The sequence below is a fragment of the Anguilla anguilla genome, chromosome 10 (assembly GCF_013347855.1).
Source record: "Anguilla anguilla isolate fAngAng1 chromosome 10, fAngAng1.pri, whole genome shotgun sequence".
Lineage (NCBI taxonomy): Eukaryota > Metazoa > Chordata > Actinopteri > Anguilliformes > Anguillidae > Anguilla > Anguilla anguilla.
In genome coordinates, this window is record NC_049210.1 from 10728671 (window position 1) to 10800759 (window position 72089).

Sequence of the window (72089 nt, forward strand, 5' to 3'; positions counted from 1 at the left end):
ACTTTCGATGTTAGGATTTTGATGTAACTAATGATTCTCTGGATACACAAACAAGAAGTAGTTCCCATTCTAGTTTACATTCTTGTACAGTCTTGGTGCATAAAAGTCAGTGGATTGTTCTCTTCCTGTCTGTCTGAAAATTAAAGGTGTATCAGTGAAACGTAAAATAACGCTTCACATCCGACAGTTTAACTAAATTCTTGGTTCGGCTAAATTAGGTCATGCTCATATCTGTGATGATCCTTATTAATATGCATATTCCTAACTGCGTCAACTCTTGAGAAATTCTCTTTTATGTTTGTTTTGCAAAAACATAATATTGTCGGTTACCGAATACATTCTGTAACTTGTTCTTATATTTTGTAGGAGTGTGTTAAAAGTTTGCCCACTAGGAATAAAAACTTTGTTTCTGTCATGTTGTTGTCATATTTAAAAAAAAAAATAATTTGGTTGTCTGCAAAATGTAAGCCTTAATAATATGCTGCAAAAACATACATTCTGTTCAGCTGATACAGTGTGCTCTGGCTTTCACTAAAATGAAAGTGTTCGATTTTGCATTGCATTGAATATTAATAAACGACAGTTTTCCACATAAAAAATCACATGAATACCTAATCACCTGCACTGAGGTGTACAGTATATATGACATTTAAATGATCAGGAGAGAGCTTTGAATGAGCCTATTCAGTGACAGTAGATTGCACCCGCAGTTACGCCTACTCAGTACATAAACCTTGTGCAGTTTAAATCTTGGGGCAATTGATACCAGTAAGGTATTATTTGTTTAGAGTACTGTGCCCTCGTACAGTTGTGTGCACTGATACTCTGTGCAAATCAATTTTTTCTGTAGAAGTGGGGAAAAAATGTGACATCACTAGTAAGTGAATACTTTTTTTTTTTTTTTGCTTTTTTCATTTTTGTATACAAATCTCCATGGACATGAATTAACATCGTTTTCGTTATCAAAATAAATAATCGTTAGCAGTTCAAACAAAATGAAATGTACATCCAGTAGTTTGGTACCTAAACAAATGTGGTGTTGGTTAACCACAGTAAGTATTTGAGGAAGTCTCGAGGAGGTCGTTTGAAACATGCAGAAGTAATGCTTCAAGTTGAAGCAGCCCGCTTTGGAAGAGGCCTTCGTTATTGCCGGCGTGTGAGTCGCATCATCGGTCTTTCTTAATCCAGCGTTGCCTTAGCCCCAGGGGGCTCAGATCTGCGTGGCGATGATCTCCTCGTAGTGAATGTCCGCGCTTTGGACGTCCGCGTCCAGCTCCGTCCGGCTCTCCATCTCCGCGGTCAGCTCCCGCAGGATCTTCTCCAGGTCCTTGTTCTTCCTGTGCATCTGCAGGTAGTTGTACTGGAGCTGCTTCTGGTACTTGATGACCTTGTCCTTCTCCCTGTTCCACGTCTGACGCTCCTGCTGGAAGCTGCTGGCCATCTTCTCCTTCCTCTGCCTCTCCTCCCTGAGCTCCCGCCTCAGCCTGTCCACCTCCCTCAGCAGGGCCTCCCCGTCCTCCTCGGCCCCGCCCTCCGGCTGACCTTTAACCCTGCCCTGGCCCCCTCTGGCAGCCTCCCTGCTGCTCCGCTGTTGCTCCTTGGCCAGGGCCAGGTCCTGCTTCATGGCCCTGACGTCCGTCTCCAGCCGGCTCACTTTCTCCCTGAGCAGGTCGGCCTCGTTCTTCTTCCTCTGGAGCTCGTTTTCGCACACCTGCGACAGAAGAGCACATATGTTAGAAACAAGTGTGGAGATTTACTGTAATCCAGGGCTGCAGCTCCCAGCAGAACATCTACATTTCCTGTTCCTCCATCTACATTCCCTGTTCCTCCATCTACATGCATTTCTCCATTTTTTTTTTTTTTTACATCTAATTATTTATTTAGATCGAAAATGCTGGTGATCCATAATTCAGTACTCTCTATGAATGATATATGTATGTATAGCCACTCAAGGTTTCTTTAAATGCTTGTAGTGCAGTAGGGATTTGGGTGCTTAGTACCTCCACCTCCACGATCCGTGAGCGGACGGCCTCCTCTTGCTCCTTGTTTTTTTGCTCCAGCGCCTCCATCGCGCTCTTTGTCTCCTTGAGCGCCCCTTTCAGGCTCACAATCTCGTTCAGCTTGTGAGTCACGTCGGCCTGAGAGTCTTTCAGCTGCTGCTTCAACAGGGAGATCTCTCCAGATTTCTGGCAGACCTGCAGATCAACACAGTGACAGCTGGGTTGCCATTTCCGATGATTTAAGCTGCAATAACGCACAAAGTACATCACCGCCATTGCTGACGCATCACAAAAACCCAATTCTACAAGTGCCCAGCCGCACAGAGGAAAAAAGCATGGAGTTAAACGAGATTAATGGGGAAGTCCTGATAATATTTCATGAACAGATTTTTTTGTTTGTTTTTTGTGCCCTGGACACTTACTTCCCATTGAGTTTCCTCCAGCGTTGGGACCAGTTGGGTCTGCTTGGTCTCGTAGGACCTGAGCTTGACCTCCATCAGGTCCTTCTCCTGAGACAGTTGGGTCATGTCCTCCTCCAGCTGCTTCTTCTCCTCCTGGAGCTGGAGGACCTGCTGCTGGAGGAGCTGCTGCGCCCGGACGCCCCTCTGGGAAACCTGGCGCAGTTTGGTGGAGCACCTCTGCTTGAGGCCCTCCATCTCCTCGGCGCAGTACTTCTGCTTCTCCTGGAAGAGCTGGCAGGTGTCGGTCTCCTTCTCCTCGAAGCTGACCTGCAGTTCCTGGAGCTCCGTCTCCCTCTCCAGGAGCCTCTGCTCCAGCTGCTGGATGAGGGACTCGTCCATGGAGATGGGGGTGCGCACGCAGCCCCAGGCGATCTCCGAGAGGGGGTCGTGCTGCTCGGGCGAGGGGCCGGGGGCCTTGGTGGCGCCCCCCCCAGGCCCGGACAGTCCGACACCGAGGTGCTGGGGGAGGCCCACGCCGTGCGCGGAGCCCCCGCAGCGGATCAGCAGGCCCGTGGAGCCGCTGAGGTTGTCCGTCTGGCTGCTGCCGCTGGTGCTGTGGGTGGGCAGGCTGGACATGGAGTTGCGGCCCGAATCTGACAGAGTCCCAGAGCTAGCGTCCGGCTTCCGCTCCAGCTGGTCCTTGGCCCTGTCGGAGGGGCTCAGTCTTTTGCCATTGATCTGGCTCAGGGGGTTATGGCTGTCTGAGTAAGTGCTGCTCCTGGGAATGACGGGCTTGAAAGCTGTCGGCCGCACCAGACCCTTCTCGATGCCCTGAGTGAGACAGAAAATAAGGGAGGGTCTGTGTTGTTGTGGCGACTGATTTTTCATTGGTGTTTTGTTGATGAAAACGGTTTGTTGGATGCAGCCTGATTGTAAAGTTGTCAGTGTGTTCAAAAGGTAGATTTCAAGCCATCACATAACTACCAGTTCTTTTGTAGAACTCTGAGGCATTCTGTGACAGTCAAATCATGGAATGTTTCAGGAAAATACAGATGCACTCAGTATCTGTTCTGTAAAAAGCAGCACATATTTACTGTCTTTCTGAAAACTGTTTTATGACGTCAGTTTACCTGCCTATTGCCTTTGTATTCCATGGTGTTTTAAGTATCCAAATTGCAGAGAATGACAACAGAAATTTTATCTTTTTAACGGATACATTTTAATTGACGTATACAAAAATTGGTTCAGTTAGCGTAACCTACTTTAATTGTGTAACGATTATACAGGCACCACATACCGTGACTTCGTTTTTCAACTGAAAAGTGACTTGAAAAGTGCTTAAATAATTGCTTAACAGCACTGACTAGACAGGCCCCAAGGCAGCCATTCTTAAATGTAATTACACATAGGCTGCCCCCCACTAGTTTACAAGTGGGGCAGAATGTTAACTTAAATGTGAATTAGGGGCACTATCTTTTCCCTCAGAATCTCTTTGAGACTATTAAGCTTATGTGTGTTATTGCGGTGTGCAACCTGAGCTCTCAATGCCATTAAAACTCAAGGTCACGTTTCTGTAGGCTAATGTTTGCCCGGTCACAACTCCAAAGGGAAAATAAATGACTTGTTTTCTGGACTCATTGGTCTTCAGAAGCCCACAGGGATTTATCCAGGGAAAAACCTAAAAGCTTCCTCTCTAATGCTGAAGTTGATATGAACTGACCCAGGAAAATTGTCAATATGTTGTGTTCTTTATTGACTTTTTTTCACTGAGTAGACTGAAGTTAAAGTCTGGACTGAAATAAAAGCTTTGAGCTGTGAGATTGAATTATTGCAGCCCCAGGTTTGAATGTTTGGGTTGAAGTTGCATTTTTTGCTTTGTAGCTGATTAAGAAAATGCCTAAATTAAACAATACAAAGCATGCCTGTTGCTTGGCGCATTGAAACTTTGGAAATATTTATTTCTATATGCATAAAAAATGTGCTGACTAATCACATTAGTTTGCAATACATTTCAAAGATAAAATTGCAATATATTTGTGAGGGATGATGAGGAAGAAACAGTGCCTTCATGAGTTCCCAAATTTAACTAGGCGAGATGTGGGAAATAACATTGCTTGCGTATATGTAAATGCAGTGACCGCAGTACTGTGATTGCAGTTGCTCAAATACTTTGACGCATGGTCAGTTATGAAAATCATGAATTTCTTCTGCTTTTTATAACTGGTTAGATATGTTGCAGGCTGCAGTGTGGCTGCAGGCCCCTGCACAAGCTTCTGATCTTCTGCTGTTATGAAAGGAGTGGATTCCACAATCATACCCCCTCCAACCCCCCCCCCCCCCACCCCCACCCCACTCGTACCCTCAGCATTGTTTCACAGCGATGGACGGCACCACCGTCTCGTATTAATAACAGGCATCGCTGGAGTGTGAGAGGTGAGCTTGTTGATTCAGCATTCCTGTTCACTGACTTCATGCCTGAAGACTGGGATCTCTTCCACAGTCGGAGGCTTATGCTCATCCTGAGTATAAAGGCCTATTGAGAGGGTGTAGGTTTGCATAAGCTTGACCCTGGCAGCGGATGAAATCTTTTAGGAGATCAAGGCATTCTTAACTCGTCAATCTTGGGGCTTAATGAAGTCGACTGGACAACGCTAATCTTTCAGAGTTTCGCTGCCTGGCCTGAGGGATTATGAGCCATCTACTGTACTTGTCTCATGTCTTTTTTTCATTGCAAAAGATCAGCTCTAACTGGCTCTCATCTCCTCAAATTTACAAACACTTTCACGCAGACACTGCAGTGTGTTTCCTTAAAAAGAAAAGGGTCATAAGTGCATAAGTAGGCTTTTACTCTATTCCTGGTGAAAGTCTAACTTTGAAAAGTTTTTTTTTTTTTTTATTTAAAAAAAAAATTTAGATAATTTTTGCATGATCAAAAGACATGGAAGAAAGTCAGGTAGTTTTAGTGTGTATTGCCTACGTAATTTATTGCAAATATGATTTTCCTTTCTATTAAGAAATTTGTTTGAAATAATGCTAGCTGACAGTTTCTGCTGCTTATTGGCCAAACTCACTAAAACACTATCCCTCATGTACGACAGGACACATTCAAAATCAGGTGAGGACCCGGGGGCTATCGCTCGCTCGGGTGGAATGCTCACCTTCTCCAGCTTTCCAGACATGGGCACGAGTTTTGGCGGCGTGCGCCTGCCCGTTTCCATGACAGCCAGTCCCTCTGGTTGGTCCTCCTCCGTGGTGCTCCTGCGGTGGCCCGCCCTTGGCTTTTGGCTTACCTTGATGTAAAAGAAGTCGTCGCTCTTGCCCGACTGGAAGGCGGCTTTGGCTTCGTTGTGGGCGGGGTCCTGAGAGAAGCCATATCTCAGCAGGCCGTCCAGGCTGCGGCCCGACTTCTTGGACGACGGGGCCTTCTTTGGCCTGTGTTCGGAGGCGCGGCAGTGTTTGCTGTGGAGGCTGTGACCCGATATCAGGCTGCTCACACTTCCCATGGTTCTCCGGGCCTCTGTGGCGGCGTGGCGACGGTGGCGGAGGATCTCGGATCAACAGACGCGGAGGGGGTTGACGTGGGATCTGTATTTAACGGATTCATAGTCCCTGGAAGAAGTGCTCACTACTCTCTTCAGCAGACCTGAGAAAAGTAGTAGAGAAAAAATCTGTTGAGAAATTTGTTTAGGATTTGTAGAATGCATGACATTCAGGAGTGTTTTGCAGGACATCTAAGGCAGATGAATTTTGAAAAAACGGCATTTTGCTTTATTGCTAGTTAACTTCCGTTTCTCTGCTTGCTTAATCTAAATTTGTTAGGGAAGAAAACAAACAATGAAAGATAAGGAACCACAGGTCCAGAGGAACCACAGCAATGAAAGAGATAAGGTATTACAGCCGTTGGCAGTTGTTCTGCGTTTCCTCTTTTCAGAGCATATAGGCTAGGCCTCGGTTCTGTCGCTTGTTCAGGATCTGTAAACTGGAAGCCGTTTTTATGTGAACGATTGCGCGAGCTCGTGTTTCCAGCAGACAGAATGTCCCGGCGTGTTCCACTGCAGTAAGCCATTTCCCCCAAGAATCGGATGTCTACTCTGCCATGCAGCGGAAGCACACAAGGTCATGTAGGTCTAGAAAAAAAAGATCAGAATTCAAAATGCCTCACCTTTGGCAGATTGTGTCTTTGTCAGTTTGATGTGGATTTTGCATGATTTAAGAGAGGCCTGTTGGGGCCAAGGGGCGAATGAAGTCGGATCAACATCCAGAACCAAGATCAGTGATTCTGAATGCTCTGGCGCGCTACATTGTCTTCCATTTAATGTCATATTGAGAGAAAGTGTGCAGGTTAAGGTGATATAGCCTGGAGCCTCAAAAAGCACTGCGGGTATAGTTTAAAAAATATTGAAAAGCACGCCAACATCTCATGCATAATGCCAATACACTGGCATGAGAGATTTCATATCCCTTCGGTTAGAGATAATGAATGTAATATAGCACTCATGTCATTTCCTTCGCTTGCCTTCATAAATGTAATCAATACTTTAGCTCTTAGCTGCATTATTAGTTTTGTGCTTTGTAAAGTGCCATAATGACCCAGTGCAATACCTTCCTCTCTGTGCTGCTGATACTGGTCAGGGCTTTTGAATTAGAGGAACTAAGAAACGGCGTTGTCCTCTGCTGAACTTTAATTTCCAATTTAAAGCCCTTATCACTGGTTTTATTCGCTGTTAACGAGCTCAACCGTTTTTAAAAAATGCGATTTGCGAATGCAGTCTGCGTGTGAACATGCCTGTGTGCCACCGCCGGTGTGCAGTTCGCAGCGTCTCCCGTGCGTTTACGCTCGTGAGCCTGCCGCAGCGTTGTGATTAGCAGGGTGCAGGTGGTAACGTGAGACAGGGCATCCATCTGGGCTGTTTGTATCTATGGATTTGCGGCTCTGAATTTTGATGAGTCCGAATCCAGTCGGCCTTTTTCCAAGATAAGCGGCTAATTCCGCGGGCCCGCGAGCCCTGTCCTCTTGGCTCGGAGCGCCGCAGCTGTAATTAAAAGCCTGAAATCCTGTTTCCTCTCGGCCCTCTCCTGACAGCGGCCCGGCCTAGCCTCGAAATACGGCAGCTTCCCCGCGGAAGAGCTAATCGGCGCAATCAGCTCCGTGGCAGGCCCTCCAGCTCCCCAGCCGGCTGCCCGCCCCCCCCCCCCCCCTCCAAAGCCCCAGCTCGAGGACCCAGGTGTTCCCCACTGCGAGCTGCACCTCCCTGGAGGACCGAACCCATAGGAACGACTGGCAGTCATCTCTCCCCTGACTGAATACCAGGGGTCCCACAAGTTAATCCACAGGCCTCTAGGCATGGAATCACCTGCCCCCTTTCCCCCGTTTAATATAGTTTACCAAATGAGCACAGATGCTGTACTGACTACCCTTCTGCGATCACTCCGTGTACAGAGCAGTGGCTGCTGGGAAGACATTTGGAGGTCTCGTGCAGTGCATCCTAGGGCAAAGCTTTAAATCTTTACGTTGGATTTTTTTTGCAGGATGAGTGGCATTTGTAATTTAGCTAATTCCATCTCAGGAAGAAAGGGGTGGGGTGTCGGCTAGCCAGGCGGCGGGCGCACATTGGCTCGTTATCGTCGGCGGTTACCAACGCGACTGCGCGCACCCAGCGTTCTCCCCGTTACGCACGAGACCTCAAAACGAGACAGGCGCGTGGCCATCCCGTTACTCCAGACATCTGCGCACAGCCACGTGGGACCAGCGATTTGTCAACATGGCCCGTGCCCTTTCAGCAAAAAAATATTCATAAAAAAATCACCCAAAGCTAACAAGTCCCATTAGCAAGTCCTCCGATACAGGCTTTTCCTCTCTCTCTCCTCCATTTCGGGGTGCTTCTTACAGAAAGCCGCAGGAACGCTGCTAAAGGACCAGTGACTCACTTGCCTTTGACTTGCCTGATTTTTATTTGTCATTTGTCACAGCATGAACGCCCCGGTCCCTCAGCCGTGCAGATTGGACAACAAAACAACTGATTTCTGTGCGTGCGCGGGTTTGATTTGGACCCGGCGAAAATGACGTTCATTTTGCCCGCCTGCCCGCCTGCCCGCTCGGGCTGCACTTCTAGAAAATTCCCTTTAAATCATCCTCCAGTCCTGAGAGCAACAGCGAGAATAATAATGGAGATTTGACTTACTGCTAGAGCAAAACATCCCCTTGGCAAGCTATTGCAGAGCCATCCTTCCAATCCCGGGATGCGGAGGAGACATGCGTGTGTCCCTGAATGAACCAGCCGGTGAATGCGTGGAGCTGCCAGCAGCCACGCAGATCCCGCGCGGAGGGGCGGGCTCGCCTCATTCAGAGGCTCGCCGGCTTTGCATAACCGACATGTAAATGCTGCCGGGGGGAGGCGGGACCTTTGCCCCCCCAGGGGACGGGGACGGGGGGGGGGGCGCGCGACACGCTCTTCTTTACACAAACGTGTGCCGCTAAAGTGATTAACTCCCTTTCCCAACAATGGCTTTTTACACCAACGTTTTTTTTTCTCCTTTCTTTTTTTCTTCTTTTCTCGGCTCTTGACTAGCTAGCTCACTTTGTAACCCCTCCTCCTCCTCCTCCTCCTCCTCCTCCTCTGCAGACCTCTCTGTAGCACTAGTGGAAAAGCACCCCTGTATAAAGAAGGAAGCCCTTGCTCTTTGTTTGCTGAAGTGTGCCGCCTTTGTGCTCTTTCCTGACCGAGCCCTTATTCACTCTTGCAGTGCATCATTTTTCCAACATAGTTAAGTAGCAGCATTATCCTAGTGCTTAGTGGCATTATTTTCTTTTTTTCTTTTTTTCAGAAACAAATTTTGACATTTTAAGACACGAATATTCTACAAAAGAGGCAAAGTGCCTTTCAAAAGTGGTTTGCGACTGGTGTGGGTTAAGCCTTCTTTTTTCCTCTCAGGGTTGCACTTTAAATTCTCCGCGCACGCTCACGTCCGCGCCCTCCTTGCTGAGCGCGTTGAATTTTTTACGGCGCGTTCCGTCTTTTGCCGAGCGTGTTCAGACGCATCGTGTTTTACACAGTCTGCCGCGCGTATCGGTTTTCTGCGAAAACCAGTTTGAACAGACTGCGAAGAAATCGCATATCGGAGAAGTGTAACGCAGCGCCTTCACAAGCCAAAGCCTGATTCATGGCCGCTTGGCTGAGGAGTGAACGTCAGACAGGGCGCGGTGTTATGCTTGTGCGTTATAGCCCCCTCACAAAAGCACTGCGGGAAAGTCTGAGGAATATTAAGATGTATTGCATTTCATATACCTGTCACATCCCACTGCTTTAATTCACAATTCACATTTTGATTTGGCTTCTGGAACAACAGTCGGCCATTTCATCGCCGGGGTTAAGTTTGATGTAGTGTTATATCGGCCGCATAAATCATTGGCAGTCTCTATGTGTGCATTAGTTTGATGAAAGGTGGTAGTAGTGAGGTAATGTTACATTTATGGATAATTGTTAGGCACTAGATCTATACCGACGCGTAAGGAAATGGTTCGGGGTCATTTTAAAGTGATGTGTGAATGCTTAAATCCACTGTGGTTGTAAAACTGGAACCTCAGCACTTTTACCCAGCATATAGCTTTTACGTTGATGTGCAGCTTGCTACTCTGTGGCAGTTCCTGTTCCCTTGTTCCTGTTGTTCCTTTGTGACACACACTTTGTGCGTCTTGGCACTGTGGTCCCCTCGCATTAGAGTCTCCCTTGTGAATAAATACATAATATTAGTGTAACTTCATTCAAAGAAACCAATTCAGCTTCTCTTGTTTTGAAGATGCACTTTACATGGTGGTGTGATAATGTATCTTGAGGCTGTTTTTGAGCCATCTCTCAGGTCTGGGGAGGAGCAGATTCAGGGCAGTCCGGTCGTCTCTTTCAACAACAAAAACAAACATAAAAAGTCCGCAAAGCGGTCTGAAGTACAGCTCCCAGCAGAGATCACTCCACCACCAAGAAACGCCGTGCCTGGAGGCGTTCAAAGGCAAAGCAACCCTCCCCCCCCAAAAAAAATCTCATTCGTTTCTCCCTCAGTGGGGTCTCTCAGTCTGTGAAAGGCCGTGTGGCACGAATGCACAGTGTTCCCTGACTCTGTGGGCACCAGGAGACCACAACTGTTTTTATCATTTTCCCTACCGCATAAAAAAAAATATATTTTCAGTTCATAAAACGCAAAAATGTGACCGAAGAATAGGTGTTTTATGCAGCGTTTTGTGTCAGGTGTTTGTATCTGCTTTCCCCATTGAAATCCATGCAAATGTTTTGTTGTGCAACATCACAGAGGATTAATTACTCTGGGACCGGGTTGCCATGTTTGCTCATAACCGTCCTTCCACTGTCGCCGATGTCGAAAATGCGAAACGACTGCGATCGACCCTAGCGTGCGGCTGCCGCAAGTCGCTCGGTCTGTTCTAATTCTGCGCGTCGCCTTTGATGCCGTTTCAAAGCGCGTCGAAATAATGAAGAGCGAAGTGTTCGCGTGCCTCCGAGAGTATATCCCATCCAGTTCTTATTTTCTTGGAACGGCAGACGGTCGCAGAGATGCGTCGAGCGCTGAAACGCTGTCTCATCCGAGCTGCTCAGTCAGCACCTAAGGGAGGATGACTAAGCCACAGAGCTCCGGCACAGGAAGAACACCTCAGCACCTCTGGATGAGGCCCTTTCTGTTTAAAACCGCAGGGGAAATGTACCGCTAGCTGTGTCATTAAAAGACAACAAAAGACGGCCCGTTTCTAATACTTTTCGGATTGAAGAAAGAAGGAAAGCAGAAGGAGAGGATGGCGGACGTGGCCAGTTGATGAAAACGTTCCCCCGAGCCGGCGTTTCTGTACATTTCCATTTCAACGTATGATTGAAGAACCCTTGTCTCCGAGCTAATCAAATAAAAAAATAAAAAAAACACATTTCACTTGCCATCCCTAATGAGATGTTGCTTTGAAGAATACTTTGATCACACATAATAACAACAGACGGCGTGATATTGATTCTGTGCGGCCCATTGTATGCGCTCAGCTGAGAAATCAATGCGTAAACAGTCAATTCCCTCTGAACAATGCCCCGATGCAGTTGTTAGGAGCGCGATAAATTAAAGGATGCGCATCTGAAGCTCGATCTGCGGCACCCCTGGGACACGGACCGCAGACGTTGCAGAGAAAATAATCTCTTTAATAATGAATGCCATTTTAAGTGGCTGAAAGTTCCCGGCTGTACGTAGAGGAGGACTCTGTGCCAGGGGGATACTGATGGTGATGTCACAATGGGGGGGTCAACTATGCACTCGCTGTTGGTCAGCGATTAGCCAACCACCCATCTTAATGTCTGTTTACATGTCCACGTTTGCAAGAGAGCGGTCTGATTGGTCAGTTCGCTCCGAAGGCTGCAGCAGGTACGGCTGCTCATGAGTTGGAAATCCACTGGGTTGATTTCACCCCTGGCAGTTGGCCAGATCACAGGGGACACAGGAAGCTTGGGGGTACTCTGACCGGGGAGTGCTGTAATCACCGGAGGAAGAGGAAGGCTAAAATTTCGAAAGGCGGCAAAACCATTATCTGATCCAGAAATGTCACCCCCCCTCCACCCCCACACACAGGCCAGTGCCATTGTTATGAGGAGAAATTACACAGAATGTAGGCTGCTAGTCTGCTTATTTTAAATTTTTGATAGTGCCAGTTAAAGTATGCTTCCTACTTAACAGCATTAAAACAATACTTTTTCTCTGTTATTCCGTGTATTTTAGTCACATTTTCAAAATAAAGTCGATTATAACGAAACACAAAAAACTCTTTAACCTCTGGGTCATTCTGCAGTTTGACTAAACAACCACATGCTGTGTTTCAAAGGACATGATCTTTCTCATATAGTTCCTTGCATGGATAATTTGGTGACATTTCTGCCTGATGCAAATGTTAAATTTGCATTTATTTCTATTAAGATTGCAGACAGGATAGGATTATTTATACTGATTTAAACAGAACACCAATACCTTTTCAAAAAGACAAAAGAGGACAAATTTAAAAAATAAAAAGGTTGATTTGCATGAAAAGAAATACAAAGGCAAACCACCTGACCTCTCTCTGCAGTCTGATTGGTCAGTACTGGAACAGAGGATGGATACTACTAGATGAGCAGCCCTAATCTCAGGGCAGTAATCCATTATATACTCCTCACATATACCTCAGCGTTATCTCAGTTACTCAGCTTTGATTAGTAATCTCACATTTGATCTGTTCTTCCAAAGTCAGAAATGGTGTGTGCTTGTTGCTCACAAAAGTAGCCTCTTGGCATAATCACTGGTTTATATATCAGGAAGTCGGCAGTGCAGTGAAACAGTCAGTATACAGTAACAGAAAACAAGCCTGACTTGGGTCACTGCTCTGTGTAGCTAATGCGCTAGGCCATATATATCCCTTCAGTATTCCTGCATTCTGACTATGACTACCAGCACACACTGGCTCCATTAGGCACGGGGGAGTTCAGCTTCCCGCTGTGCCTCTCTTTAGTGGGCTTTCCTGCCTGAAAGCCTGTGCATTTGCGGCCTGCTGTTCTCGCCCGTCTTCCCGCTCCCTCCCACTTCCTCCGTTCCCCTCCGTCCGGGGGAGCCCCCCCCCCCCCCTATCCAAGAGGTAGAGCGGCCTTACGCCTTCAGCTTAATGGGTCTTAAGTGCCTGAGAGGAAGCGAGCGGTCTCCCGGGTAACGGTCCCGGTGCTCGCGGGCGCCCCACGGTAAAGTAGGGATTACGCTGTGCAGTACAACCAAAGGGCGTTTCGCAGAAGACCGAGGCTTCGCGCGATAGCTTTTCACCCCCCTCCCCCCCCCTCCCCCCCCCCCCCCCCCCCACGCCCAACTCGCGCTGTTCAGGGTTGCCGCGTGTGTGCTGCTGTTCTTCTCAGGTCCCGGGTGGGGTTCCCTCATCTCCGTGGTTACGTTCCACATATTTCCAGAAACAATCTAGCAATACCGGCCCCGGTGCTAAGCCAGAACACGCTCGGCGGTGGCGTGTGAAAGATAGCATTCTCATGCGAGCGGAGCTGTGTAGGAGCTGGCTGGTGAGGAGCAGGGCTGAGCGGGGGCTGGGGGAGGGTGGATTATCAGGGAACAGTGAGCTCTTCCACCTGACGGGCTCCTACGCTGCGCGGCCGTCCGTGGGAGAGCCGACGCCGTCCCGCGCGTCCCGCGCGTTCGTCCCTCTCTCAGGCCCCTTCAGCCTCCGCCCCCTGATGGGCCCGATTTGAGGGCGTGCCAAACCGGCCGAGGTCATTCGTTGTGCTCCGCCCCCGTGTCTCATCTCATGCGCAATCCACGCCTGCCCTCCCACACAGCTGTACATTCTCCACGCCACTGTACACTCACACTCTGATTACCTGCAGACAACTGTCTAGTCTGTAGGTAATCAGAGCACTAGGTGCAATTTAGTTGGCGAAAATGGCGAGCATTGTTGGGCTGAACGGCCTGTTCTCGTCATTATGTTATTTTATGTTATGTTATGTTATTTCTTGTATACTTGCACCAAGGTATAAAAGTGAGACATGCCCTCCCACACAGCTGTACCTGCTCCATACCGCTGTAAACGCGCGTTTGTGCAAAAGCATAAAAGTGAGATATTTTTGAGTTGTTGGCCCTATAATCCCAGAGAGGGACTCTAATGGATTAAGTGTTCTTTTCTGTGTGTCTTGCCTCTTGTCTCAGTCTTGCACTCCTGACCAAGGGCTTGCGAGTTTGAATCCCTGCTGGAAACGCTCCTGACTTACACTTTAGCAAAGTGTTTTAATATTACACGTTTGCTCCACTCAACAAGCAACAAAACAAGAAACAGGAACAGCAGTAGTTGCCCTTGACAAGGTGTCTGCTAAGTGTTACCAATATTAATTATTCTCTCGGTCTACACCAGCGTCCCCGTGAAAAGGGGCGTAAGCACAATTTATGGTTGCTGTCAGTAATAAGCATTTTGCGATAAGCATTATTGCCGACACGATTGTGTCCAGCTCCATTGTTTAAGCGTAACGCGTAATCAATTTTAATGATGCATGTCAGCACGGCTGAAGGGCCTTAATAACAGAAGAGCTGATTGGATCGCAGCGCCGGCGCGTTGCTTTCTCGCTCGGTCGGCGGTGAGATTTCAACGCGAAACGCCGGAGCCTTTAAACGGTGTCCGGGCCTAATCAGATTTTTTATCTGTTCGCATTAACGGACTCCGCCTGCCTGTCTCGTTACTGCTGTCAGGTGGCCGTCCCCGGGGGGGCGTCCCGCTGATCTCTCGTAAGCCTGGCGTCCTCGCTCTGGGAGATTACGGGGGGGGGGGGGGGGGGGGGGGAACGCGCGCGGACAGCCAGCGAAAGGTTACGCGACCGAATCAACGCTGGTTTTTTATCTCCGGCGGACTGCGGGCCCCGTGGCTATCGGCGCCGGCTCCAGGGGTCGGCCGCGCGGCGTTGCGGGTGGGGGGGCTGGCGGTCAGTGAAGGGGGGGGGGGGGGGGGGGGGGATCTGCTTCCTGCTGACCCTGGCAGGCTGCAGAGAGCGGCAGGGGGAGTATGCTGTCTGTACGAGTCACACCACAATGGCCTGTTCCCTGTTCACTGCTGCACAGCGAGCTAGGCTGTGGGGGATAGTGCAGAGATCACACACACACACCCACTCATCCCCTTAGAATAGGACTACTTGGGGGGAGGGGGGGGGGGGGGGGGGCAGGGAGCATGAGAGAATCAAAAGGACAGCTCTCTTCCTCGCCTCGAATTCACACCTAAAGCAGCTTTCCACTTAAGTGCATCCAGTGGAAAGGATTTTAGCCTCCATTTGTGAAATAATGTCACATAATAGCGCAACTTTACTGCCAGACCGAGCACAAAATGGAGCGTGCGCAGGGGCTAAGAGCTCCTCCTATCTACAAAACCCTCCGCTCAAGTGTTACTGAGGGCCTCGTGTACGACCCCGCTAACCTAATTACTCCAGCAGTCAACCGTGCCCAGTCCTGCCTGGCCATCTGCCCACGCCTGCCCCCGTAAAGGAGGCCCGACCTGGGGCACGGCGTTCTCCCTGCCGGCTCTGCACCACCCACCCACCCACCCGACGGCCCGCCTTAATGAGCCAGCTCGACCTCTCCCCTTTGTGCCATTAAACCATAAATGTGTTCTTAGAGGCTTGTTAAGCCATTTGGAAACAATTATTCATCAATCAATAAAGACAGCGCCCTGTGTGTGTTTGTGTGTGTGTGTGGGGGAGGGGGGGGGGGGGGTGTGAAGTCCTTGCACAGACCATCTCATGTCCGTCACTGTCTTCAGGACAATGGAACACAGTTGGGTGATATCTGGTCCTTGTGCATGGACAGCATTTGGTGTGTGTGCATTTGATTTTGCTGTCATATGTAGCCGATGTGTTTTTGCATTCTTATTGAATGAGTCCCTTATGCAAAGCATGTATGGTGCCTTATGCAAAGCGTGTAGGGAAAACCAAATGCTTTTGTGTCACACCATTTCATGGAAGCAATTTTTGACACGATTTTTGTTGTTTTGGCTCTGTACTTCAGCACACTGGATTTGAAATAAAATACTGAATAAGTGCAGGTTAAAGGCCAGACTGACAGCTGTAATTTGAGGGTATTTACATCAATATTGGGTGATCCAGGTAGGTATTTTAAATAATCAGAGTTAGCTCAACTGTTTCTTGGCCAGCTGTGCTTCTTTGCACCATTAGTTGTGTCAAATTCTTAAGCACTGCACTGTACATACACACACAGACACACACACCACAGATATTATAGTAGTTCTCACTCTTTCGCCCTAATAAATGTCTCAGAAAAAATGCAGAATATGCTCTATTCTACCATAAAGTTAGTTCCATACAGTGTGCTTATTTCATTTTTACATCCATTTCTGGACATAATAGCTGCTGTTGAGCATTTGAATCCCGCCTTTGTGAAATGTGCTCTTAACAGTGTCCTTCATTTCCCATAATTATGACATTTGGGCCATTACTGGGGTAAATGATTTTACCTCAGCCCTACCGCAAAATGTAGCTAATTACGGTGTAATCAGCGTTAGAGGGACGGTGGAACACAGGGAAAGCCAAAGGCTTTGGTTCCAAAACCTTTCAGTTCAAGTAGGCCTCATCTTTATAGTAATGCCTCATAAAGATATGTAGGGGTGTCAATTCAATGTGCGGGGTGGGGGGGGGATGGTGTTGAATGGGAGGGATTAGACAGGGGCTATGTGCATCATCTTGACATGTTGTCAAGGACCCCAAGAGGTGGGAGCTCATTGTTCTGGAGCTCTGAACGACCTCGGCCCTGTACTCAGCGGGGGGGGGGCTCCGGGGGGGGCTCCGGGGGCCATTGTGAGCGCGACGCCCGAGGCTCCCCACCTTTTACAGCGGCCCCCCACAACAAAGGGCCCCGACACGCGTCGGCCCAGCTGGCGCTACCCCCCTTCCCCCCCCCCCCCCCAGCGAGGTGCGGCCCGTAAACTCGGGATTTACACCTTGTCAAGCCATCCACAGCCGGCTCCGCCGCACCTCCTCGGCCATATGGCCCGCCTAGACGTACAGTATTCACACGCCAATTTTTCACACCTCTTTTTTTTCTTCTTTTTTTATTTTTTTAATTTGTCCTTGAACCGCGTCGTCCCCGTAGCTGCTGCGCGTAGTCGTAAATTATTGAAAGGGCTGAAATGGAAGTGGGAGGGGCCTTCCTGAGTGCTCCTCGGCGCGCAGGTTAAATTAGGAAGGAAATGAAGCGCTAAAATAAGAACTTTTCATAATTCCGCCCGGTGAACTGCAGCAGTGGTGTCGCTGTGGCCTGTGCTGCTGTGAAAACACGGGGAGGCATTTTAAAGTGTACGATCAGCACATAGTAATTAATCATATGCAGCACAGTGATAAACCCTCTTGTCCACAGATATCACATTAAAAAGCTGAGAACTGAACCCAGCCCGCACCATAGTTTTAAACCTCTCAGTCACCCACTGCCAGTAATTTTATTATCTTACTACACTTTAAAATCAAAAACCATTTGCTTATCTTAGTTTTTTTTTGCCTTTTTTATTAGCACATTCATGCAAGAGGCACTCGAAATGAATTGCTTTGTTTCATACTTTGGGACATTTCTTATTACTTCTTAGACGTTTCTGATTTCTTCAGATGTGCTGGTGTTTTGATGTATGAAAGAGCTCTCTTTGCAGTCTATAATTCAGTCTGAACAGTTGGAGATGAAATTAAAATGTTAATGTGGCTGGATGTAAAAAAAAAAAACTCTCATTACTGGGGAAATAATGTGCCAGGATAGACTTGTGCGAGACTGGCTCGCCGCTTCGGAACGTGTTTAACAATGCGCACGGCATATCTCTTACTCCACTGGAGAGTTCTTTTTGCAAATGTAATATGATTTCCCCCCCCTATTAACGGAGAAGAAAAAAAGGTCTGGTGTTTCTGAGCGCTTCCTGCTTCCTGCGTATCTCCGGGTGGACGTGTACGCTGCGTTATTGGGAGAGCGGGGTTGATAAAGCCCGCAGCGGCGAGCGCTCGTTCTCCGTGATGAATAGCACGAGAAAGAGATAAAGAAAATGAAATATCCGGGGCTGGAAGGCCCCGGGGGGGGGAGGGGCCTGAAATTAGGCACAACGTCGCGGAGAGGAGCGTCTGCCGTCTGCTCTTTAAAGGTCTTTCCGTCGGCTGCCGAAGTGACGGAAAGACCGAAAGAGGCCAGGGGCGCCAGGTCTTCAGCGCAGCGTCCTGTGTGGCCCATTGTCACTCGCTCGCCCAAATGTCTCCTCAGAACGCGGCGATGCGCCGCATCTTCAGGGCGAGACCCTCATGCGACGTCCTTATTAGGGCGAGAAATGGCTGGGTGCAAATCCAGCGAAAGCACCCTGAAATGCCTTAATCACCGTATAGGTTTTGTCATATGCACACCGATGCCTCATCCATTGAGTATGACTGGCTCTTCTGTAGTGTGTCACTCAGCACTCTGCCAAATCATAGGGCCCACACATAAGAAAATCACGGAGATAGATGCAGGTATTCGTTTTTTAAAATTATTATTCTCTGTTCATAACGCGTGCTTTAATATTTGCAAATGAAATATATTCTTTTATATAGATTTTATCATTTAATATGTTGAAATTGAGTATTGATTGTTATTACTTGTTAAATGATAGTTCTGGGTTCAGAGAAGGACATGCCTGGCCCGTGAGGATAAAGGAGCCTCTGTAGAAAATTCTGCAGTAAAATGTCCTTAATTACTTATCTGAGTGACACACAATTTAATACGATCGCAGCAGTTTTACCCAAAGAGCTTTGTTGCAACTGCTAATTAATGAGCTATGTGCACATCTTGAACAAGACTTCCCATGGGAAATTCACTCATTCATTTAATTGCAACGTATCCTCGTTCTCTTCTGTGTTTTTTTTAAGGCAATGATAATTTCAAGGACAGAGCTGATTGGTTTTAAATTGATTTACTTGTGGTTAGGTAACGTCTTGTGGGGTTACGGTAAAATGATTTGATTTTAGTCATTTTGTGCAGTTTGACGGACTGAAATAAAAGCTGCTCGAGTTTGTTTGCTTAGTGAGAAACTCCTGGGGCAAGTACTTTAAAGCCGTGGTGGAGTACGAAGTGCCACTGAACTTTCTTGAGGGTGTGCAACTAACATTTTGCACATTTTACAATTGCCATAAAATGAAAGATAATGAGTGACTTTGAATGCCAATCACATATGGTGCATTAACAACCGACCCAACTTATCTATGTTTAACTTAGAAAACCCGATTTGTGGAATCCACTGGAATGCCAATTCCAACTATCTGGGAGCATGGACCTGTTACCCATTTAGAAATATGATTCTGTGAACCTATTGAGATGAATCCGCTCAAACAAATTGACCCGGTATTGAGATACAGGAATTGTGCATTTCAAAGCTTATATGATTTCAAAGGGCAGAATTTTCTGAAATGTTCTTTGGAAATTCAGACTAGACTAGATTTCACAGCATTAATAACACTGGATTGATTTGGCTGGCTTTTGGGTTAGGTTTTAACCCAGATAACATATTAAACTGGGTGATAGCCATGAAATAACATTCTTTGTACTCAGAAATAATCAATTTAGTTGTAAACATATTTTTAAATTACACAGAGCAACCTTTATTCTCTTTATGTACTTGTGCAGATAGGCTTTTTTTATTTTTAAGTGCTTTTATTATTTTTTTTGAAAACGTGAAATGAAAAGCCGGGTCTTATCCCTAATTCATGAGGATTTTCGAGAGCGGCCCTGCAAGACTTCACGGGGAGGCTTTTTAGAAAGTTTTAAGGCACGAAATTGGCCGTGACAAATCAAATCATGGGTTCAGTGTGCTAAGCGAGGGGGAGCATTAGCCGCGGAGATGGCCGTGGTTCGAGAGTGACGTCAAACGGGGCTTTAAAAGGGAAGGCTGCATCTCTCGCTTAACACGATCTGCCACTCTGAAACATCCCACAATGCTCATATCTCCCTCTCTGAAAGAGGACAGGCGCCTGCAAGCTGTCTTTTTTTTTTTTTTTTTGGAGGCCCCTCTGTTCTTTTTGTTTTTGCGGCAGAAGCCTATCCCAGGTTGTTCACACCGTGGAGCAACAGCTTCCCCGCTAATCATCAAGGCCAAGGGCAAGGGCTGTCTGCTTGCCCTTCACCGCCGGTGGACTCCTGAGGCTTATCAGGCCCATCTCACTGTCACTGTGCACCGATTGCCTCCCTCTGGAAGGAGCCCATTAAAGGAGAATGTTTCTAAAGCTCAGCCAATTTCTGTTGCTGTCAGTGAAACTTTTCAGGTCATTTTTGTGCCATGTTTATCCAATACGTGGGTCTCCATGAGAACTAAAAGGGCTGCAAACCCCCAGCATCCCACTATCTCTGAGCAAGCTCGAATGCATGTCCAATAGCAAGGCGGAGATTGATCGTGGAAACTCTGTTTAGTAGTGTGCTAAGCACTCCAAGGCCACTGGTAATGAATCACTCTCCCTTTGGCAAGAAAAGTTTTGCTTATGATATTTGGCGAGCACAATATGGCAACCGCATGATGAGCAGATTGCACAGATAGCAAGCTTTTTTCACGTTTCTCTGCTTTTCAACTGTATATCAAGTGATTATCAGATGGTTAGACAGTTAAAGTCTGAAATTAACCAAGCTGTCGCTGACCTGTAGAAGGCTGTGGAATATCATCTCACCAACAGAATTTTGCCCATAGGTCACATGGTCCGTTTTGAAATAGCTGTCAAACTCTTAAATGCCACATACAAATAATCAGTGTGATTTCTATATTAAAACATGGCCACATGGCCATGTTCAGTATTTAGAATTTTCAATCAATTTAGAATATAGATGCTGCAGATCATACATTAATAATGAGTCAAACCAAATTGGTAATTCATTAAAACCTAGGTTGCCACAAATTGTTCAAAACCCCTGAAAAAGGTTGCAGACTTAGTTGCTCCTAAAATCCTCTGGGATGCAGTATTTTGTTTAGTAGAAGTAATAATTCATGATATATGCACTAAAAATATGATGGAATGTTGAGTGACAGTAAAATACAAGTGTTTTCATTCATAGCTCTATTTGCACACAGAGTTGTCAGCCTTTCTGCCTGCTTGCCTATGGCATGCAAAAACCCACAAAACCCCTGTATGGCACATTTTCTTTAGTGCTGGTATACATAATAGTCTGCTGTTCTGGGAAATCTTCTTCTCAGCTTCATTTGCATTTGTTTCCGGTATAAAAATGTCAACATGCAGCACGGCAAAGTTACCGGGATATTTTCCCTTATGCTTCTCTCTTGCTCGTCACGGTGTATCTGTCACCCAACTTGCACCTTATAAACAGCCAACGCGCAAATTGATCTTGTTGGCGGGTAAATATTCAACAAATGTTTGAAACCTAGAAATAGTGTTTGTTTGGACATGGCTGCTTCTTGCTGGCAGTTATTTGCTCCCCGGTTCCAATTTTCTCCATTTAAAAAAAAAAATCTGTTTTTTTGAAATCTATTTCTAGAGCTGATTAGACGCTAATCAAAGCGATGTGGAACCATATGGACGAGACAAAGAAACCGAATGGCTGTGGATTACTCCAGCAGTAAGGCCTGGAGGGAAGATTGGAATATGACTTAATTGGCTACATGTTGCCTGGAGCCGCAGAGACCGGTTCCTCTCCGCGAGGCGAGTGAGGCGAGCGAGCGAGGGGGGGGAAGGGGGCGGGGGGGGAGATTGGTTGTTAGGAGACTCGGAACGCATTGCCACGTGTGGACCACTGTTCCTAATCAAGACAGATTGTCACAAAAATATTTCTTGATATGTGGCCAAATTGTTATTCCGCCACCTGACACCCTGCTTCGCAACAGCGCTCCCCTCGTTGCGCTAAATTTGCTTCTGCTTATTTCCCGGTTTCAGGAGACACTAGTTTAAATCGCAGCCTGTTTTGGAAATATGAACAAGACCAGCGTGACTTCTACTCTTTCCTGATGCAACACGTGCGTGTTTTATTACTCAGGGACCTGATCAAGTCTTGCATTGGAAGTAAAACATTTCATCACGCTCATTTGCTGAATCTCCTGTTTACCACAAACACATACTGCCATTTTCATTTGGTTGGAAAAGAATTAGCTGGTTTGATGTTTCAAAAGGAGTTTTAATTCAATGTGCATTGATTTTTAAAGTGACAGTGACTGAGAAAATACTGCCGTATTTCAGCTAATGTGTTTGTTGGTAAATCTGAAGGCCGTAACGCTCGGTATACTATCTGTATTTAAGTACACGTTTACTGTGCAGGCACAAAGTACAGGCCTGTGCCATCCCAGGCCTCTGGGTATTATGAGTATTAAGACACTGTTCTGTGTTCAGCCTCCTTTAAAAAGGGCAGACCCATTGTTCAAAGATATAAAAACAACCCTTCATAGGGTAGCACAAGGCCTTATGAGTGTTTCCTTAAAATTGCACTCTGCCCTAGTGGAGTATCTTAATCTGTGAGCCACCAGAGCCTCCTGAAGTGGGCTTCTGCAAAGACGCACGTTCAGCAACATTTGTAAGGAGGAAAATTGTTTGGTTGCCGGCAGCCATGAGGAATTGAGCCCCCATTGTTAGTGGCTCATAGATGGGTACTGGCTTGAGCAGCAGGTTTCCATGGTAACGTGGTGGCTTTGTTCATCTAGATTGCAGGTTTTGTATTCTTTGCCTTAATTCTAGCTCAGCGGGTGCAATATCGAGAGCTAATAACAAAAGTAAAAAAAAAAAAAAAAATGGAAATACATGGCAGACAATGAAATGCTGTATAAATACTCAATTCCTGTTGGGCATATTGCATATCTTCATTAAGCGTCATCAAGGAATATCCTTACTCCCTTTTCGCTTAAAATATAAAGATGCAGTATCATTATGTGGTGAGTGAGTGACTGCATTGTTCTGATTAAGGTGAAAGGCAATTCATTATTCAGACAGCATAAGTGTTTTTATTACGTGTGCATATTTTGTGTCAGTGATCGAAATAGGATTTGCAGGTACAAGGCTCTTACTGTGACGTGCAGTCCACACCCAGAGCCGTGCCAGAGATGGTTGTGACAAGGAATAAAAGGATCTTTTTAAATCTTTCAAAGCCCTGCTTTGCTCCCGGTGACACTGACATACGCTGTATTCTGCATGAGAAATACACCCACATGGTAAGAGGGGCAGACTCGGAGGCAGAAGCATTTAGGTAATGGGTGATTTATTGAAAGAGAGGACTTTCTCTACCACTGTCAGTCAAGAGCCCCTCTTCCATCTTTTAAAGCGTGCCTCTTATTCACAGTGGTTACTTAGGCAGTCTAAGTGGTGCTTCCCTTGTAAAATTATGCTCTCCTGATAGTTGATGGGATTTATGGGGCAGAGACATAAACGTATCCGTCATTTTCTCTGTAGTACCCCCCCGCGCCCCCCCCCCCCCCCCCACCAGCCCCCCTCCCAAACCAGTCACCTCTTCCGGGGTCTGAGCACTTTGCATGTTCCGGTGCAATTTTTTCCCCCTTAAAGCACACAATTGGAGCAAATTGGATAATCCACTTAGTTCATTTGCGAGGAGGCAGAGAATGAGTAATCCCCGCAAGCTGAAGAGCGGTTCCCACACTGTCATTACCCGGAGCGCGCGGGGCGGCGCAAACAGGGAGACCCCCCTTTTTATCAATGAGCGCCCCCAAATGAGCGCCCCCAAAGTGTTTCTGAGGGAGCGGCCCAGTTTGTATGGGGGCGGGGGGAAGGGGAAGGGGAAGGGGAAGGGGTGGGGGTCGAGGGGGGGCGGGGGGGGGGGACAGTGCCGAGGTTAAATGAACGGGAGCGGCGGAGAGAGCACGCGCCGCTGATGGAACCCGCGTCGCCGAAATTCGCCGAGGTAACAAGGGCCGGCCGGGGAATTGGACAGATTCCATCAAGGCCCCACCGCGCGAAGTAATTACATTTTGATACAGTGCGGCCCGCGCGTGGCGTCCCGAGGAATTCATCTGCTGCTTTATTGCTTTTGCTCTCCACAAATCATTTTAAGTCCCAGGATGAACACGAAGCCATTGCCCTTTAATGACCTGTCGGAGGGGGGGGGTTTTTTTCTTTCTTAAATCAGAAGCGGCATTTATTTTCAGAAAGATGCCATTTCCCCGGAGGAGCAAAAAAAAAAAAAACGCAAACGTATGACATGTTGTGTTACCGGCAGCTCGGCTGTAAAATTGCTCTTTGTTCGATGCTGTCTTAGGCCCGACCTACTCGGGGGGTGTGAACAGGCTCCACAGATAGCTCAGCCCCTCCCGAGTCTTGTAAGAGGGAAACTGATCACAGGGGCTCCACGGTCCCAGAGGCCTTTGGCCAGGTGCCTAATATCAAAACGCCACAAACAGGCCTGCAGCGGTGCCCGGGTCCCACAGCAGCCTGTAGCAGCTTCTGATCTACGGCAGGAGACTGGCACGGAGCTCAGAAACAGGGCCTGCTTTCAGAGGGGCGTCTGAACGCTGAGGTTTACGCTCCCTTCCTTTCGGTTCCTTGGCAACGTGCTGAAACGGCGGGGCGCGTGGGGGTCGAAACGTCCGAGCGATTGTCAGGCCGGGCCGCCAGCGCGAAATCCACCCCGCGCTCCGGATCAATTAATGTCGTCCAGCTATGTTCCCCGAGAGTGGTGGACCCGCTGGAGACCGTCCAAAAAGCGTTTTAGCCAGCTAGTGGTTTCTGGACGTTCAGAAAAATAAATCGTATTCATTAAACATTTACACAATGCTTTAGCTTGCCTTGTCTGACCCAACAGGGAAATGGCACAATGAAAGCTGTTAAGAAGGTGTTTTTTTCAGTTGTTATTTGAAATAGTCCCTTTAGGCTATTTGAAATGTTTTTGTAATACTCTCATTCTCTAAGAGTACAGGTTGTATCTAAAAGTCCTCTTACAAACAGGGGTGTCTGATAGTGTATGCGTTCTTGTCATCGCGCACTCTGAACATGAAGTGAATAAGGAGTGGGGCGTGACCTAGGCCCAAACTCCTCCCTGAGATAGTTCTGCTGCGTTCAGCAAGACGAGGCTTCACTTATATCAAGCACACAAAGAAAGCCTTAAACACTGCTCACAGATTGGATATTTCACATCATGGAATGGTTGCCATGCCAATGAAGGACTCTGAAAAAAGAGTATGGCACTAGAGTGAGAAGGTTTTGATTAAAAAAAAAAGTTGCTTTCTTTAAGTTTGAGCTTTACATGCAAAATCACAGAAGTACTCCTCATATTAATACTAATTTGCACAACATAATATTTTCTTTACACAGGACAAGTTCTCATAAATGTCGAGTCTGAAAAGTCATGCAAATCTGAGGTGGCCACAATGAACAGCAAATCAGTGGGCACTTCACTGAACTGTTTATCCAAGGCATGTAATTACAGGGTAAAGCAAAGGGAGTGCTGTTGGCTGTGATGAAGACAGCAGCTCATAAACTGTGCGTTTGCACAGTGTTTGCATATGTCTCACAGCTCAAGGGAAACCATAAAAGCTGGATATCATTCTCAAAATAGTTTTGGTGATGGGAATGGCAGTCAACTACCACTTGCTACTAGATCTACTTAGTGAACAGCAGCTTTTCTACACAGCAGGAATGATAATAAAAATGAAATAGCAAAAAAAAAAAAAAAGACCAGAGAATTCACTATTCCTTTAATGCTGGCTGCTCTTGAAATTTACACATTCATAATATTCTTTGTATACTTCTGATAACTAGCACTGAATTACGTAAATAAGCAGGAATATGTCATGAAGCCCATTAAAAACCCTTTTCTTTTAAGCGTAAACATCCCAGTAATTCATGTAGAAAAAATAAATAGGGCTATGCATCAACTCAACAGTGCATGGCCTCACTGGCCCTTTATAACAGTTTACTTTTTTGAGAATTTAGCATATCTTTTAGTGAATCCTCCCCTACTGTGTTTGAAAATACAACCAATGAATTTTCACTTGCAAGAAACATCCTAGCTAACTGTCACCAACAGCAACATTTATTTACTTTGATCTCAGGGGGTATTTTTTTGAGGGCTTCGTATTCCACTGATGTACAAGGGTGATATATTTTGCCCACTGAAATTAAGATATATCAAATTATATCAGAAAAAGTAGAAAGAAAACACTGAACAGAAGGCAAGGGAATTGAACTTGGAACAGAACAGAGAGCACGAAAAACTTTGCGTTGCTTCCTTTTGTGTGTGTGTGTGTGTGTGTGTGTGTGTGTGGGTGCGTACGTGTGTGTGTGTGTGTGTGTGTGTGTGTGAGTAATGTAAAAATAAGGTACATCCAGTAACACTGCATGATTGGGCAATGAATGATTCAGGTCATTCCAAAAATAGTGCAATTATCTTTCACAAATAAGCATGCACGGGAGAGTAATCCACCTTTCCCCTTCAAATCCTCTGAGGCTCCATGATGGACTCGGCTGTTTCAGAGCGGTGACACGAAATGAAACGAGACCGCAGAAATGCGAAAGCAGGTACAGCTCTCCGGCCTAATTTTAGACGGGAAAGAAGAGATGCATGCTGGGGTATTTTGGGACGTGCGCCTCGAGCGCGCGGATGAATCCGGCTGACTGCGTCGATCCCTTGAATAATTGAGAAATAAAGTGAAACTCGGCCCGCTTCGGAAACCGTGCGTACGAAGTGCGGAGTGCCACTGTGAAGTGTTACTTGAGCTGCTCAAGGTGTCAGAAATCTGCGGTGCTGGTGTCCTTCCTTATGCAAGTGGAGCGGCGTTTTGAAGGGTGAGAAAACGAAAGTTTCTCAGCGAACTATACCAGAGTAGACAATGCGCGAGAGCTGCTTTCTCTTAGCAGTTTGCCTGCAGGGGCTTTCATACATATCTGGTCCTCTGGGCTGCTCTTGCCTAATAAACGCTGGGAGGTGCTCCTTAATTTTAATGTATAATGATTGCTAAATAGCACAGGTCTAGCCAGAGCTCCTCTGAATGAGTTTAGCGTAATCTCTCCCACCAGCCATTTTGTGTCATCTTCCCTCATCTGTTGGAAGCAGAAACACAGGCTTTATATTTTCCCCTCCATTTAGGGATTCCTACTAATGTACAAGGAGAACTTCTGCAGGAGCTCGCTTTAATACCAGATATGCAAGTCTGCACAATGTTTTTTTTTCCAGAGTATCTATGCCAGCAGTAATTTATGTGTTTCTCTTGCAGTAGGATCTGTCTAAAGCAAGTCAATTTTTCATAAACGTTCACAATATCTCAGCAGTTTTTTTTTTTCTTAGGGGTTACCTTTGTTATGTATAACCTGCATAGTGGGTGTGGTAAGCATAAGCATGGAATTGTGCTGGAAATGGAAATTCAGAACACTAAATGCATACTTATCCTCCCAATCTTTGTCTGGGACAGTGGCTAATTCACGTGGATCACAACCGGCTCTTTTATCTTCTCTGACTGTTTTGAGTTAATACATTCTTTCAGTGCCTTCAAAAACATCCACCACATTCTTTCTCCTGAGACAATTCGCTCTGATCAAATTTAAAAAGCCCTGCTCTGTTCGCGTCTGCTTTTTGCAGGTTCTGAGCACCTTTGAATCAATGCAACAGGGTTCATGATTAAAAAGTAGAAAATCCCTGTTCAATGGTGTGTTGTGATAGCCTATTTTGAGAGATGAACAATCGGCGACTGATTAGACGATGTTTTTGTGGACAGAGGTTCGCTCATTGAATCTGCTCTTTAGTGCTGTGCTGAGTATTAATAATGCATTAGGTGTCATTATAAAAATGGAAATGAGACAAAGGATATGGGGATTTCCAAAGATTATGAAAAGCTTTTGACAGTTATTTGGATATTGTATGACCTCTGGCAATTGATAGATTTGTAAAAGAAAAACAATGAAGGTAAACGTTGGCGTTCACAGGATGCATTGCTAGTGATGTCATGTTGCATGCTGGTATGTTGGCTGAACCTGGCCTACGCGTGGGAGACATAAACGCACCCAGTTGTCGGGATTTAAGGCTCAGAGCCGTTGAGCTATAAAATAGCCAGCACCAGGTTAGCGAGACGGCGATAAAGTTGTCAGTTCGGAGCAGGACCGCCCCCTGATCCATGCCGTTAATTAGCGAGGGATAGCGGTGCTTCCTGAGGAGGGCTTGCCCCTCAGAGCAAGCTCCCCAATCCCACTCTACTTCCTCATTCCACACTGGGGTTCAGACACGCCTCATCGTCATTTCACAGTTCAGTACAGCTCCACGGCCCTACATACTCTACTACAGTAAGTCCACTAACACTGTGCTTAACATACTCAGCCTCTTATAGGAGCCGAAGGTAAAGGAATTGACTGATATCACATTTTTCTTTACTTCTTTCCTTTCTGAGTTTTTTTTACTGGAGCATATTAATTTAATGTTCCATTCTTAGCAAATGAAAGGAGTGTTTTTTTTTTTGTTGTGGGTAGGACTATGTGGCAGATGAGCACTGCCAGGTTTCAGGGCTTCAGTGGCTGGATTGCATGTAGTCTGCATCCATGTGTCTGGAATCTGTATTAACTTTCAAAAGCATGCCAGTTCAACCACCCGGTCTGCTTACCAAGTGAGAACAGAGATTCCTGCACCTTCAGCTAGTTTGAAACTCTACCCTGTTCCTCTAAAACAAAGACCCTCGCAAGCTTGGAAGGTCGTACAATTGGAATAATATATTCTTGCACAGTAAGGAGCAGAGGACAGAGCTGTGCTGCCTTTGCTGTAATGGATACCATTCGATCTGTCTTGGGAAATATCTCTGACAGCTTCCACTGGTTGTGTCAGCTGCAGTCTGAGATCTGCAGGGTGAAAGGTTAAAGCACGGGTGGCTGTTCGTTTTGGTATTACAAAACCTTATGTATGGCATTTCTATTGCTTTTGGAAAAGAGAACCTTCCAGGAAATATGGTTTATCAAGAAATGAATTAGGAATTAAGTTGAAGTTTAAGATCAATCCCCTTTGGGGTTAAGGTTTAAAAAAAATGGGTTAAGTCATGATGTACCACATGCATGAGTGTTATTCTGTTTCTGAGCAAGTCCTACAGAGGTGAAAGTTGGATGTGTTGCCTTATTAAAACATAACCCACTTTTAACCTATTTAGAGATCCTTGGAGATGGCCTAGTGCAAAATATAGGCAACCTATTTTAAGTATACCATTTTCTTATTGGGTCATGGTTTTTTCCTGTCACTGATAACTCAAAAGGAACACAAAAGCCTTCGCTGTGGCTTTCGAAATGAAATGTACTGATCCTCTGAACTTTCGACACCTCCTCTGTGTTCAGTTTTCCCAGCATATTAAAAAAGTTTTGTAATGCGAGGCTGAACATGCCTGAACCAGCCCTCCTGTTTACTCTCTGCATTAGCTTCCCTGCTCTCCCTGGATTAACCCTGACAGTCAGTGTCATGTGAAATGCGCGCCTTACAATGCAAAGATAATCTAGTGGAAGGTATGATGCAATTCCTTTCTCGAAATTCCTTTTCGTTTGGAAAGCAAGTTCACTACCAGAATACAGCATTACAAAACAAACTCACGTCAAAATATGTGCTGCGTATAAATTTGAGGTGAATGCTGTCCAGTTTCAAACTTTTGAGAAACTCAAACTGAACCTGTTAAAATTTTTGCTGGCCTTTGGCTAACACATTGAAAAGGCAGACATTTCATAACAATGTAAATCAGGACCCCGTAAAGACATGCATGCAACTTTCAGAAGTACTGCTTTTCTCCTAGTTCACACTCTTTCAGATGAATTGATTTCAGATTGTGATGCATTGCTTTTGTCAACAGGGCTGGGTAAAAAAGCACTCTAAAAGACATTTAGAAGACCCAAGTTATTATAATTGTAACATTTTTGCATAACCTTCGATTTTTAAGCATTTTAAGCATCATTTATTATTATTCTGTGTTTGTACACTGATATACTGCACACCTCTGAAAAGAATGTGTTTGGCCATGCTGAAGTTTTACACATGCCTGATTTCAGAGAACTTTAATGACAGAGTAAAATAGCTCACCACTGACTCAGAAAACAGCACTAAATGCATACACCTCAGTGCACTCTCTGAAGTCCAGGTACACTTAAAACTTTTCCTAAACTAAAAAATCTTGGACACCAAAATAAAAATAAAAGGGTGAGCAAATAATGGTAAACATTTCTATTTTTTCCACAATGAAGGATCTAGCTCCAATTACCTGAACAGCATTTATGTATAAATATACAAAAAACATGATCCCTACCCACATTCTGTGTACGATAAACCTACTTCATACTACAACACAAAAACCAAGAAATTACAAGTCTCTTCTGTGGACAGCCCTGTAGTGCTGGATCAATACACTGAGAATGGCTCCAGCACGGTCAGAGTCAGAAGAGCAGCTGTTAGACAGAAGCCTGAGGTGACTTACCTTCACTCATGGCGCTGTGCGTGCAGGTCCTGCCCGTGTGGAGACTGATGGCTCTGGCTTGTGGAGGGAAGGCTCCAGACGCGGCAGGCACGGTGCCCCCTCCCTCCCCCCCCCCCACCTCGCCCTGCAAGTTCTTCCTTTTTTTCCCTCTCCCTTGTGCGTGCGTGCAGTACGTCCCATCACCCAGGAAGTGAACAGTCACATTCCGACATAAACACTCTCCTTCTCTTGCCTTCCCTGTCTGTCTTCTCTCCCTCCCTCCTGCTTGCTCTCCCCCTCTCTCTCCTCCCCCCCACTCTCTCTCTTTCTCTCTGTCTCTCCTTCCCTCCCCCCTTGGCATTCTGCCCAAGGGCTCTGTTATCCATCATACCTCTCCCGCTGCTGATGTGAAGGCCTGCCCACCGCTGACTCTCTGAACTCTGATTGGTCCCTGCTGTGACACTGCGATCCCACTGTTTATGTGTGTGTGCGCGCACGTGTGAGTGGTGGTATAGGGTTTTGTCTTTAAAGTGCATGTTTTCCCTTCTTCCACTGTCCTCTCCCAACTCCCAGGTGCACTGTTCCTATTTTACAGTGCAGTGGAAATATGGAAATCCGTGAAAAGTAGCACAAGACATTCCTAGTTTTTTTTGTTGTTGCAACACTTAATAGCACAGTGTGAATCTCCAAACAACTCCGTTGTAGTTCAGCCTGCCAGGAAAAGATCAAAAAGGGCAATTACCCAGCTGAAGTGCTGGAGCTTGCTCTGGCAAGCTTCATTTTGAAACAGGTACAGAAGAGGTGGCATAAGTTGTTCCTGAACTTGGACTTGTAATCACGGGCGGGGCACTGCCGTTGTACCCTTGAGCGAGGTACTTAACCCGTATTGCTTCAGTAAATATCCAGTGATATAAACAGATAATGTGAAAATCTGAACCATGCTAAGTTGCCCTGCAAGGGCATGTGCTAAGTAAAGAAATAATAATCGACCTTGGAGCTGTAACATTTGTAAATGCCAAAGCTGAAGAAGGAAAATGGTTTTGTATATTCTTCCCTCATGTTTGCTTCTGGGCTAGAGAATTTTCATATAAAAAGTGCTGTGTACACCATTTTGATAACACTTCACAACTCTGGTACACAAGTAAGAAATGTACTAATACTTAAACTAACGCACAAAACGTGATGAATGAAAACATAGACACATGCTTAACAGAAAAAACTAACAAAGTACCTACCTGAGCAACCAACCGAGGGATGTATGAATAATCATTAAAAATGTTTTGACTCCCTGTTAACATATGCTGTTAATTACTACTAATTAAGGTATTGATTAATCGTCTCTAGTAGTCCTAATCAAATGCAGTGTAGAATAAAAAGTACGGTGTAAACCAAAACTTTGTCCAGCCCTGTTGCAGGGGCTCGCTATCAAATGAAACCCATGCCCTTATGCAAAGTTGGGCCTTTTAATCGAATGGGGTTCAGTCCAGGGGTGTCAATTGGTTAACCTATGGCAGCTGCCATTTATGCCAAATTGTGCAACATAATAGAATTGTGTTACACCCAACAATTTCTCAGTCAAGGAGGCCACATCCAACGTGTAGATTCTTGTAATGCTCCTGAACTTTTGAATGGTTAAGTTATGTGTGGCTAGAGAGAACTGCATTCTCATTAGTGGTCTGATATGCATTATTATATTGTATTATCTCATCTCTGTGATACAGAAGTGTAAACATCATTGAATCACATTTCCTCTAGAATGTTGGATTTGAGTGTATAGCTTATGGCTTTTAAGAAAAATGTGATTTCCAGTCATTCTTACAGTCCTTGCTGTGATTCATAGAAATGAGCTGCTTGACCTTTCTCTTTGTTTCCCATTCATTCATGTTTTAATCTGGGCTACCTGAACACAGCTTCTGAGATCTGCTGCCATTGGCTAATATCGTTTCCGTAGCATCGGCCCTCAAATTGCTTTGATGCAATAGAAACCCTAGAGGACAGTGTGTTCTCTCCTCCTCCTATGCTCTGTGATAGACACAGACTATGCTGTCAGTGATATAGTATCTCTAATTCCATCTAGTCAAGCACTGTTGGAAAAATTGCAATTGCTGAGCTTTTGACCAAACTGAAGACAACAACAGACACTCAACTTAAAGGTGAAAATACTTTACTTCTGTTATTTGTCAGATAAAGCAGTTCATGCCAGGTTAGTACCTACATTTTGGGATCTGATTTGACCTTGAACCTGGTCATTGTGTTCGGTCTACAGTCTGCTGCTGTTGGTAGGTTATGGTCTCAACACTTGCCGTTTTAAGATTAGTTAAGACACAATGTCATCATTTGTTATATGTACCCTTCATATCACATTAAAGGTATATGGATTATATTGTGGCAGCTTATAATGTAATATTGCTATAGTGCTATTTCAACCTTTTTGTATTTTGTGGCGGTTGTGGATCAGTAAGGAGAAGCAGAGAGGATTAAATCAGTCTAGGCTTATGTTTTCTATTGATTTTGTAATCCCTTCCGGCATTTTATGCCTCTTTAAAAATAACAAAAAAGGCAGAAGTGTTGTTTCTGCTTGAAACAGTAGATACAATGGTTATACTTCAGAGCACTTCTGGGGTAAACATTAAATCTCAAGACAGAAGTAAAGCACCATGTTTGAGAAGTTAAACAAATCCAGCCAATATCAGAAAGCGATTCGCAGGATACACAACATCGCAGACCGAACGCAGATGTCTGCCTGCACGATATGAAAGGTCAAGCCCTTTAATGAGCTCATGTGTGTGAGAGTTCCCCTGTGAGTTTCATGCAGACATCTGTGACCCCCTGAGGTCATGGCTGCTTTTTAATAACGCGGTAACCGCGGTCACGGTAACCCACCATCAAGGACGTTGAGTCACACTGTAGCTCATCTCTGACATAAATCCATCCGGGCAACTGTTAACATGCTCTTTGGTATAGCCTGGGCCACTGTATGATCAGCACAGAACATCCAGACCCAATCAGGTTTGATCTCACTGCTGAGATGGAGTATAAACATTTCACACAGGCCAACTGAGACATTTTTCATATTTTCAGAGTTGCAAGTGATTATTTGGTGCACTGGGATCTGTTCCAGGCAGTTGCCAGTGACTTGACAGCATTTCATAGGAATACATTAAATTTACTCTGTTTTTTGGTATCAGTCAAAGACATGTCACCAAAAAAACCACATTATTTCCAACATGAACCTTGCAGTGCGGTGTCTCACTGTGTGATTGGCATCGATATACTCAGAATGTAAAAATTATTCAATTTTTCAATAATGATGATTTTATTGATTTATAAACTTATAAAATGTAATGGAATGGGAAAATCCAATTATAAATACATTCTGAAGAACAGGAGGGTTTTCTGTGAAACAGAGGAAGAAATATGTATAAAAAAACAGAAATACACAATTGTACTCATGTTCAAGGGAATGTTGTCTAATTATTTTTAAGCATTGTGGATAATGAGGCCGGTGGCATTTCGGTTTAAATGGTGGTATAATCAGCATAATTGCATCATATGTGAATACTAATTCAGTCTATTTGGCAGATGTAGTTACTGCTTTCCCTTATTAGGCTATTGTGATTGTCAGCTGGAAAAAAAAGAATTGTTTTTTTTTGTACTTTTTTGTTAATGTGGCAGCTGAGGGAATCTGCCATTTTTCTACAAAATCCATGCATAGCCTTAGCCATCACATTGTAGCTGTGTGAATCTTTTTAGCGTGAAGGTGGTTTGAAGTCCGCCGCTATTTTTGGTTTAGCGTCACTGTTACATGTCTTTTCCTGGCTAGGAATTCTCAAGGTCAAAGTGGAATTATCGCCTCCCCTGTCAGGTACAGGGGGCCTCTCACTGGCATGTCAGAATTTATTCTCCACGACAGTCGCAGGCGTTCTTTTGCACCTGGAATGTTCTGCACTGTTATGCTTCCTAACAACAGCGAGACAATAATGCGTGATATGAAGTGTATAAAGCTTTTCTATATTCCCTAAGTAATGTACTTGTAACAGATACACTACATTTCCAGAAGTATGTGGACACCTGAACATCACACCCTTTTGTACTTGTTGAACATCTCATTCCAAAACCATGGGCATAAATATGGAGTTGGACCTCCCTTTGTTGCTGTAACAGCCTCAACTCTTCTGGGAATGCTTTCCAGTTAATTCCACTTGCTAGTGATTTTTAATGGAGATTGCATGGCTGTATGCTTGATTTTATGCACCTGTTAGCAATGGGTGTGGCTGAAATAGCCAAAACCACCAATTAGAAGGGGTGTCCACATACTTTTGGAAATGTAGTCTATTTTGTCTATTCAGTTGACTGGATTTTTGGTGAGTTTACTCAGTCTGAGTCAAATCAGAGGCCACTGACCTCTTAATCTGCTTTAATATCTGGAATATCCAAATTCAAATTGATTTGTACCATAGAGTAACACATTTTGGAGTACGATGGGTGAGCCATCAGGGTGGAGGTGCTTTCAATTCAAAGCGATATTGGACCTGTCACAGGTAACTAGCATTGAGAAAGCCATCTGTGCCTCTGTGGGAGAAAGCATTGTGCACAGAAAGAACAGCTAAATTGAACTGTGGGATGTGGACTTAGAGGGAGAGAAGGTAATTGGTGTCAGTTGGAAACAGTTGACATCTAAATGTTTTCATGTACACAAAAATGTATATTTTTGTGTACATGTGCTCTGCATGTGGTGTCAAGTCAGCTGAAACGTTTTGTTAAAGGCATTTGGGAAACAGTATACTTTTGTTCATGAAACTAAATAAATGGATAAATAGCCATTTCATTTCATTTCATTTTCTATGTGTGTCTGATATTTGTGTACAACAGGTTTGAGCTCAACTGCTTTTTCTGTGCCTCGTGTTTTATTTTGGAGAGTAAGCAATGACCTGTGTTTTTTTCAGTATAGATTAGATGCGATCCGATCTAAATCTTCAGTAATATTTTTTCCCTTCGATGGTCGAGATACACCTCACTGTATAAAATGCACTGAGAATATTTCGATGATTTACTGCATAGGAAATGGGGAATATGGCTCTGGAAATGCTGTCAAAGTCATTGCTCCAGAAAAAGAACTCGCTGCTTTTATTGGCTAAAATTCATATGATTTTGTCAATTTTACAGATTGCCAGCAATTTGACATTCTCAATGGGCCTTCTACCTGTCATAGGGTCTATTCAGGAAGAAGGCATTATCTTCTGACAGCCCTTCATGGCAAATGCTAGCCTGGTTTATTAATAGACGGTCATGTGCATGTTAGACATGTGCGGAGGCAATGCACTGTTAGGCCTCCCTCTCTCCACTGACAGAATCTCTAATATTCTTCATCACACTTCCTGCTCTATCTGTGTCCTGTTTGATATGGGTATGTATGTCACAGCAGGTGTACACAAATATACGAGATTGACAGGCAGCATTTAGGTTGAAATCAAGTTCAAACTTCTCAGTCCCTGTGATGCTCATGTTATTTGTCTCTTAAAAATATATATTTTATTAGAGCAGCATTGCTTATCACTTTGTGACCTAATTTGAATTCAACCCTAATGGTGTTTTAAAAAAATCAAGCAGGAAGCTTATGTACCCTATCAGAATAAGATATACTCCACAATATTTGGCTGTCTATTGTGACTTGTCTTCATGCCATATGTCCAGTGATAGATCCATTACATTCATTTACTAGGCACTCTTATCCAGAGCAACTTTCAACATAGCAGAAGCATAAATGCATTCATAAATATAAAACCACAAAGATATACCATAAAACCACCAAAAACAAAACATATCTTGAATGAGCACAATTGGTGGGAGTGCTAGAGGGTGGGGGTGGAAGGGGAACCGTGATACAGTCCGAAGAGGTGGGTCTGCGTCGGAAGATGACCAATGATTCAGCTGTCCTGACCACCGTGGGAAATTTGTTCCACCACTCGGAGGCCAATACAACCCAGAACATTACGGCAGATTGCTTGTGTACCCTGCTGTACAAGGACTGCGGTTTGTTCAGTTTTTTCCCCCCCTGTAATTTTAGTCTCCGCTTGGGTAGAAAATGAGCCATTTTAGAAAGAGAACAGGCATAAAGAGTTGATAATGCACACAGTATTTTTCACCGCGAGTCCTCGTTACGGCAGCTCTCCGTTTGCAGCCGGTGTCTCTAACTGGCGATCATGGGCGCTCCTAATTACTGCCCGGGAGTAGCACTTAGGCTTCCTTATGATTTCAGCCTTCTGCAAAGTAAGAAAATCTGCAACCAAGCACCGCACATGCCTCAACAATACCAAATCTCCTGTTTTATGAAAGCCATATTTTCAGAAGTGCTCCTTCAGAAATGACTGTGCTTTTCTGCGTCCTCGGCTTCTTTTATCCCGCCTCCCGGATTCCGAAAGTGCCTCGACGATTCTCTTGTCAATAATTCAAGCTGCGTCTCATTTCTGTTCTTCCTCGCAGGTGAGATGAATAAATTATTGCGGCGAATGCAGATCACTGCTCTTCCAGCCGAGCGCTGAGTGCACTGGACCTGATGACGTCTCTCTCATTCATACAGGCCAAATGGGCCTTAGCTTTACTGTACTGTACATTGTGTGCGTGTGTGTGTGTGTGTGTGTGTGGGGGGGGGGGGGGGGTGATTGTGTGTGAGTGTGTGGGTGTGTGTGTGTGTGTGTGTGTGGGTGATTGTGTGTGTGTGTGGGGGGGGGGGGGGTGATTGTGTGTGAGTGTGTGTGTGTGGGTGATTGTGTGTGAGTGTGTGTGTGTGTGTCTTTTACTGGAAATATTTAAATGGTTTCGTATTCCCATCTATACATTGACATTTTTGTTAATTTTTCGAGTTTTTTGTACACAGATGACATAAAAAACAAACAAAAAAAAACCCCCATAGTAGAACTGTACCCAGATGTTACAAATGTGAGAATTCATCAACCCAACGGTGCTCAGAAGGGCAGCCCTGGCTGGTTAATAGTACAGACAGCGGGACGGCGCTGAGGTGCGGGCCGGGCCGATAGATTGTGCGGGAGAGGCTGGTGCGGATCCAGCTGACCGCCCGAGCAGGACCGAGCCAGATGTCCGGTCAGGAGCCGGTCAGCGCGGGGGCCGCCAGCTGGGTTATGTTTTAATGTGGACAGACCCCTTCCAATCACAGCCCCGAAGAAGCCGGCCATGCATAGCCGGTTGTCTGCCTCTCTCAGAGGAACTTTCATCTCCTGTAGCACAACAGTGAGACTAAAACTCTACAGGGCTTTAATTATTTTCTGCCTATTACTACACATGTTAAGATAGCCCCAGCATACCTGAATAGTCGGCTTATCTATGTTTTAATGTTTGATGTATAACTTTTTTTTTGATAGTTTAGCTTATAATAATTTTTTATGCTCCAAAGCCCACTGGATTAAGCCATGGGTTTCACTGGATTTTCTGTTAGATTTATAAATTAGCATTTTTAATGCTGATGCACTTAATTGAACATACAAAGGGATTACAGCTAAGATGAGTACAGCTATGCTCGCAGAGTGGAATTAGAGGAAGACCTTTCATATACAGCTTTCGCATGCAGTTTGTGGGTGCCTATTTGACAAGCGGCGGTCACTAGATAGGGATGAATGCAGATCCCTAACCGACTGAACCCTCTCACAGCCTGGACAGACAATTGCAAATGATGTGTTGCCAGTCCGGATTCGATCCGAGGCTCATCCACACAGCACCGTGCAGTGCCTTAACTGAACGACCCCAAAATAAAAGCCAGTTCTACAGCAGAGGTAATCACGGGGGACCGGCAGTCCATATTTGAGGCTGTTCTCGGGAGCAGGCGAACCTCCTCCACCCGCAGGCCACACGCAGTTTAGGTGCTGCTGACAAACAAGCAACATGAGCATGGCGTGATCACCCTCGGCGGAGCAGGTGCGCGAGGCACGATTCGCGGGCCGAGATGAGCCCGGGCTGGCGAAAGTGAATAATTCAGCAAGGATACGGCGCGGAGAACGGGCCGCCGCAGCGGCGGACAGTGACTAATTACGCGTTCGACTTAATTGGAGGACAGAGTGGAGAAAGTGGGAAACCGCCATGAATCACCGGCGTGCCAGAAAGACTCATTGGAAAAATGTCAGGTGAAGTTCACGGAACAGATGTGAAACTGATTAATGTGCCACATATCATAAAATAGAACCATTTAACTTTGAGGAGAGCGGGAGAGAGAAGCCGCATCTGCTTATGAATGTTTGCATCAAGGGCAAATGGCAGACGTTTATAATATGGCCGATAAGCCCTGCGTGATTTGTGGCTCGACGGTCCTCTTTCCCCGTAGTCTCAACTCCGGGAGGCGGCAGACATCGTGAAACGACTGTTGTTTCAGACGCAGGGGGCGGTTCTGCAGTTTACCGGGCGTGTTGATTCTCGCTGATATGACGGGCCTGCCACCTGCCTCCGCCGTCTCAGGAAACAGGAAGTCGGGATACTAGGACCCTCTGTGCTTTCTGCCGGACGCAAGCTTTTTTACTTCCTCTTTCCCCTCACGTCGTCCATTGTTTACGGCTGTTGTTGTCTGGGAGAACGGATCCTGTGAGTGTATTTAAAGTGATACAGTAGGCTGTGCCCACATCTCGGGTCACTGGGTTTGTCTCGGCCTTACTCTGTCACTGAATGCTGCTAAAGGAGATTTAAGAAGGTGTCCTCAGAATGCTCTCGAGAATGAATGTGCTTCTGCCTCACCGGGACGCCCCTTTGTGTGGACTGAAGGATTTGGCGGGGACGACTCCGTGTGGTAAATTGAAATTCAAGTCCAAATGCCGCTTAAAGTGGCAATGAAGTGTTCTGCTCCTGGGTGTCTTTGAATAGGAATCATTCTATGCAGAAAAAATTGGACTGTGTAATGAGTTTCGCGTACTTTAATTTAGTTTAGTTTTCAGACTTCGCTTGGTCTATCCCGCTGCATTTAATTTTTGCAGGTGTTGCTGCGATAATCTGTTTTGGCCCACATCATCGCCACATGGCTCAATTGCTTCTCTGCAGTCTCTAAGCCTTCCACAGATATCCATCCCAGCGGGAGAGAAAGAGGGGAAGGAACACAGATCAATACCATCCATGAATACAAGAGAAAAGCCGGGGGTAATCTCTGAGACCCCGCAACCGCACGCACCTGACCCCGGGGGGCGTGTCCCCTGTTTTGGGGTCACGTGACCTTGAGCTGGAGGCCTGTATGTGAGCGGTGAAGTGGAGAGAATGGAATTGAAGGTCTCCTGGGGGGGCTCTGAAGAAGCAGGGTCCGGTTTTATGCGCTGCCTTGTTTTGTGTTTGCACATGTGCTTTTTCGCCAGACACAAAAGCGAGCCGCTCCCCGGTTCACAGAACCATCAGAGTCACAGATGTCCCTTTCCAAAATAACTGTGACTAGAGAATCATTTTCATCATTTCTGGTAATGAAGTAGCTGAGTCTGTCACAGAAGATATTGTTTGGTAGATTCTGTTTCGTGCTAGATAGTCCATGGTGCTTTGTCGTATAATTCAATTCTATGTATCTATCCGCATTCTGATTCATCAGTAATGATGTCACAAACCGTTGATGGGTTTTGTGCATTATGGATAGTGTGTTAGACCACTCCATTACGGAATACTTTGGCAGAGAATAAGCAAAAATACTGCTCACAGATAGTGTTTATTTTATATCCGAGATCAGACCCAGACTGTCAATCAAATCACAATGGATTGTCCTTAACTTCATGAAAATGTCACATATTTTACTTTCACACTTGCTAAGAGCTCTGTGGTTCCTGAAATGAACTAGAAAAAAAGAAAAAAAAAAAACACTTAGCCGTTTAAAAACGATTTTTTGTTTTTAAGTCTAGTGCAAGCCTTAATTAAATGCATGACTCTTAATGCCAGAGTGCATTTCAGTATGGTACAAATTGTGCCTTAATGCATTCATCTGCAGAAGAACTCCTAGCCTGTTTCCAGGTAGTTTTCCCCTGAGTGACAGTGGTTTTTTTTTTTTCCAGATTTCATTTTCCTTACTCAATATTGCTGTGGTATGTATAGCTGATCAATGACCCTCTATCACCCTGGTTTACAAACCGCTCCGTAAACAGAATATTAATAAAAGCCTTGAATTGGGCTGAGGCGTTGAAGCATGAGCAGAACGGTGAAATCCACTTAGCCATTTTTTCTTTCCAGCCTCGTGCTTATAATCTGTCATTGGAGGGCACAAGGTGTAATTAGATAATCAGCTACACTTTGCCAAAAAAAGGCATTTTTCAGGATCATCTCATTAAGGACTTAACAAATCTTTATCTGGCTTGCTTTCAGTTCCGTTGCTTTTCTGAATTTTTTTCTTTCCGATTTTGCTCGCATATATGTGATTATCCTTGCCCCGTATAATACAGCATTGTTCACTTTCCATCGAACGCGTCTTTGGTCGCACATGCATTCTGATGCGATTAGTGGAGCTGTGGTATTTAAGTGTTGTTCCGGAGATAAAAAATCAAACTACATCCTCAGAAAGCAAGATGAGCCGGATGGTGAGAGGATTGACCTGGTGACGGGGGCTACGTATTTTGGGGGATATTTGCATACGCTGTAGTATGGAAAGGTCTGTACAGATTTATGTGACGGCCGAATTTTGGTTAACCACATTAGTAAGGAAAAGCTTTGTCCGAACGCTGCAGATGCCTTCTCCCTTCATCTATGAGCTGAGCTCCGGAGGTGTTCTCGAGTCACATGGCTTCCGCTCACTGCATCGCGTTCCACGTGTTTATCGTCAGCCTCCAGAAATTTCCAGAACTGCTTATCAGCGGGACTACAGGCAGTCAGATGCATCTTTGGCATCTTTGGAAATTATCCGGAAGTCTTTTCCTTCTGCTTGCCCTAGTTTCCAGGAACACAATTCAATTGGCATCTGAAAATACTCGCGACTGAAACCTCTGCCATTGCCAGGTCTCCTAGACTGCAAAACCTGGAGTACTTGTTTATCAGCATGACTGGGAGCTGTGATTCTTAAAGTTGTTCTTTGATCAAATCTTTGAACTTAAACAGAAAGGTAGTGCTTATCTCCTGTGTTCGAGGGGTGCTTGAAGATGCAGCCCCTTTAAGAACATTGAGTCACAAGGGTGTGTTTGTTTTTCAGGGATTTGTTTTGTGGTAGAATAGTTCTGTACCCTGTAATTAGGATACAATGAATAACAGGCTTGGTCTAGTTACAGCACATCAAAGACTATTACTCCTGATGGGCCTGGACATGAAAACTTCAGTCTGAGCTGTTAGATATTTTGCTGCACTCTGCAAGTGTAATTTACACCTTTAAAAGTTAGGAGTCATTTGATATGGTTCTAGGCAGAAGTAATTTTATTAAGCATATTTTCTGGTCCAATTCTTTCATATAGTAATGATGTAACCAATTCCCATATCTAACCAAGTGCTTTGATTTTTGATTTCATGGACATAATATACTGTCTGGTGCCCGGGGAGCATCCCCTTACACTCAGGGTGTGGAAATTTAGTAAAATTTCAATAATCTGAAAATTATGAGTGTAAAGTCGTTTTATCCATTCTTCTACACGAAGCTTAAAAATGTAGTTTGCCTCTGCGTCTGCTCATTGTTCATTCAGAAACGGTACTGACGTAGAGTAAATTTGCGGTTATGGTTTTTAATTCACGATCGACAGCACTGCGTTCCTGTTTACCACCAGGGCTACTTGGGATTCACGGCTTATCGTCGGAGACGACTTTGAATTCAGAGCTTGTTGGGCCATCTGTCCGAGTAGAGCGGAGTCTTTGGGCCTTGATGCATATTTACGCACGGCCCGAAATTGAGTTTAATTTGTGTTCTCCGCGTTCAGCTTTTTTTTTTTTTTTTTACAAAATACTCCGATTTGTAATTCTGCCACGGACGCCACAGCATGATTGCTCGATTTTTGTCAGGGAAGGAACGACAACAAAACAATAATGCTGTAAAGCACGGTTAACCACAAAATGAAGTTCCGCTCATACATAATTCTCAATTCAAAGGCAGACGTTAAATATTGACCCCTGTTACACAGGATGCAAACATTTTGATTAAGTAAGGTTTCAAAGCAAACAGATTATTTCAAATCTATTCCTGGGTAAATTATTTGTGAATGACAGCACAACTAAAACAATTTTTTATTTATGTTTTTGCTGAATGCTTTACAATAGTCGGATTTTGGGTCGTTTCCTGTTTGCTGTTTGTATGTGATGCATGCTGTACCTGCACTGCTGAACTTAGTATTGTCCTATTGATTTCTGCTGGTCCATCCCCACATGTATTTATTTACTTTTCACCCATTGAATCTGAATCAGGACTACAAACTTCAAAATAACTTTTGAAATACTTTGGATATTATTCATTCAAGATGGATACTCTGTATGGATGGTTGGATAAACAATTGGTTGGATGGTTTGTGCAGTTATTATTGCCACAATTGTTGTGCATGATGTTCATGCTAGCATGCATTTTATTTGTACAAACCACTTACTCTATATCAATAAAAAATACCTATGCTGCAAATATACAGTAGTCATACGCATTGCCAAGCCATGCCTATAATTATTCAATGGTTTATAAACCACTGGCACTTGAATATATTGTTGACAACTGAAATTAAGCATAGAAACAGATTGGTTTCTGAAGGCTTTAATGTAGCAAATGTCTGTAAACTTAGTGTGCCTCCCGTAGTTTTCTTTATAGGACGTTATTTATGATGCTAGGGGGTTTAAAGATTCACCCTACACTCCTTTTTCAGCTACTTCACGAGAAAACTGCAATTCAGCCATTTTATAATTGCTGGCTCAGAAATCTCCACTTTAGCTGGCGAGACATGATCAAATGCTGTAGTATATGCTCTTTGAAGCTGGACAAAGTTTAGAAAGTGAATGTGTATTTTTTCAAGGTAGTATTTCTGTTGTTTAGCTGCAGCTGTAAGAACAATGACCAATGTGCAATGAAAAGAGTGGTGTTGGTTTGTGCACAATTACTGGAAGAGGAAGTTGTTGAACCTTCCAGGCTTTGTTCAAGTTACTAATAGCACGCTTCAGCTTGGTAAATAATTTGCTGTTCTTTCATCTTCGGGGTTAACAGTGCACTTGATTTGCTGTAGAGCTGAAAAGAGTCCATCACTTGCTTCAAAATTTATGATATTGTTGTCTCTGGTTTTGTATGAAAAGTAGTTTTATTCAGTCAGTTTTTCTATAATTGACTTTTCCCTGCGTGATAAGAGAGAGATAGGGAGAGACGGAGACGCATGCCATTTGTCAAATTTCAAACACAATGGCTGACGGCCATTATTTCCCAATTCTAACTGTGACGTTAAGAGAGGAACTTTACCCGCAGATGAAGGCTGTTTCAGATGCCTTTGTTCGGGGAAGGAAACTCAGCGTTGGTTTTGGTTTTTTGTCTTTTTTTTTTTTTTGTCTTGTTGTTGATAAGAAAGGCGGCCCCCGGGCGGCATTGCTCTCCAGTCTTATCTGGCTGGAGAGTAATTTGATTTTAATGATGATGGAGGGGCCTATAATTACAACAAGAAAAGAGGCCATTTAGAGTCCTGTTATTGCCCAGCCTGTGTCTGAAAGGACTCAACGATCCCTTTCGGAGGAGAGTTAAATCTATTGAATTCTCTCGGTGTATTTAGCCTGACATGGCCGGTAAACACAAAATACCGCGGAGGACGAGGCACAGAATGCAGGAGCGTGCTGAAGGATGAAGGAGAAGAAGGGAGCGATGGGAGGCGGAGTGTCTCTAAGCCCTTCTGCTGCTCGAATGCAAAGCAGAGGACCGGACGGACGACTTCGACCGCGGTCTGCTCTGGCTGGGGTCGGTCGCGTAGAATGGCCAGACGGGTCAAGGCTGTGCTCGGCTGAGCCGCGGTTCTGACCGGCTGCTCCCTCTCAGCCGACCTGCTGTTGCTTTCGCACGTGGCGCACGCCTCCCCCCCCCCCCCCCCCCCACCCCACCGGGCCAGCCCACGCCTCTCGAACATAAGCCCCCTTTTAATGGGTGAGGGGGCGGGGCCTACGTCTGGAGAACACCCTGGCGAGGGGTCAGGCCTCCCACATCTGCCTGGGGGGGATGCGATGCTGTAGGGTCAGCCGCAGCAACGAGCCACCAAACGCTGACTCATCCCAGAATACAGCCAATCAGATTATCCTGTACTCTCTTGTACTGAGCTTGCTGGAGTGGGCTTCCTCCATTTGCAGCTGAGGGCCTCCATAAATATACAGAATATAAATATATAGAATCTATATTTAAATTGCAAGTGTTTTTGGATATCCCTTCCTGTTTATTTAGCAAACTGGTTGTAAATGACATTGCAGCTCTGTCCTGGCTGTTCCTTCTAGCATTTGCTTTACTATAACAAAACCTGGAAAACATGTCTTGCATTGAGGGCCTACAGAGAATCAATTGTCTTCACATGTGGACAACATACTCCATTATGCAACATTTCAAATCAGCAATATTGTACGAGATTCAACCAATCGCGTGGTCATAGGTGGAGTGTTCCGGATCAGTGGGATTAAACACACCGGTGTATTCGGCTGCTTTGCATATTGTTCAGCCGCAGTTTGTGATTGGTATCTCTTCAGACTCCAGGCTCTTGTGAGCCCTGTTTCTTGCGAGACAGTCGGAGAGCTGCTCTAATGAGCCAGATAACCTTCCGCTCAATGCAGAAGGACTCCAGCCTTATTTACAACTCTCTTTCTTCTGTTGCCAAGGTCGGGGAGCCCAACTGTGCCACAGCGGGGCGTACCGTGCTTGTGCCGCAGGAAACGGCACGCACGGCCGCGGCGTCGAACCCCGTCCTTACAAACAGAGATAAACGCGAGGCCCAGAAACGAGAGCTTTGAGGAGAACGAGAGGAGGGTGGTGATTCGAGGCGAGTTTGGGAGGCAGGACCCGCGCCCGGTTGCCGTTGATAAAATGGTCTCCGTCGCGGGCTCTGTGTGTTCTCTGAGGGATCGGCGGCAGGATGATGTATGGAGCTCCGTTTCCAGCCGCGGCTTTCGGGGACAAAAGTCCCTCCCTTGGCGGACGGGGTCAGGCTCCACAAAGGCCTTCCCCCGGAGACCGCTCCAGCCAAGCATGAATCAGGGGCGCTTCCTGGGGAGAGCACCCGAAGGCGCCTGTTTGTTCAATTCTGTTGCCGTGGCGATGCATCATCGGTAACCAGGAAGCGACGAAGCCGGGCCAGAGCTCTTGGGCCGCAGCGGCGCTGGGGGGGCGAATTGCTGCGAGCCGTAGTGTGAGACGGAGAGAAAGTGAGTGTAACGCGAGCGCTGCCAAGACACGGAAATAAAAGAAGGACGTGAAATCAGAAAATAAAAATCTGCAGTGCCGGGGGCCGCGGTGTGAAAAAAAGCCCGCAGCGCGTCAACGCCGAGCGATCTGCCAGCCGGCGGGAGCGAAGGCCGACCGAGAGCTACGGGGCTTCCGTCAGCCTCGGCACGTCGGCGGCTCGATCTCCCCTGAAGCTGCTCCGCCGATCAGCCTGTAATGAAGCTATCGATCCTGAGCGGAGGGAGTCCGACGAGGGCCGCGTGGAGCAAGGGGCGCGCGGCTTCCCCCCGCAAAACGGGCCGACGAGTGACTGACAGCTCCGGATCTGCCCCGAGTCTCCCCTGCCAGGTAGCGGGAGTGACGGGGAACAAGCGACGGGCTACGCGTTCCCGCTGGGTCTTTTTCAGCCCAGTTAATCACGTCTCATTTGGTCTTCTGTGTTTCTGGTCAGTCAAGTCGATGTATCCCACGGGGGCTAATTTAGTCCTGTAGCAATTGGACACGCTATTGGTTCCTAGTGTTCACCCTAGTTATTTCAAAAGGGCCAGTACCTTACATTTTATACACAACCTTCAGCCTGATAGACAAGGAAGACTGACTTTGTTCGACTGCATTCAAAATGCAACCATATGGCGTCACTTAATGAGGTGAAAGGCTAATGCCGAGAGTAGGTTATTTATCTCTGCATCATGTACGAGCGGTGATTAGACTCTGTTTATGAGATTTTGAAGGATTATCTCCATGCCATTTCTGTAAGAGCCTGTTACAAAGTACAAATTGCAAACGGTGGCCATTGGAACCTTGCATAATCCGGACCCCCCCCCAGGAGCCTCCTATGATGTCTGCTGAAATGAAAAAGGTTCCACGTATAATTGACGTGACTCAGGCTGAGAGAGGACGAGCAGGGTTGCGCATCTCCTGCTATGAGGGTGACAGTGGGGATCTTTGTGCGACACTGCCCCCTCCTGGCGTTGCAGGAATCCGCTTTCTGTCTCCCGGTGTCTGACGCAGCCGGCCTCCGCTGCGTTGCGTGTTCTGCGCGGGTCCTGCAGCTACACGCGCGCGCGGTTCGCACCGTCGCCGGAGCTGCCTCGCACGTCACTCAGTCCACACATTAATCTTCTGGCACAACTCAAGGAATTACTGCAATCTCCTCATAGATCAATGCAAATACAGAAGGGAAATGTAGTGTAACTTATGAGAAATGCTATTAATGACAGCAGCTACTTTATCTGATTAAAAAATGTACAGTAAATGACTGAGCGGGTGAAACGGCTGAAGACATTTTTTTCAATGGTTATAAAGTCGAAGCTATGCAAGAATGCATATAACCAAAGAAAGAATGATTAGAGTTATTGTATCCTGTAGGAGAGTGAAAATGTGATTAAATATGTTGTAGCATTAGCACTGCACTACGATATGTATTCAGAGCGAGTCGTGTTTCTGTCCATGCTCTCAGCACTCTTTCCTCATACTGGGCAAGAACATAAATTCTGTTGAGCTTGGTAACACTGGACCAACTGAGCTCAGACTAAAGCGCAGATAAACCTAGGGAATTTATGAACATGTGGTGTTTGTTTCAGTTCACATACTGTGATTTCATAGTTCCCTTGGTAGCTACAGTAGTTTATGATGTTTTCTTGCCAGTGGTACAGTATATATCCAAATCTTTTCTTTGGCATTAAAAATCCATCCAGCTATTTGGTAACTTCAGATTTCTACATGCCAATGCTACTTGTTGAGTCCAAATGCACATAGAAGGTAGACTAGACTGGTTGCACTATACTCTTACATCTTACTGTCCTCTTCCTCCAGTCTCCCCTAAATATAAATATATGGAAAGTAATTTTGCATCTATTCTTTGTACTTAACGGCAACCAAAGGTCAAACCGGATCTGTGTAATTGCTTTTTTGATATGGTGATCATGAGTTCATTTTGTGATGGCCTGTCCCGGGCGATGTCTATATTGTCAGCTGACGTGTGCCTCTGCCCGCTGTGCTTCTGCTGAAAGGTGTGTGACGCTGATAGGAGGCCTCCTCCGTGGAGCCAGCACATCGCGTTTCATTTGCGGAAGGCTGCATTGCGCGCTGCGTTTCATTACAGCCAGGAACACGCTGCGCATGCCACACACAGCGCATTGAGGTTAAAATGTCTTTGCGTGTTGATTCAGGGGAAATGAGCGGCGCTCTATTTCACACCTGTTTGAATCACGCGAGCCGCGTAAATACGATTGTTTGCATTAGTGAAATGACATGGAGGCGATGCCATCTTATATTCTCGAAGCTCGAAGACCCAGGCTGTTATAGCGCAGATGTGTCTCTTCATTAATATCAAATAAACCAGCTGCTAATGACTAAAAAGCCACGGGGTGAATCTGGAAGGGCGAGCGGCATGGATTCGGTTTATTTGCAGCTGCACTCTCCTCAGCCATTAGAGAGACACTGCTGCGCACATTTTTGCTCTCCTGCACCTTGCGGGCCGCAGGACCGTAAATGCAGTACGCGTGTGTCCACATAGGGGCGCTGTTGTCCTTTGCCTTCAAAACGATGTGTTTTGACATTAACGGTGCTCCCTTAAAGTCAATAAGTATACAACAAATATGACAGAACATTATTTTTAAAGGGAGGAAATGCTTGACGTCATTTTCCTTTCCAACGCTAAATTCCTGCTTTAAATTTAGCAAAGTGTCAGCAGAGAGCAGTCACTCTTTTGTGTGTTTGTAAATGAGGGTCTAAGTTAATTAGATAGCGCTGTATTAAGGCTTACATCTCCTGAAATATGGGATATTTACAATATATAATTACTTAGATGTAGTGCCATTTCGGGGAAAAACGACAGATTCTCATCACCGCAGATGTCAAGGGGGGAAACTGAACTGCGTGGCAGGAACATTGTTGTTATGTTCCATCTCATGTAATTTTACTCCTATGGACATTTTCTGGTTCACTGTGTAACATTATATTTATAAAAAATTGTATGCAACTGATGATGAATCCTGCAAAAGACATGGACGTTTTTGGGAAAGCAGTATCTAGGTGTCATTGCATTCATCACTCACAAATATGGCAGCAAAGTTTGACCTTCCTCTGAAATGAAATTCTGCTTCAGTATCTCTGAACCTTTCCAGATGACATCTTTCTGTAGTTATACTCTTGTTTTTTGATCTGCTCACTCTAATAGTGCTACTATTGTTTGCATAATAGTGCATTCTGCCCTGACTTCAAAGCAGCATCATCAAGAAATTCATCAGTGAAGTCAGGTATCATTTTAATGGGATGGGGGGGGGATTGGGGGGTATTGCTGAAGCTCTGTGCAAAGGCTGTTTACAGGATAAGGCTTGACCTCTGCCGTATTGCCAAATTGCCAAATTTTGCCACTGCTCTCTATGACCAGTGCCTATTCCTACCCCCGGCAAGCATCTAACTTAGAGCATTAGGCTTAGCTGAACTGTATTTCATTTTAATTTATAAAGAAACTAATGGCTTTTAACATGCTTCAGCCATAGCCTAGCTGTAGCACAGTGGCGCTCACGCTGTTAAATTGGACCAATGCAAATGCACAGTGTCAAGAACAGGCTGGGAAGACCCAAATGATAGGAATAAGCAGTACTGTTTAATTTTTCCTTTCTGTAGTTGATCAGAGTAATCTTTAAAGGCATGGAGTCAGTGAGTCTAAGAACCATATCCACACTGAACAACAGATTTACAGAAGTATCAGCATTTCTGCCTGAACGTTCGGAACTTGGCAAGAAGGGTACATGGAGGGTTAATGGGTGTTGGCCAGGTCGGATAAGTGAAAAGGAGACATTTAGAAGCATGGGGTCAGTAACTCTGGAGAAGAAGAGAAAGGCTGTGCGTAGCCACTCGTACGCTACAGGTGTACTGTAGCTCCCATCTACGTAAGCTTTGCGTTTGACCCGCGTTGTCCGTGGCACTAACCTCCCTACTGTCCTAGTCCTCCAGCTATAAACATCTCAGTCTACTCCGCGCACCATTTTTCTTTAACTTTCAGCCTTCCCATTTCTCAGAGATGGCCCCAATTTGGCCCACCTTGCCAGCCCCCTCTATCTCTCTCGCACATTTTTCTCCCAAGACCTACAGCTGTTTTCATCTCTTGAGCACTCGACTCGAATACCCTTCTAAAAAAAGCCGGCTCAGACTCGGTGCCTTGGGGTTGGTCAAATTGCCAGACTAACTTTATTTTTTTTCCCGCAGTCAGAACAAATGACGTTCTTGTCCTTGTAATGTCAGACACGACCTGGATCAAAGATATCATGAAGATTGAAGTACAAAGGATTTAAAATGTGCATAATGAAATGTGCAATTGTGCCATGTATTATTTATGATTTGCATACATATGAGGACATGATCAGGAAAAGAGAACATCCATTTAGTAGGACACCCACAACTATTTTAGGTTAGTTTTCAAATGTGATAATAACGGCAAGTAATAAAATGGTGGGATTCTTTCTGAGGTGCTGCGCAGTGCTTTGTCTAAAATTAAGCGAATGCAGGAACTATCATACCCTAAACCTGTTAAAATCGACATATCAGACAGCCTGGATTCAGTCAGCACTCAAATTTGACTCACAAAAACCTAGAAGCACTAGATTTTTATACATTTTTTTTCTTCACAAACAGATTGGCAAATTATTTTTGCCGATTTCTGAATTTACCAAGCTGGGGAAAAAATGCTGATTGAATCCAGGTGAGAATCATTGATGAATGATATAATGGACCTGCACACATGAAACATAGACCTGGATTCAAGTTTAGCTCTGTAATAAAAGTTTGGTGGGTTATTTTTTGTGATCCCTTAACTTACCAAACTAGACAGGATTAATGTGCAAAAGTACAAGTGAAAAAGATAAAGTAATAATTAAGTCAGTTCAGACCACCATCAATATGTGCTATTTTAAAGTAATATAATATCAGGCAAAAAACTTCCAGTACCTAGTTTCCAGCAAAGGGCAGTGGGTAGATCATGTTTTGGTGGGGTTTGAGTGTCAAGGGTTGAATTTCACAGGCAGAAAGCCAAAGCTAGCTTCTCTCTGAGGTAAAAACAAACTTGCAGTAAGAAACAAGAAATCCTCGCCTGCCATTTCCTTGACTCTGAATATAAAGCTCCAGCTCATATTCCGAAAGGTCTGCTCTGACTTATTTGTGTTCATATGTGCTCGATTGCACACAGGCCAGGGCTGGAGAGAGCGCAACCCTGGGGCTAAACCTAAAAATACAGACTTCGGTTCACAAGGAGCAACTGCAAATGGCTCTTGAAATATGGCTTCCTCTGAATTCAGTTGCCAAATAATTGTGTTGATTTTTTTTTTTTTAAGCTGCAAAAAGCTTTGCTAAATTTTAACAAGATGTAGCTGGGTGTTCAATTATCATGTTCATTCAGTGCTTCTTGGTATAATTTTCAGCATCTGTTCTGGCCTGACAACACTACATAAATATGATCTGAAATCCAGCCACAGCAAATTGGGCCGTTTAAGGAAGGAATTTATGAGCAGTGTATTACTGATCCTCTAACTCTTTCATTCTTGATGGTGCTAATAGTCTGGACAAGGCTATTGCTTTGTCCTCCGTAAATATTGTATTTCCAGCAGTAACACATGACATCGGGCAACAGATGACATGTATATACTCTCATTAAAATTAATAACTCTTCCTATGTAAAGTATATTTTATATTTAAATATTGTGACTTATTTCTATGTAATTTGCCAAAAAATTGTGCAAATGAAAAATTTATGAACTTGAACTGTTGAAAATGATCACCTACATCTGCAAAGTATGGGATAAATGTTTTTTATAAACTATCAGTGGAACAGATGTCCACAAATACAAACATTAGGATTCTGTGTCAGTGGGTGTTAGGATGGACATATCATATCACAGAATTGTGAAACTGTATTTTATTTATGTTTAACATATTGCTCGGTTAAAGCAGGAGAAGAAATGAGCTGTCGTTGAGGGGGGTGTGGGTTGCCAAGGATATTGCTATAGTTTATAGTCCAGTTCATCAGAGAAAACACTTTTTAAAATAGCTATTTATCATACGGTAGGAGTGACCATGTTTTAAAACTAATTAACTTAATAAATTGGAATGGATTGAGCCAATCTTACGTAGTAGTGCAATGGTTTTCACCGAATGCAAAAAAAAGGAAACTATTCTACATTCTGAAGATTCACTCAGTTGTTTATTGACGGTGTTTTTTGGAGTTTTATGCATGTTAAGAGACCGCTCATTTTTAGGTGGAACAACAACAAACATATTTGTATTATACAGCATACCTGCAAATTAAAAGGAAACTCAGGCTTTAAAACAACTCTCTCTCCATTCATTAGCCCTGTCCTCCTGGAGTCTCTGCGAGGGTTCAGAGCTGATTATGTGTTCGTTCTTTGTTACCAAATCTACGTGCAAGCCTCGCTTGCGTCCACAGAGGGAAAGAGAGAGATTACACTTTGATGAAACAGCTATGTCTTTATAACAAGTGGATGTGAAATTCTGTATTTTCCCCGTAGACGTCTTTTGTGGCTTTGAAGATCAGTGGAAAAGCTGGGGAAGATACCGTAATTACGTCTGTGGAGCACGGACTAATCCACATGCAGGGAATAAGGAGCACTGACAACAGCCCGGGTGTACGGCTCAGTAGCCTTTAGTGCGGCAGTAATCAGATTTCCATGTCCCTTTATGACTGAAACTACAGGTCTATACTTTGTAAAAAAATTTCACAAAGTAATCTCGCTAGATGTATACCAAAACCTATAAAAAAGAAATAAAGAAAATATGAATATATTCAACTGTTCAGATGAAATTAATGAGATTTTTATTTTATGAGATGTACTGTTTTGAGAGGCAGGGTGGTGTAGAATCAAGGTTTAATCTCAGCAAAACAGCAGAACAAAGAGCTCTATTGTTTTGAAGGTGTTGTTTGTTTAATACCTTTTATGGGGTGACATTTTGGTGGTATTCACGATCATCTGGTGTGAAAATGTTTTTTTAATCAGAGCAAGCTATTCTCTAAAGAGCACAGGGTTCACACAGCGTTCAGCTCCCTTTATACGTGAAAGGAACTTGAAATAGGAGCTAATATTTGAAGAAATTGACATGTAATTAAGTTCAAATACCCAAAGATTTTGTACAGCATTAGTTCTTATAATTTTTTAAATAAATATTTATTTTCACCAGAATGCAATGTTCCCCTTTTGACGTCATATTCCAAGTTTTTTTTTTTTTAATGTGAAAGTGTAGAAAATTAAAGGCTTTGCCGCAGGTTTTTATGGGTATTTTTGTCATAAATTATGCAGTCTCGGACTCATTACCGAAATATGTCATGGAAAAGCGGTGAGGGCTCACCCAAAGTAACGCCGGATGAATACAGATAGATATGTGGAGGTGCAGAGAGACAGAGAGAGAGAGAGAGAGAGAGCTAGAGAGAGAGGAGGGGGATTAGAGAAAGCTGAGACATCTCTGAATAGAATCCAAATGTCACTCTTTCATTTCCTATGCCACTGCTTATCACCTTCGGCGTCTGCGAGGACCAATTTCTATCTAATATTTCCAGTGAAGGCCCGTGCAAATAAAGAGCAATCACCGCCCGCCACAACAACTGCACTGATTAGGCATCTGTAATAAGCTTTGGGCAGTGTGAGCCACCTTTAAAAAAAAGGCAATATTTGGGAGAGTGAGTGCGGGAATATTTACCATGAGGAAACAAAGCGGAGACATGGCAACCTTGAGAGCCGGGCTTCATCGGGGAATTGAACGTAGTCTTTGTCTTGGGGATGTGATGTTCGGCTTGCAATATGATTGCTTAAATACACAATGAACGGTGCCTGCTCAAGGTCCTCTGCCGTTTAATGTTGTGATTTGAAACAAATAAACCCAGAGTGCGAAATCCACAAAGCCTTTTACCGTGCGCAAATACATTGTCGAAGGCATTTCTTCTGGTGTTTAGAAATGAATTTTTATCACTGTGTGGGTAAAAGATTACATGTGACTCAGCACTGACCGAACTCAATGCATTTTGGCGTTGCTTGGGTTGGGGTTGGAAATGAGACTCGGTAGAGTAGATTAAATGCCGGGTTGGGTGGCATATGTCATATACTGTACCTCTTTGATTGACTGAATATCACAAATGACAAGCATGAGCGTTTCAGCGGTGAGTTCTGAATAGGGGGCATGCTGGTGTGGCTCGGGTCAAAGTGTTGATATATTTCCCAATCCAAAAGCAATCAGAAATCACGTTTTCAATCAGTGATTCTATTATTTTACTTTACAGCAGTTGGTACAAAATGGCTTTGAGGGAGCCACAGTGGCGTAATGGTTTATTGCCGTCTTTGCTTTTGTGCAAGGTACAAGCTGAGTTAGGCTGAGTTAATATTGAGTTGTGTAAATGCCGAGTTGCTAAGAGGAAATATAAGCTGGTTTGCGATGCCCTGGGTAAGAGTTTCTGCTCAGCAAACTGTCTATATTCCACAGAGGCTGCATTGTGTTACTATCCAGAGAGTGCATAAAAAAGCACAGACGTGCAGCGACGCTCGGAAGCCGGTGATATTTTTGGAAGGCATTCATTCAAACTGCCGTTCTTCATTGCAGGGAAGACAGTGGCTGTTCCATTGCATGCGTTAGGCCTGGATTCTGACCTGGTGAGGGCAGAGTTCTGAGCTCGGAGAAACATGCTGAGAAGCAAAGAGGACACCAGGTTAGATCCCATAATGGATCCATGACATCACATTATCTTAGCGAATCAGACAGCAGTGGAAATGACAAGTGAGACGGTGGGAGCCACAATGAGAGTAAAAAGCCAAGGGGAGATGGAAAGAGGGCGTGGAGGTGGGGGTGGGGGTGGTTGGGGTGGAGGGTGGGGAGGACGGTGATTGCGGCTCAAGGGGAAAGAAAACAAAGTCTTGTCTAAAAACAGCTCAGAGGAGAACAAAAGGCAAAGCCCGCCCGCTCGGAGAGCGGTACCTCAAGGTCAGGTTGACTGTCTACCCACACTTTGCCCAAGCTGTTCTGCACCCCCCTAGGTCCTGTAGATCTCTACGCCAAGAGTAGTTTGACTGAAATCTTATTTACCTAAAAGTCATATTTTTTAGTGTTAGTGTAAGTAGAAATTAAAAATAAAAAAAGTTTTTTTTTTTAAATGACAGGTGGCCTAATACTTTTGGCCTGTATTGCAGCTTAGAAAAAGCAACGCAGAATGCTCATTTTGGTGGCATTGTCATCAAATTTGAAAAAGGATTTGTCCAGCGTTGTGGCTGTAGCGCCTTTGTGTTTCCATGGCCACCAGACACAACCACAAGCATCTGTATCCACTCAAAAAAAAAAAAAAAAAAAATCTTTTAGGTAAGAAAAGACTTCCACTTCCACTGTGTTTGGGCTTCTGTTACTTTCTTTCAGTAATATTTAGAATAATTTTGACTCTTGGAAAACAAACAGCCTTCCTTTTTCCTTGTCTTACGTAATCGTGTTATTTAGGGGTCTTAAGCATGTTTTTTTCCATTTTATGTTTTTGCTAAGACCCCGCTTGAGCTTGAGTGCTTGGTGTTCAATGAAGATGGTTTGGAGATTTTTTTTAGAAACCTTTCAAACTTTCTTCCTAAGTGAACTGGCTTTTGGAGAAAAGAAAAAAAAAAACTGTGGACATATTATTGCCTTGTTCACCAAAAAATGGCTTGAGTTGTTTTTCAGATGTTAAGATGAATGCCAATGAAAGCAAGGGAGAGCAGAAACTTTGTTTTGCTAATTGTATTGACACATCTGCAGCCTAATTGCATAATGTGGCCCACACAAAGGGAGGGCACACTGATGACTGTGGATTTGATTAGGGATTATTTGAGGAGGCTGGATGATGCCTGTCATGAATAAAAGAAGGTAAATGAAATCTAACAAAATCAGGACTCAATCTGTCTTTCCTGCAAAGGGCATTAATTGGATCTGGGGTCAAGTGCTGAATTCGGAATGAAATTTAAAATGCGGGAGATAACATTCTTTTAACATGGAAATTGGGAAAACATTTCCACACTCCACATACAAAGATCCTTTCCTCCTGTCACAAAATGACCGGGTGTAAAATTGTTACTATTGTAATAATACTAGTAATATAATACTGTTAATGAACAGCACAAAACATGCAGACACAAGCAAGAGTTTTTTAGCAATTGTTTAATAGAAAGATCATAAGTTCATATGACTATTAAAGGTGTACGTTCTATACCTAGTGTGCTCAAACACAAACAGAGCTGATTTTGAAGTATTTGTTACGTGAAATCTTTTTTTTTAATTCCTGTTTTTGAAATTGGTACCTTTGGTGTTTCTTGGGTCCATAGTTTTTCACAGAATTTTATTTCACCTTGCTTAAAATTTCTGATTGTATAGTACTGTAATATGTTTTTCTGTGTATAGTTATGTTTGAAAGTAACATTATGTATAAGACTTTGCAACAAATATAAAAAGAATGACATCCTTAATTTGCTAAAGACTAAATGTGTATAGTACTTAAATAAGTTCTGTGAAAATATGAAACTAAAACGATGTCTTCAACTGAAATACTAACTGAAGATGAACTTGCATGGTGTGTTGGAACTCCAAAGTTTCAGCAAGCTACCTATGCCATATAAAATAACTGTACATTTCATTATTTGAAAGGGCATTTCAAACAATAGGAATATCCTGTAGCTGCTCTGTAAGAGTCTCAAGATTGTCACTGTGTTGTCCAGTCAGGCCCTAGCAGCTGCGAAGAGATTCAGTTTGGTAAGCCTGTCATAAAGTAGATAGCTGTAGAACTCAAAGGTCAAGTAAATGGATTTGATGATGCAGGAGTCTATTCAAGGTATCACAATATAAACCCAGTGCCTTCCAGTTAACATTTTATTGCTCCTAAAGGCTCCTGTGGGCTTGTGTGAAAAGGAGAAGGGGTAGTTTTTATTGCTGCTCCCCTCCCCGCAACAGTTACTCCTGACTTGGCTGCTCGCTGATGGCTATGTAATCCGACAGGTCTTGCTGCAGCTCACATTTTGTATTCGACGTCAAGCAGTTCGTTGTCTTTCCTGATTTTGTCTCAAAATGCATAGTCGCAGCCTGTGCCTATGGAAGAAAATCTGTCTTGCCTTACCGTGGTCTGCTGTGTCAGTTTCACTGCTAGCATATTGAACAACTTGCAGGTCATGATTCCCACCATGGACCGATGGTTTCATTATTTTTATCGGTTTGTGAAGGTGGTCAGGTGTAGGCTACTTTATTTCTCTGTTGTGCTGGATACAGCAATTAGACAAGCCTTCAATGCAGTACTTCCTGTATAATTTAGGTATATTTGCATGGCAGATGCCTGAAACAGTGGAATTGTCTGTGCGATTTTTCTTCATTCAGCTTCATTTAATCTGTAGCTCTTTTTTTTTACAGGCATTCAGGTAAATGAAAGCCTGTAATTGTTTGAACTGCTTGCAAATTGTTCGCAAAAAAAAAGCATTTTTTAGGGACCTTGGACCTTTCCCTCATATCCTTTGTCCGCATAAAATGACACAAATTTTATTTGTTTAACGTCCATTTTTAATCGCGGGCGCTTGCTGGAAACCTACAGGATGCACTTTGCAAGTCTTTAAAAAAACAAAAACTAAGCAAATATACACAACTGAAATCATTAGTCCTGTTGAATAATGCATGAACAGACAAAATAGATTAAAATGATAAATACAAGCTGTAAAGAAAGCAGGGCTTCAAATTCATCAGTTTGGCTTTTTTAGCATTTCACGATAAATGTGCAATCATATATAAAGTCAAATTCAGTCAAACATCTAATTCATAAGAAGTGGAGCATCAGATTCCCAACATGATTTAGCTATTTCACTGTTTACAATAAACATATAAATATGAAAATATATAGCATGTGAAATATGTAATATTTCACATCTTTTTTTGCCCAGCCTACCAACTCTTAGCCATGTTTTTCTAGTGAATATCCTTCTGCACTTCTCTAAATAAGGGACCAGATTACACACAGTGTAAAAGTGTGTACTGTAGCACTCAAGTAGCTGAAAACACAAAATGAATCAGAACATGGCCCAATCATCGCTTCATTGTCCAATGGAAACGTCATGGGGTTTAATACAGCTGTCAGAACATGGTGCTGTGCTGCCCAGTCTGAAGGAATTAGGATATAGGTCCATCAGGTTTATGCGCACTGCAGCTGCTGAAGCCATTCTTATACGTTTATTTAGTGTAGTTCTGGAAGGTTCTGGATAAAAGTGAGAGCAGTAGCTCCCAGTGGAAGGCTGCACAGAGTCCAACATATTTAGAAGGAATGACACGTTTTTGGGGGTCTCTTTGAGGCTGTGATATTTCTGTGACATGGTTATGATGTCTAGATGCTTAAAAAGTAGCACGTTACCATTAGTGCCTTGTCTGATGTAGGGTGAAAAGACAGGAATATGCCTTGCATTGTTTCCACACTGATAAAGAGCTGATTACCCAACAGCGGGAACATATAGCACTTTTTTAAAGCATTCCCTCAGGAAGCTCGAGGAATTGTGTGAACACTCTTCATTTGCACCTGAGTATTCCTATTGTCTCTGACACTTTTCAGTGTAGAGTGATCTGCCAGCCAGTAAAAAACAATGTGAGATACATGGGTGTAATTACGTTATTTGTTTGCTTTGCACATTCTCCCCAGAATATCTTACATGCTATACTGCATGATTGGCATTTAATACAGTAATAAACCAAGATATTTAGCATGACATTTCAGATAAATAGTCAAACCAGGATTCAAATATGGAATTGTGTAGGTACAGGAAGTCTAGGTTCTCAAATGTTTACTCCATATTGCAAAATTGTTTGTTCTCTTAATCAAATCCATCTGAAGTTTCACAATGCATGTTCCAATATTTTAGCATAATATCTGGTGTTTCATGCAAACATTCAAATTCTTTGTTGGCTTTCCTACATCCCAGATATTTAGTAAAACCATTACTGTGTAAATTAAAGACACACTCAGACATGAACTTATAGCAGTGTGTGCTGTCTGTTTGATATTAGCAAGCACGTGGCACTGCTTTTAAAATGGCATCTTTCGAAATTAACTGATTGTCCCCTTTATAGTCCTGCAGGCACTCACAAGCCCGAGTTGCCTTTCTTCAACTGAAGTTTAATACATTTTTGAGCACAAGTGAACTTACATTAAAGCCCTGAGAGATGCTATACTGCATACACTAATGGCACGCTACATGCTACATGCAAAATGTTAGTCTGTCAGCCCCACAGCCCCAGTGTAGCGACGGTATCACTGGCGGGGAAACGCAGGCAGGCGGTAAGTGAGAAGCTCTACACAAGCAGAAATGCATAATGAATGCATGTTTTCCCTAAATGTGAGGCGAGTTCAGGGGGACTTGGCTCTGTAGGTGGCCTTGTGTAACCGTAATGCACACAAATGGCAGTTGTTTGCTCTTTTGAATAACTAAGGTAACCACACTCAACTGCTCTCTTCATGCATAAATTATGAGGTTCTGCATAGGGCTAAACGAGGCTCTCGAGCCAAGCTGGTGCATAAATGATATGTGCGTGAATTCATCATCCACAGCAAGGGAGGCATTGTGTGTGTGTGTGTGTGTGTGTGTATGTGTTGGGGGGTGTGGAGGGGTGGTAGGGCATTTGCATTTTTTTCAGTTCAGGTCTTTCAGCAGTATGATAATTCACTGTGCAGTGCCATGTGATGAAATGTGCTGCAGAGAGTCGTGCATTTATTCTTGCACAGACAGGGGTTCAGTGTGAACCTACCCACATAATAAAGACCATCCTTGAGTGCAGTGTCTGTACACCAAGGTGCTGTCCTGGCTTTGCTTCTAAAGTGAAGGTATGGGCCACCCTCTCTTTAATTTCTCTGCCAGCGCTCTATAATCACTCCTTCAACTGCTCTGCAAACACACCTCTTCTCTCCTCCAAACCCCCCATTCCCCCCTCCCCTAATCTTCAGGCATTTATATTAGGCCCCCTGTCAGCCTTGACAGGTGAATATTGTCCAAGCAATTTATAGCAGCTGAATAGGGTTTCAATTAGCTCCAGTGTCAACTCTGGACTAAGCTGTTGTAAGCCCATCCTCCCCCCCCCCCCTCCCCCCCCACCTCCAGCTCCCAGCCACACTAAGAAACTAAGAAAGAAAATAATGCTTTCTGTTCAGACTTTATCACTTGCAGCCAACGTTGGTTAGATGAATATGCAATGAATGCTTCAGGGGCACTTTAATCCATTTGTGTTTCTCTCCCTCTCATCTCTTTTAATTCTGACGTTTAATTTGGACGTTCTTAAACCCCGTAGAATAATTAGTGGTAACCTATGTACCTCTGTACAGAGTGATTGTCCATAGCCCCCTGCCAACCTCATCATTTCCCCCTGCTCAAAGTGGTGCATAAAATTGTGTATCTATACTGTAGATGACCTACATTCTTAAAATCTTATATCTAGAACTTGACAAATACTGTAGCTTTGTTATTGATAATGATGTTGGCCTCTCTCGTTAAACAAGTTCATATCCATGCAGAATTTGGCTGTATAGGTCCTGATTTGAGTTTTTAATGGCTTGAGCCATTCTGTAATTTTTGTGTCATTTTGTCATTTTCGGACAGGCATGGATTCAATCAACATTTGCTAGTTTTGTGATACATACATCTATCCATCCATTATCTATACACGCTTATCCTGGGCAGGGTCACGGGGGCTGCTGCAGCCTATCCCAGCATGCATTGGGCGTGAGGCAGGATTACACCCTGGACAGGCTGCAAGTTTTGTGATACACTTGTATTTATTTGTTAAAGACAGAGTTAAGAACAAGTTATGAACTAAAGTTGAAAGAAAGTCTTGTTGAGAGCCATTTGATAACTGCCTCTTTAAAGGGCAGAACTGAAGTAACAGAAAATCTAATTATAATGAAGGCAGAGACAAGAGAAAATTATTTTTTCACTGATGTGTTCAAAACGTCTAAACTCAAAATCTTCTCCTATTTTAAGGTTATTCCTATAATACAAGTCTTGTCAAAACATTTAGGTTGCTTTCTAGCCTACAGATATCGTTAACACAAAACCAGACAGTAATTTTAAAAGAAAAAATGTTTTCTTTTTTTACTGTGGTATATCTATCCACAATGTCAGCATGCACACTGATTCTATACATTTTTTTTCTCTTTGAATGGCACATGTCACTGTCCCTCACGCTCTTGTGCTATCCAGGATAAATGCATTTTAAGCCTTTTCAACTCTAGCTAAATGTAGCTCGACTATTATGTTCCATTAGCTTATGATGTATTCCAGCGTTTGAACCAATTGCATATTTCTCAGCTACAGTATCTCCATATTCCCCAAAGACGAAGAATGCCTGAAAGTCATACATGCAAATCAAGAATAAAAGTAGCACTTCCTGCAGGTCTTTTCCTGGTGCATTTGTGCTTGTCAGCATGGAATAAAAGATACTAGCGACAGTTACCCCCAAGCACATGCTTTAACAAAAGAAATCTAACTTTAAAAAGATGAGAAATTGAGGCTTCTGTCTGGGTAATGGCACTGAAGGGAAGGGATGTGTCACAGGTAATAGAATCAAAGTTTCCCTGTGATATATAAATTGCCAATTTGGTAAAATGTGGCTGATGCTTTAAGTCGTGATGTTCGGAAGCTTGCAAAGAAAAGGAGGTGAACATTATATCAGCAACTCGTTTATGGTTCAACAAACTGTAAATAAGTGGAGTGATGAACAACATTGTCAGATTTCAAGCAAAACTAAAAAAAACATTAAAAAGAATGAAGTCCATCCCAGTGGAACATTCCGGAAATACAGTTCTGCTGTGAAAATGAGGTCAGGTACATAGAGCTTAACACTAAAATGGGAAAAGTTGTTTTTATTTTCCCCTTGTTTTTGAGGCCATCTAAGGCACCACACAGAAGACCGTGGTCTGGTACTGTTTGGAACTGTCATGCTCCTGAGCAAAAATAGGATATTTGCAGTAATACTAAATGACATGTTGGTGCATTCGCAAAGTTAAAGGTCCCAGAAAAAAGAAACCCTTAAAATCATATCTATGTAAAAATATTTTCTTCTTGTTTACTGAAAGAAAAATTTTATCCATGTTTTTCCGACATAAAAGTTTCATAAAAAGAACTGTATATAGTGTACCAATCCATTTTCACAATAAGTTGCAACAGCCTGGCCCCCCAAACCAAATCAAGCCTAGGTGCAATTTTAAGGGATGGTTCACCCAGAGTTGGCTCTCTGCTACCTCTCCGGATGGCCTGTATCCAATCCAAATTTGTCCTAAACTTTAACTTACAGGTAAATGCAGAAGTTATACTTTTTCCCACAAACTTTGGTGAGTTTGTTTTAGTGATTGCTAACCTCAACAAGCCATGTTTGTGAAGAAAATAAAATTTTGCGTTTAATTTAGTCAAAGCACAAATAATGTTTGAATCCCTGCCAATGGGATGCCCTGGAGCCTTGCAGGGGAGGGACAGACAGACAACCGGTGTGTGAGAAATGCAGGGCAGGGACAGGCTTGTAGGGAGAGATAAGAGAGTCTATTTCAGGGCTGCCCAATCCTGTTCCTGGGGATCTACCATTCTGCAGGCTCTCATTCCATCCCTAACAAAGCACACCTCATTCAACAACGAGAGATCTTGCTGAGCTGCTAATTAGCAGAATCAGGTGTGCCAAATTCGGGTGGAAATGAAAACCTAAAGGACGGCAGATCTCCAGGAATAGGGTTGGGAAGCCGCGAGGTACAGCATCAATTGTGTATTACTTTCATAGGTGTACAGTTGTCAAATAAGCCTTCGCAAATCTATTGCTGGCAGCTGATGCAGGGAATTTTTTGCTGCGCGTTATGGTTGAAGATGACATATGCACAGGTGGCAGTGGGATAACATGCTTGTGGATGGGGGCAGGTGCAGGATGGGAGGTGGCGAGAGTGGGATTGAAAAACTGTAGGGGGTCTGCTCTATGGTGTCAAGATACGCCTGCCCCAGTCACTTTGCTTTTAAGCACAGGTGTTGGTTTGGATTAAATCAACATGTGTTCTCAACATTTGCTTCCAAGTAAAGAGAGGCTTATGTTTTTCCCCTTTACTAACGCATTTGGGCATTTAATTTCTAAAAATGTGCTCTGCCTGTTTGCAGCATATTACAGAATTGGGCAAATCTGTTGCAACTCTACAGCAAAGTGCTGAATGGAGTGTATAATGTACTCCAAATTAGCAAACCAAACAAGCCACATTTTTTATCTTCAATAAGCATCGTTTTTGGTGGAAATGCAAAGAGTGTGCCCAATGCATCTGATGCATTCCTGCATTAGCTTTGAAGCCAACTGCTTGTCCCCGCACTGTTACAGGAGGTGAGTGCTTTGATCTTTAGATAACTCATAAACCTTTTGACCATGGATGGCCCACTTCCTTGTCAGTCCATTTTCTGATTTGATTTATCAAAAATGAACTGCACCTGTTGTGTAGTATTCATGGGGCAAATTGCATGATAAATGATGAGTGAAATCTTTTGTGTCTAAAAACAAAAACTGTCTTTGAGCTGTATCTCCATGTATATATTTAGTCCACAAATTCTCTAGGACCAACAACCCCTCCCCTTCTACTAAACAGGAAAAAAAATCCATTTCCATATATAGACATGTTAAATTGGTGTGCCCACACATGCTAAACTTCGAACTAATGTGAAACGCGTCAGTAGGCCCTGAATTAATGCAGCATCTGGGTGAGATGGGACGTAGCCTCTACTGGGGATGCGAGCAGGCGGGCAATTATCAAGAATAATACGCAGGATGGCATCTTTTCACGGTGCTCCCAAAAGCAGCGGCGATGACACTTATTTCAGCTATTAAAATGCGAATTTGCATCACATCTGTAGCAAGATTCCGCCGCCACATCGACGCTTTATTGTTGCTGTTCAGAGACTTACTCTTGGATTATTAACTTAAATGAGCACTGCTTTGCCTTTAAAATGGAAGACAGTGGAATGCTGGTCCTGATCATCACAGTGAATGAGCAGCCAAACCGTCCCAATTCAATTCGCCAGGACTGCTTAATAATTTTTAATGAACCCATAATGGTCCTGAGCAATAAACAGGTTTGGGAGCAGCTGTGATGTCAACGTGAACATTGGTGCTGTTTCATGTGATGACAGTACATCTTACATTACATGACACTGTGTTCATTTAGCACAAGCTCTTACCCAGAGCGATTCACGATATAGGAGAAATATACTGTGAAAAAGTGAGTACCCTCAGCTAATTTATTTTTTTCCCACTTTTAGAATCAAAAGGACATCATCGCATGAGTCTGAAATGTTTTGACTGTGCCTTTCTTACATGCAAGCATTAGATCAGGTCCTTCAATAGACTTTTAGCTGTTTAACAGAGTCTGCTCTGGAATACTCTAGTACAGTGTGGAATACATGGTAGGCTCATGTTCAAACCCTGAACCTCCAAAGCAGCCCAAAACCATCATTATCCACCATACCACCACGTTACACATGCAATACCCTCTTTAATTAAGTCACTGTATTAGGAAAACTCTGTTTCAGTGCTGCAAATGTGTGAATTGAGTCCGCAAAATATAGATTTTTACTTGGTGGCATATTACCGCACTCCGAGATGTGCATGTCCTCAATATCATGGACATGCACAGTCGGGGGGGAGGTCCTCAATTAAGTGCATATGTACTGAAATCAAAGGGAATTGAATCAAACTGGGTCATCTGAAGAACTGAAAAGGGGCTTTGTTATTACACTAGACAGTACAAGCAAAGACTACAGTGAGATACAGTGGAAGTATATTTAAGCCTGCTGAGGACATCTTCCATCACAGTTAGCCTCTCTTTGAAGAAAAGGAATTACCCTGGTTTTGTTGCTGGAACATGATTTGGGCACTTTGGTTTCTATAATTTATTACGACCTGAGAGCTGGATGTAAAATTTAGAGCGGGATATAAAATGATTCATGAGTAGTTATTGCGGCATGTCAAAATATACGGCCTGACTGAATAGAGCAGCTTTCCCCATTCTCCCCGCTTGCAGCCAGGCTCTTTTTCTCCTCCAGAACCTTTACATAGCCCCCTGCCAAATTCTCATTGGTGAACTTATTATTTTTTTCCAGCTTTGGGGTTGCCAGGATCTGTGGCATTTGGTTGGTTGCTCTGAAATTAATTAGCTAATGGCCCAGCGTCCTCAGATGGAAAATGGTCTGAGAACGCTTCTCATTCACAGCCAACGCCGCTGACATACACAGTTCATTGGGAGTCAGCGCATCATCAAATTAATACCATCTGTGTACAGATGATTGATTACTGTGATGCTCTGCAATCAAAAAGGCATCAGACAGAGATCAGGTCCTCGGGGGAAGTGGTGTGCAAACATGGGAAGCCGGGCCCGGGATTGGCTGGAGCGAGCCCGATGCCAGAGCTCTGGGGGCACGGCCCTGGCCAGATAAGCAATTCAAAATGGATTCCAAATTATTTCCAAATATTGATTAATGGGATGTTAGGTTGGGAAATGTGTTCCCTGCCCCCTTTCCCCACCCTGCCCCTTCATTTTCCACACCCTTCTCTGGAGATAGTTTCAAGGTTATTAGCCGCACTGTGGATGACAGTGGCATTGTGGGCCCTTTCCAAATCAACTTTCTTTCCCTGAAATGAATGGGGAGGGAGAACGATGACTGTGGTTTTTGGAATGTGGGCGACTGGAGTCATTTAGAGGCTGTCAGGATGATCAATGCCGACGGATTTGTGTGAAATGCGGCTGTGGCGGGGCTCGCCAAAAAACAACGGCCCACGGTGATGGCGTCTTCATCGTCACCCAAGGCCCTGCCAGATTGTGGGCCCGACTGCTCGTTCAGGAGAGAGCAGTCTTCCACCGTTCCCGAAAGAGCAGCAATTCCACTGGCATGGGGTGCGTGCCCGTGCCAAGAGAGCCCAAGATCCAATTGACTTTTCAAAAACCATCTGCACGTCAATGGTGTCATTTGTTAGAAGACATTATCGTTCTCCTCTTAACCCGCATTAATTCTGGCTGGCCGGGGTCTGAAAAGTTAAATGGCTGGTTGGCTCAAATAGAAAAGGCTGTATGAGTGGAAAGAAAATTATAGCTCTGCTGAGTTTTCAGGGGCTAAACCTGTGAAATGGTCATCACTGTACTTCCTTTTGTCACAGAAAGAAAACCATTTAAGGACTCTTCAAAATGGTTCAAAAATGGTTCTGCACTACTCTTAATATAAAGACATCTAATCAAATATTCATAAAGCATCACATGGTTCATGCTGTAGGACTACTGACAAAATTCAGGAGAGTTAAGTACAATTAATCTTCATGCACTATCCACTTTCAACCAGTGTATGGATTATTTTATTTTTTGTTTGTTTTGATAGTAAGGAACAAATGTGCAAATCTGGGAAAGAAAATACATATGCATTTTGTAAACAAATTATGCATGTAAAGCAGTGAGATGTATAAAATGGGGGCTCTCTTGATTATAAAAAAAATAATTTTTAAGGATTCCATCCTTATCTATTGAATGCACATGCTAGTCTGCAACAATTCTTATGCTGATAGAATTTTATACATGACAAGCTTTCTTCATTGATTTTGAAAAGGATTTTTTTTTTTTAATTGACTGTTCCATGTTTGGTGGTCCAAATGAAATATGATCTGTCACACCAACCTGGGAATCAGCAACCAAAAAAAAAAAAAAAAAGCACACGTTTCAACAGTTTATGTTGAAAGCGAAAGTGAAATGGAATGTTTGAACTCCTCACTTTGCCTGTCCTCAGAATATCAGTCGTTGCGTCTCATATTGCCGACTATAAAGCCTGTTACAGACCATGAAGCAGATCTTTCATGTGGGCTTTGAGTCATGTCACATCCCTGTGTAAATCCCGCAGACTCCCACACGGCCTGGTTTACATTACATTACGCCCCTGGAGCCTCTCCCATGGATGAGCAGGCAGTTAGGGCGGGTGTAGGAAAGGCAGTGCTGGGATTGTGTGGAGCTGGCCCCCGCAGAACACCTGGGTCTGTCTAAGCAGAGCCCGAGGAGCTCCGGAGAGGAGTCTCTCGAGCGCAATCCACGTGTTGCGTTGGCTCAGTCCAAGTTGTAGTGACAATGAACTGCTCTGCTTCCTGCAGTTCCCCTGAAGTGTGGATCAGGCTTACAGGCACACCTGCAAACAGACACTTGTAAATCAGTTCAGTCTCACCAGAAGAACAGTTTTAGGAGACATTTAAACATCTGCGCTCTTTTGGAGTTATGAGTTAGGGCCTTTCTTGCTTTCAGGAAAACAAATGTATGCCGGAACTGTATAAGATGTCAGGCCCGATGCCAGAGCAAATCAATAGAGGGGGCATTTGGTTTTCATGAGAGGGCCCACAAAAAACGCACCACAGTGGGTGCACCAACAAAACTAGGGACAAATACGAAAAATAGTTATGCTGCCGGCAAGCTATTTTCCAGTATTCATTGTGCAGCCATATTTGTTTACAACGTTAACGTAGCAATGCTATCTCTCACAGTGTACTGAATGACATCACTTGCTGTGCTGATAGTGTTAACTAACACAGCTGTGCCCATAGTGAATAGCTGCTCAGCATGACCAGTAGAAGTGTATGAAGTGTATGTATTTTTTATGTCATGCATGCCTGTTACAATGCATACTAGCACCTAACCCTAACTTATTTGAGGGCGTGCCCACTGCCAGGGGTCAGGAGTAGCAGTGGGATAAGAGGTCAATTGGGCAGGCCCAGTCTAGTTCAGCCTGCCCGCCCCCCCCCCCCCCCCCCCCCCCCCCCAACGCCAGGCCTGTAATCTTAACGCTTTGTCTATCTATTCACCTCACAGATGGATCAAGGTTTTCCTCCTTTCACAGGACAGCAGGTAATTCATTTCACATTAACGGTGAATAATTGATAATTTAGGAGTAACCCAGCAACGCCTTTAATTTGAGTTTGTTTAATCAGTGAGCCCACTTATTAGAATAGAGACAACACAGTTGTGAAACAAAATGTTTATTACAATTAATTTACTAAAGACAAAGAAAAGAGTTATGAGAGGAAGATAAGGTTATGTTCAGACACAATAATTATCTTAAGCTCAAGTCTTTGATAAGAGGTTGTAATACTCTGTCTGTTAATGGCTGAAGACTGGGCAGAGTGTTCCACTGAGCAGCAGGAGCAGTATCCTCTGTCCTTAGGTGACACGGCCGGGCAGTGTTCTTCGGCTGTGTGATGACGCTGGAGTAGATCTGGTTTTCTTCTTGTCAAAGGTCTACTAGTTTAGGGTTTTCACCAAAACAAACTGCTTGACCTCAGGTTTACTTGGAATCTTCCATTGCAAGCAACAGAGTGAAGAGAGGCTTGCCTTGTTGCAAAGGTTTATCACAGTCTACTGTATCAAGTCTTTATAATCTATAGTCTGTAATGAAGGGTTTGTTACAAGGACAGGGCTTGCTTTTCCACGGCCTAGATTTGCAGATCGCAGAGCTAGCTTGCACAACAAACCATCAACCATCAGCACTCTCTGCAATCTCCTGGTTCCTGTGTTGTTGCGACTGTCATCCAACTGGTCAGTCAATGCTGATTGGCTCAGTGTGAATAAAAAGTCCTTCCCACAATCAAAGCTGTTTGTCAGTTTTGCCATCATACAGTGTAGTCTGTGTCTTTTAAATTTGACAGGTTCCATTTCCATCCCGACTTTATAGGGGAAAGGGTTGGATTTCAAAGAGGTAATAAATACTCTCCCCTACTGATGGCAGCACCATTTCCTTTCTTAAAAGGAAAGAGGTGAAAATAAGAACGTGGAAGCCTAGCTTAGCATGCTTCATACAACAAACTGCATAATTGAAAATTATATTATCTGCCCCAAATGTATTAGTCTTACTCATATTAACTACCAACAATTAACCTGGAATGAGGCAATTTTTACAAATTGCATTATAAACCCTAGGTAATGTTTAGCCCTCTAAGATCCTTCCTTTGAATTGAGAGCTGTTTGGTTATTCAGGCCATCATAATCTGGGTTAAAGGCTCTTCCATTTTCAGACAAATATCCACATTTAAAATATCAATTTGTGCTCTTGCAATGGTCATGTAAATGCACTTCATTCTTTTAATGAGCCAGTAAATTCATAATGTGTTTCCATAAAAAAAATACTCTTCCATTTTCAGGTAATTCTTTTAATTGAGCAAAGAGGAGTGAGATGGTCTATTAACAATGACGATTGAAAATGATACAGAATATATATCACATCAGAACATGTTTTCATGTGCCATTTCTCAAATGCAAATTATTTATAGAATTTCACACATAGCCTGGACCTCAGTGAGACACTGCTGTGTACCACCAGCTTTTGCACATTTGGCTTTTTTTTTCTAGAAATGCAGTTTTCCCAGACTGAGTACCGTATGTAATGTGCTTTTCATTACCGTGTTTATCATCCTCTGAGAGTGACATAAAAAAGCAATCTCTTTACAGTTGAAAGTAAAAAACGGTTGCTCAGTTGTCATGATTATTAGAGCCAAAGGAAACCAGATCTTAAATATTTTAATTTTCATGTTATACTAGAGGTGTGTGTTCTGTTAGCTATGTGGCACAGTTAACACGAGAAAAAAAAAATTTTCAACCTTGAAAACTACTATATTTTTGACAGGCCTGTGTCTGATCCATGTCTGGTTTACAGAATGGTGTGGGCATTCCACTGATGTATAAATGAGTTACAGACATCACTCATAAACAAATGTGCATGGCTGTGGTTGCTAGGTTACACATTGTACTTCTCTGCAGCAAATTTAGCTAGTTATAATGGCGGAGATTGGTGTCATTAATATTTCTATGGTGAGGTCATATGCAGTTAAATGTAAAGGTTTTGGACAAAGCTTTGTTACAATGTACACCAAGAACCTAACCTCAGCTGGGGTTACTGAAGTGAATGGTTGGAAAACAAAAAACCCAGTAATATGAAGGTAACTCCAGTATTCAGCTTTCGGCTTCCTACAGTTGATTCTTGTGTATGAGAGTTACCATTCTGCAAGGTTACATCATAAAAGACAATATAGCCATTTATTTTACAGACGACAACATTCAAATCCATTTATCATGGATACCATATTTTATCCCTGCCAGTCACTGAAGTATGAAATTTACAGCATAGCAGAACCTCTCGATTGTATGTAGGCACAAGGCAGCTATTGGTCACATAGTAGTTCAGGTGATAAAGCAAAGGCAATCTGCAGAGTTGAAAAGGGCATAACGGAGTGTGACTGAGATACAACGTTTCGGCTTTTGAACGGTCTACACACATGGATGAAGGTTAGAGAGTAATCAATTGTGAATTTGTTTTGTTTTCACTTTGAGTTGCTTTTGAACTTCTTCCAATCCCACCTTTTTTTCTGTGGCTGCTCTCTTTAAGGCATTGCTCTGTACAATATACATATATACAATATGTTATCTGGCCTGTGTTTCCTGCTTTTGTGGCCAACTTGTCAACTGATAATAAGCACCTAGAATTACAGTAGAAAAAACATACACACATACAAACATACACACATTATTTTCATAGGTACTGGAGTTATAGGGGAATTCAAATGTAAAAAGGAAAACCCAGCACAGTACTCTTTAACGCTCCCACTTATTGAACTTCATAGCTTACACAACATTTCGACCCTCAGGTCTTCATCAGGTCAGGTATACACAGCAGCTAGCAAAATTCAACTGGAGTCTTTGTTTCACTTTTCATAGTGTTTCTACCTCATCCGTCATCACTTTCCTTTTCTCTCCTTCTTTGCAAATCCTTTTTTCTTTTTCTCTTCCTCAAAATAAGCCCTATACCTTTGCCTGCCGTTTGAGTCTGTGAGTAGGAGTTCTTTTGTCATTGTGACGTTTTTCCTATCTCCAGCGTAATTGAGGTGATCAACGGTAGTTTACACCTCCGACGTAATTGAGGTGGCCAACAATAGTTCTCTGGGCAATAATAGTGTACTCCTTCATGTCCTCAACTATCAGCTTTTGTTCACTGAAAAGCCACATTCAATGGACACCTGCCCACGAGAAAGGAGGAGGTATCTCCAAACCTAACTTCACAGCTTCTTCCATTCCTTATTTTGTGAATGTTTGTGAAAGAGATGATCAAGCCTGGCCTGGAGCTAGTAAGAAAGAAAGTTATTTTGCCTTTACAGTACACAACAAAGTCCCTGTATTGCTTTTCAATGTCATCACATTCAATCTCTTTCCCTTTTCTGCTGCATTCATCGGAGCTCTGGACTATTTTGAGAGGGTGTAACCATTTCAGGTTTTGTATCCGCATACACCTGAGTGGGCCTTTTTCTTTTTCAGTTTTGACAGAGATGTCTATAGGAACTTTTTAGTGTCTGACTGAACAGAAAACAGATCCAGGGTTTTTCTTGCATTGAAGAGTCTTAAGCTTAAGTGTTTTTCCAAGCTGTCTAAACTGCCTAGCAGAAATAGCACAAAAACACCTGTAAACACAATGGGAAAAGGTCAGTGCATTAATGTTACAATTTGGACATCAAGCCAGTAGGTGAAGCACCAATAGACTATGGTTACCATAGGTAGCAGTACTCATGGAAAACAAAGATGGTAGTGGTACTGCTGGGAGAGTCTCCATCACAGAACTGTATAAGAACTTACACAGTTCTGGGATCTCCATGCACATTAACTCAGAAACCATGTGATTCGATGAAAATAGCATTTAACATTGGATGCATCTTTGTGATTTTTTAGGTGTTACACCCACTGAAAGTAGCCATTCTGCTGAGGTCACTTGAGACATTATATGTTCTTTTATGAACCTGTACATCAGCTCTGACATTATCTTGAAAAGACCATCAAAAGGAAATGGAAGGGCTGGTTTGTCAGTCTCATACTTTTGCAGAAGAGGTTACTTTTGCACTCTAGCCACGTACATTTGAACATTTGTCCAGATTTCAGATTGGCTCTAAGCTATGGATTCTGGGAGCGCTGCCTTGGGAAGAGGTTGCAACCAGTGGTAGGTGAATCCTTGAAAAACCCAGTGAAGACAGCTCAAAGTTTTGCCAACTCCCTAGCCAGTTTTGGCACTTCCTGCTTTAAATGCATTCTGCAAGACATGTACTCCACAGCTCCCTGCCTTCCCCTGTCTCAGTGTCTTCAGAGATATTCATATTGTGCATTTTTAGATTTACGCTGGGGGCAACCGTAGATATTTGGAGAACACCTTGCATCCCAACAGCCTCACAGATGGTACTGAGGCATGTATGAAATTCATCTGCTGTGGAATAGCCAAGAAAATGATAATCAAGATGTCTGGTAATCACTTGGTCACCATCCCGAAATCGGGATATGCACATCCATTTGCTTGCTCTGTAAGTGCTCATGAACACTTTTGTCAAACAGCAGCACATATGTATCAGACGGTTTTGTCTTTGCTTGTAAAAGTGATTTGAAATGCGGTGCTATTCCAAACGTGGGAACG

General features: G+C 43.9%; 1 protein-coding gene across 2 annotated transcripts; it reads right to left on the reverse strand.

Moving 5' to 3' along the window:
* Window positions 1–437: 437 nt before the first annotated feature.
* Window positions 438–30438, reverse strand: lzts1 (leucine zipper, putative tumor suppressor 1). Of its 2 annotated transcripts, none has more exons than XM_035380249.1 (5): window positions 30306–30438; window positions 5560–6044; window positions 2423–3232; window positions 2001–2195; window positions 438–1711 (listed from the first exon to the last, which is right to left on the reverse strand). In XM_035380249.1, the coding sequence occupies exons 2-5, from the start codon at window positions 5902–5904 to the stop codon at window positions 1211–1213; spliced, it is 1851 nt and encodes a 616-aa protein (XP_035236140.1). In that variant the 5' UTR covers window positions 5905–6044; window positions 30306–30438; the 3' UTR covers window positions 438–1210. The 2 variants fall into 2 exon arrangements, with proteins under 2 accessions (XP_035236140.1, XP_035236141.1); XM_035380250.1 differs by lacking the exon at window positions 30306–30438 and adding an exon at window positions 8584–8726.
* Between the last annotated feature and the right edge of the window lie 41651 nt (window positions 30439–72089).

What these genes read in the sequence shown, in the direction of transcription:
- lzts1 (XM_035380249.1), bottom strand. Translation starts at nt 5,904, where the DNA reads ATGGGAAGTGTGAGCAGCCTGATATCGGGTCACAGCCTCCACAGCAAA. An exon ending in TGGAGGAAACTCAATGGGAA is followed by an intron (nt 2,196 to 2,422) that starts GTAAGTGTCCAG and finishes GTTGATCTGCAG; the next exon opens with GTCTGCCAGAAATCTGGAGA. An exon ending in CACGGATCGTGGAGGTGGAG is followed by an intron (nt 1,712 to 2,000) that starts GTACTAAGCACC and finishes CTTCTGTCGCAG; the next exon opens with GTGTGCGAAAACGAGCTCCA.